This window comes from Motacilla alba, chromosome 3, assembly GCF_015832195.1.
Source record: "Motacilla alba alba isolate MOTALB_02 chromosome 3, Motacilla_alba_V1.0_pri, whole genome shotgun sequence".
NCBI lineage: Eukaryota > Metazoa > Chordata > Aves > Passeriformes > Motacillidae > Motacilla > Motacilla alba.
In genome coordinates this window covers 13,733,539-13,805,627 of record NC_052018.1, presented here as the reverse complement: position 1 = coordinate 13,805,627, position 72,089 = coordinate 13,733,539, and positions in this window count along the sequence as shown.

Below are 72,089 nucleotides of genomic sequence, written 5' to 3'. Positions count from 1 at the left end.
TGCTAAGTATCCTTCAAGTTGAATTTCACCTTCTGAAGGAAACAAAATACACAAAATTGACTATTTTGCTTGTTTGTGAATGCTTGTTTCTAGAAGACACCAGTCTATGGATTTTGACCCCCATGTTGCTCACTAAACAAGGGTCAAAATTGGGTTTTTCAGAGCTGCATCCTGCAACTAATGGAGTTGTACAAAGACTAATAGATGGGCTACCTGGTCCCCTCTCTTGTACAAAGCACGCTAATCCCATAGTGCAGTGGGAAAAGCAGAAGGTGTTAAAATTTTTCCTTGTGAAATGCTCTCTGAAACTCTTGCCTTTGGCTCTAGTTATGTGACGGGTATGCTTTGTGTCCTTAGTCATCCATACTACCACACATGAAGCTACCTTCATGTGCGGGTTCACATGGCTGATTAGAGACAATTGCCCTAGAGGATAAATCTGATAAAGGGCGAGTTAATAAAGCAGAACTATTGTGGTCTGCATAAAAGAACTGATGACTCTTCAGGGCAGGACACATAAAGATAAATTATATACTGCTCAAATTAAAAGCAAGCACAAACTGTATTAACCTGTGACTACAACATGGCTGTCAAAAAGTGTTTATGAAACTGCGCAATAGCAAATATGAATTTTTGCCAAAGCAGTTCTACACAACAGGCAATGTTAGCTATATTATGGAGAAAAACCAAAATGTTATCTTTCAATGTTCAAAAGTCATATAAAAACTTCCATACTGACCTGTCTCAACTATTTATCAAATTTTAAAGAGCCTGGAGAAATATTGTTAAAATAAAATTGTAAAGATTTCTTATCTACATTTGCTCACATTTCCTCAGTGAACTGCAAATTCATTAGAATTAGAAACCATGTACACTCAATTATGGGCATTGGAAATAATATTTCTAATACTATGAACACAACAGGCTCAATTCATCTTATACAACTCTTCCCTGGTTTTAGTAATCTTTAACAAATAAATATCATAGTCCTTGACTATATTTTTCCTAATAAATTTTCAAGTCTCTGTGACAAACTGAATGACAGCATGTAATATTGTATTCTATACAAAGACTTCCTTCTTTTCCTTCATGTGGCAGTTTTTATTATACAAAAAAGCTATCAAATGGCTGTTTCTCTATATTATATGTTATGTTGTATTAGGTATATTCATAATTCCATAACATCAGATACTTTTTCTATTCCAAAAGTTTCTCACAAAATGCATTTTGTATACATTTTCTGCAGAAGACTTTTTACAGAAATGATGCCTCTCTAGAAATAAGAGAGGTTTTTTAAGGAATTAAGTATTTCTGGGTTTGACAGAGAATAAATTTATATATATATATATATATATATATATATATATATATATATAACGTATATATATTTTATATATATATTATATATATACATATATATATATATATATACACACACATTATGTTCCTCAGATATCATAAAGTTATGGAGATGTTCAATGGATATTTAATTATATAATACTAAATTTCTTTAATTCAGTAATCTATAAGACAAACTTTGTAGTATGAACTTGGCAAGTAGTGAGTTTGCCACATTTTTCTTGCCAGTTGTCATTACTTTTAGTTTTATTTCATCCTGACTCTGATATATTGATTAGAATCTTCTTATAGTAGGACAGTGTATGGAACAGCAAACCTGACATCCTATGGATCTTCAATTTCAGTAATTTTAATACAAGCATTAAATATGTTTAGCTTATAAAAGAGCTTTCTGAACTTAGAAAAGCTATTCAGGAAAGGTATTTAAGATCTTGTAATTCATCTAGTAACTTAGTGCAATTTAAGCGGAGGTGCTGGATAGAAACCAGTACTAACATTGTGTGGAAGATAAATAAAAATAATACTTGTGTTTTGTTTTACCTAAGTCAACTTACATTCCCCCTGAGAAATTTTGTCCTTGGATTTTTGAGGCAGAATTGGAGCAAAAGCTGTTGGCCTAAATTCACAATAAGTCAATACTCTTAATTAAGATCTATTTCACTAATAGTCTGTCTGATCCTTGGCAGTGCTTTATCTCACTAAAGACTCCAGCAGACATGTGATGGAGGATTAAAATCAGACAGCTGAAGCAGCTACAGCTACCAGACAGTCTCCCACATTGTCCTTCTGAAAGATTCTGCACTGAGTAGAATGCCTGATATTTTGCAAGAAAGTTTCTAAACCAGCATGGCAAGAAGAAATAAGTTTAACTTAACATATTAAATTGAAATAACTCTATTTTATATTTAGGAAACTGAAAAGTGATGCAGGACCTGTTGCACGAGTACCTCAGAGATCTGTGTTTGAGCAACAACATCTGTGAGTGAATGATGAAGATAGGGTGATAACAAATTTAGCCATCTGATTTTCACCTGTCATATGGTTCCAGACCTCTGAATGAAACACAAAGCTGATGAAGCATTTTTCTTGTAGACGCCCCCTCAGAAAAGTATCTCTTTTCTTTTACACATTCTAGCATTAGATGTCTTCTGGTTTGGGGGAATTCCATGTTCCTAATTCTGACTACCTAATCCTGGCTACATATATTTAAGAAATTTATTTGCTAATTTCCTACATAAGATCCCCTGAAAATGTAGAGAGACACTACACAGATATTGTCATAACTTCAGCTGTAATAAACAATGATGTCTTAAAGTCTTCCTCCTGACATGATCTGATGTCTGTTTTTTCTCTTGCCAGATCAAAATCTCAGAGAATTTTCCTTTTATATCAGAAAGAAGTTGGATTGGATAAATACAGATATGTCCTCTGTGGGTGACTAGATTTTTTTTCTTGTTTGATGCTTATCAAATTTCCAGTATACCCCATCAAAATGAAATTACTTCTGCTGAAGAACTTTCAGAGGAACTCACCAGGAAAAAATTAGAACTTTAAAGTGAATGCCTGTATTTAACTTGCCATTTCTCTTTTTTTTTTTTTTTTTTTTTAATGGACAGTGAAGTTAAAGAAGCATTTCTGAGAATGCCTACTATTTATTGCATAAAAATCTGATTATTTAAAATCTAAGGTAAACTACTAAGATAGATTAGTTGAAAGAACACCGGTAGTGTTCCTCTATCTTCATGAGTCATAAAACTCTAGGATGACTAGCTGAGATGTGAGAATTTATATTGTAAAATTTAGTAGAACAATCCTATCCTACTGATAAAAATGCATCATTTATAATGTCACATAACAGTTGAGGCTTCCTCTACAGTCAGTAGAGGGAAGTCAGCACCTCTTTAAGGTGCTTCATCTCAAAGCTCACTGACAGATTTTTCACAGCAGGAGACATGGTCAAACTGTCATTTGAAAGCCACCATTTACTGCCACTATCTTGAGGGAATCTAGACAAAGAGCTGAACACACCAATTTTAGGTGGCTTTTAAGGAAGATGAATCTTATCCATTCAAACTTTAGCGATAACTTTTTTCCATTTTTCATAATCACATATTCAAAATCCATTTACATGATTCTTTACAATGCTTCCAGACTTCATACAAACTCTCAAAAACAGAATTAATATACAAAGTTTGTTTCTGGCTTTTTGGCACTGCTATCATTTTGTGTCCAAACATGCTGCTTTCAAGTGTTGTTTCTATAAAATACTTCAAGATTTCTTGTGTCAGTTTCCTACATTTGATGAATAATGAATGAAAACGTCTTCCAGTATTTCCAAAGTTAAAATTAATTTTACTGATCTTTTCAAGTATATGTTAAGTGGCAATTATTGAACAGAAACTATCCACTTCTGTATATTTGAATTTATATTTGTATTTTTCACATTTAAAAAGTATCAAAGAATAAGACAAAAAAAATGTCTACTTAGAATAAAATATTCAAAATTCAGTAGAACTTAATTGAAGAGCTGTGTTTAACCTCTAGAAAATGTTTCCTCATTATAAATGTAATTATGCTGGGCTTAGGGCATAATTGTTTTCTGTTTGTTGTGGGGGTTTTTGTTGTTATTTTTATTTCAATTTTTTTTTTGTTTAATATATACATATTTTTATATTAAAAGTCTAGAAATTGGTGGATTTTATAATAACATTTTACTTCAGAAGAGAAAAATATTAGAATACTACTTTAGGTGATGTTCTCTATCTTGCAATAGATCAATAAATTTCTGCGCTTTATGAAAATTGTGCTCTTTATGTTGAAATATTTTTCTCAAAGAAAAATATTATATTCTAGTCATTTGTATAATTTAAACTTATAAACTTCTCTCCAGGTCTGTAATAACAGTGTTTATACACATTTGCTATATGATACAGAACTATTCCAGCAACATTAAAATAATTATTCCAGAATAAATTATTCCTTCAGCTCCTTTATAAGTTTTAAAGGCAACCTTTCAGTCTTATCCAAGAACTGGTCAAACAAACATTGCTTTATTTTGACTGGTCAGACAAAAATTCTGGGTTACATTTGGACAGAAGTATAGAATCAGACACACAGCTCTGAATGCAGTGTTTGAAACTATGTGGTTTTGAGAAATATCCATGAAAAGAATCTAATCTAATTGTGTCTGCAGAATTAGAAGGATTTTGAAAAGCATTTTAGTCAATATAGAGCTACAATATAAAGACCCAGCAAATATCCATTACAGGTAATGTCATATAGCTTCATAACACAACATCTATATCCATACATTAAGATTTTGCATTGTAATAGTTAAAGCTTAGGGCAACAGATTTATGGAAAACAGTTGCAAAATACCTGTTGGAAAGGAGCATCATTCAGATGTCTTCTGAATCACTTAACATTTTGCTCTTTGTCCAAACTAAGCTTCATTCAGCACATTGGTGCTTGTTTGATTCTCTGTTAGACATTGGCCAAGCTACTGAACTCTGCAATCAGACAAACTAGGAATAAATGGAATATACGTGCAACAGTAAATTGAACAAAATGATAAATTTGCTTGCCCATACTGTTAATTTTTAGAGAGATCCCTGGCATAGGTTTGGGCAATGTGAATTAGAGCTATACAAACATTTCCCAGGTCTAATTTGGGAATTAGTAAGAATGATTTGGCAGGGACCATTTCAGAAAAGTGATTTGGATGCACCACTTTGTTTTGGCTAGTGAAAATAATGTGGGAGCTGACAAATCATGCCAACTTGGCTGCACAAACCCTAACCTTGCTTCATTTACTAATGTATATTTCCTCTATGTGATTTGAGGAATTTATGGGTTTAATAAACTGAGACAACCCTAAGAATACCCAGCAAAGTGCTCCTGGGAGCAGAGAGAGGAAAGAATAGAAAAGCAGGAAGACAGAAGTGAGATGGGAATGAGAAAAGAGAAGGCAACACACCTTCTCTGGCAAGCATGGATTCTTAAAATGGCTCAGCTAGTTATGAAACTTCAGCTCAGCACAGATTTTTAGTGAAAGTTTGGGTTACTAAATATGGTACTTTTCTATTTAACTTCTAAAATGTATACTTATTTAACAAGATGCATTCAGGAAAAGAAGATGGAAATTAAGATATAATTGTAGTCTATAAAAAGTATTTAAGGAATAGGGAGTTTTTCTATTCAGTGGCTCTTGGTCTATTTTTTTTTCCTAAAAATAAAGGTAAGCAATGGGGCTGAAAATTTTTTTGTAACAGAAAGTTTTCCCAACCACCTTACTAAAATGTCTTCTCCGTGCTTCTACTCTTCAGTCACCTGATGCATATATCAGTATCCTATTCCTAAGAATGCTTAATATCCCTCTGCCTTCCTGGGAAATTGAATTTACACATGGCATGGACATGTGTGAAAATCAGGCTGAGTATAAGGTAAGTCAGCACATATCAGATTAGTTTGGAAGAGAGGAGGACAAATCTTGCTTGGAAAACACATAAATTTGCCATGTTTTCTGACCCCAGGAGCAGTTTTTCTGTCCTGGGATGACCTAGGCTTGTTGTAATTGTCACTTGGAAAAATTGAAGGGCCAACAAATTTCTGTTGCAGGAGGGAGACAGCGCAGTGTATGGACAATCTTCTTGCTTCATGCCAGAGTGTTGCAATTCAGGACCAAGACAAGGAAAGGTAGAGGAAGTCTGAGGCCTAGAAAACATCAATGCTCTGAGGATTTAGGATCCACATTGCCAAAATCAGTTATGGGTATGCTGACAGTGGGCCTCGTGTACAAAGAATGCTCAGCTTGGGGAGCCACAGACTTTCTCAGGCTGTGTTGCCCCTGTACCACACAAATGGTAAATTCCTGCACCTGGCTGATCAGACACAGCTCTTGCAAACCTGAAATACTTGATATTGTAATTTTTTTCTATTCCCAAAAGAATAATGAGGGTGCCAGTGTTTAGTCAGTCCCTCTGACACCCAGTATCTTTTTTATTCTCATAGTTTACCTGTCAGACTAGTTTAATCAAATGGGAAGAAAAGACAGTCCTGTTTCGTTCTTGTGCCTTTGTAACCAGGCCTTTCAAGCTGACAATGTGAAAACAGGAAAAAACGGCCTATCACCCTGGATAACTTACACCCTTTAAAAGTTTGTGACTGAATTCAAAATAAATTTAGAAAAATAGATTTCAGTTTGAGCAAATGATGTAAAACAAGTCTAGAAATAGCTAAACTCACTGGGTAACCACTAAACCAGAGTCAATTTTATTGCACTGTGAGACTTGCCCTCATTAAAGAGAAAGGACTGTATAGTTTGAGCATTTCCAAACTGTGAAGAAAACACATTTTGAAAAAGGACAATCAGGCAAAGTTCAAACAATTTTCAGTATCATAAATAAATGTCTTTAATGCATTGTTTAAGTACTAGCTAAGCAATAATCCTTTTCTAAGCTCTTGATTGAAATATATTAAATGGTAGGAATGACAATGCTTTAGAAAGACTCTCTGCAAAGTGAGAGAAAGACTTCAGTGAGGAACTTGCCACAGTCAAGTAATATACTCCTCAATCTCATTTTCTAAAGAGTCTCATCTTTGAATTTTTTTAATTATCCTTCAGGACAAATGAGGGAATGTTTTCACAAAAAAGGGCAAAAGAAATATCTGCTACAGAGTGCAAGGACTAATGTTTTGGAATGCTTTTCAAACTTTTTCTCTCAAATTTCTGAAAAAAAAATTGTATTTTCTACCTGGAGGCTGAGATTCATTACAATAACTTTAAGAAACTGCAAGTCAGAAGATTGGTCTATGCTAGTGATCTCTATAAATCTAATTAAGACATAAAGCTGGGGAACTATTTATCCTACCTATCTTAAACAGCTGGTTATAATAGAATTAATTTTCTTTTCAAAGTGGCAGCTTATCTATCAGATGCTCCCTTGTCATAAACCTTTACAGCTCTTGTGATTCTAATGCAGTCTTTTTTAATTTTATGGTACTAAAGAGTTTAGAATAATGGAAAGTATAATTATCAACCATTTATGCTATTAATAAATCTGCAAATTAAAATTTTCCACTGCACTCTTTAAAAATGTATATGTCATATATATGTGTGTATAATTTAATTGTAAAATAAATTTTATGCTGTCCTTGGTGTTGACTTACCTGGCCTTGTATACACAAATTGGTTTGGGGATTGTTTATATAAATATTTATTCAGAAGAAGGTTTTACAGCATCCTTGTGTACTTCTCACAATTTAAATGATAGATAATCTTGTTTAGTAAGAAAAACAATAAACCATTAACATATTTTCCCTTTTATTAGTATAACCAGTTGCCACCAAGTCAAATTGAGAGGGAGGGAAAGTTATAGTATAAAAACATGGTAAATTTCTTCAGAAATATATTAAACCAAATTAATTAATTGGCATTACAAAATTAACCTTACAACTGTCTTGTTTAATGTAAAGAACCTCAATCACATAAAATAAAATGTTTATGTGATTTATAGAAAGAAAATGAAATGCAGACTCAATGCCTTTATCTCCTCAGCAAGCAATGACTAAGAACATATTTTTTATTGCTAGGTTATTTCAATGAAGCTTCTAAACCATACAGTGCAGAAAACAATCTTTCCATGGTTAAAAAAAAAAACCCAAAAAACTTAAAAGTTAAGAAACTGAATCATATCTCTGATGGAGAACAACCAAATACACATTGTAGGACATGATTTTTGATTTAAAGCGCAATTGAGTTGTCAATTCAAAAGTATAAAGTTCCATTTGAAATGTCCTCCAGTGAGACACCTATGTTCCATGGGTGTTGAGCTGTATCTGCCAGTCCAGTGTAGACTCACATGTGCTTTGCACAGATAGAGATGATTGCACATAAACATTTCTATTTGTTTGCTTTTATATTGAACCAAATCTTACCATAGACACTTCAAGTGTGTTGAGAAATCTACATTCACCTGTATTTGTCCTTCCTTCTTTGTTTCCCTCAGTCCTGAAACATGAAATTGTCTGGACAAATCTAGATGAAACATCTGAGCTATCAGAATGTAATTAACTCTAAAGTCTACAGGGATCAATGTCTTGCTTTCAAAGGAGAGTACATAAGGACACTGAATAAAAGAAATTTTTTCAACTTTGTTTAAATAGGCCTAATTTCAGCAATCTATCATTTGCCTGTCATCTAATTACTCTTCTGAATGTTTTTGTCCAGATAAAGCTGATTATTTATTTATTCTTAGAAAAGTTGTCAAGACTCACTATGTTTAATAGTATATAAAATTGACTTATGCTAACCTTTTTTTAATTGTATATGACCTGTAACATATTTTAAAGATATAGCTTAGATATTTGGGGGTACATTTTTAGACTTCATTTGATTTTAATGCAAATTTAGTGTCCATCTGAAGGCAGATTAATTCAAATTCAGCTCCTGAAATTTGAAAAATATGTCTAATTTGAATATTTTTTTAAATTTCATAATTTTAAAATCATATTTATGCATATTGTGTTCTTTTGGATGTAATTTCAAAGTGTAATTTCAAAGTGTAATTTCAATGTGTGATTTCTACTGAAGGCAGAAGAGTAATCTCCTAATGTCTTCCTGCTTCCAAGTTTATATTCTTTTGTGTGAGCCTTTTCATTGAAAAAAAAAATATGCAGATGACTAATTTTATTGGTTTGGTATGAATAATTTGAGGCTTAGGGTCTTAGTCTAAATTGCAGGTGCAGGTTCAAATAAGTGATTGGAATAGATATGAAGCCTCAACTGGAAGCTACTGAATAAATATGAATTCTAAATTGTACCAAGAATTCAGGGTGGGAGAAGATGCAGAGCATGGGTGAATTGCATCCTTGCTCTGCTCATGCTTCTGTATTCCTATGGAAAGGCATCTGAAGCTCACTGCTGCATTCATTTAAATGAAGAAAGGGAGTTTAGAGATCCCTGTGCTGTAAATTGTATATGAAAAATATGGTGTTTCAAATATGATGCATGTATTTGTTGTTGGACTTCATGTTCTACTCAAGAATAATTTCATGATTCATCCAAAGCATATGTGATGTCATAATTTTTTACTTAAAAAATAGTGGATATCTATTCCCCATCTACCCACCTATCTAATCATATATGTAATGTTTACACATATATCCATGTATCTCAGTATAAAAGTCTTCCTGTGTTCACCCTCGAAAGAATCTGTAAATGTAGTTCCAATTCTGAATGCCTTGTACACTGTTTATAAAACAAATTCTGTCCTTTTTCCTGTCAGTCTGACAATTTTTGTCCACTATATTTAATATTTTAGGTTGTTTTTGCGATCTATGCAGAATTAAATTTACTTCATTTCTCCAGTATAGTTGTCATAACAAATATTATAGATATTGTACATGTTTTCTAAAAGTTTAGTACAGCACATCTACAGTCTCTAAAATAATTTTGAAAATTTGAGCTTTGTCTCGCTACTTGTTAGATGTTTAAATTTTAGTCATCCCACTCTACACATAATCACCTTAGGCTCCCTTTAAAATCAATGAAGGAATAAAATCAGCTCAAAAGGTTTTTCATTTGACCTTGTTCAAATCCTTATTTCAGGAAGATATCAATCTTCCCATTCGCATTTCCCTTTAGCATTCAAAGGTTCACACTTTTTTGCCTTTTTTTTTTTGCAATTCAATAAAAAAGTCCTTTAAGAAGTATTCCACAGGCACACTGAATTATGTGTTTAAGAATTACAAACAAATCTGTCTTATCAGACATAATTTAACTAGTTTGCCCATTATGCTGCAGTTGGTGAAAAGAAATTACATATTTGCACACTAAATTAACAATCTTCATGTTTTAGTATGTTTGTGCTATAACAGCCAATGTGAATAGAATAATGTATGTTCATTTCTATACTAAGCAAGAGGAACTATGCAGCTCTTTCATGACTATTCTACTGGTCTTTAGGCTGCCAGTTGAATTACTGTATGCTCCTTCTTATAGATATCATATATTCCAGTTTATGCCCTTTTTTGGTTGTTGTTGATGAAGAAATTATGTTCCATGTACACATTCTATGTGTATATTGTATGTATTCCACAATCCCTTTACACACTTACACATTCTGTATATTTTTGAAATGCTGGCGGTACATTAACTTGTACATCAGCAGAAGCTACTGCAGAGCCAAGCAGCAAGGAAAAGGCAGCTTCTGCCTCCCATTGCTGTTTCTCTGAGCCATTCATCCCTCGAGTAATTTAATAAGTGTTCCATTAAGAAGTGGATGCCCATGAGTCCCTATTGTAAGGTTTAGCACACAAAGCTTCAAAGAAAGCTCATAATGATTTTTTGTGTCTCTGTACAATACTATAACTTCTCATACATTTTTTTTTTTTTAACTAGAAAACCCAAGGACAGAAAAAGTGCTTTTTATAGGAGTAGTGCAGCAGAAATTTATATAAAACTTGCATTTTATCTGGTGTGGATTGGATCTTTAAACAAAAGTGTCACAATCACCAATCACCCTGTAACTTTATTAGAAATTTCTTGGTTTGCTCTCAGTTATGTCTCTGAGGTTTCTTTGAGCTTTGAAACTTTATCTGTTCTCTGATACCTGTTTCAGAACTTTCTGATTGTCAAAAGAGTACACAGGCTTGATTTCATTTGGTTTATCATTTCTTTTTATAAGTGGCTTTTCTTTGCAGAATTTTATTAGTAAATCACTTCCAAGAGTGATGCATAGACATCCTGAAATTGAAACTCTCCAAGATTTTATCCATATAAAATCAAAACATTTATTTTTACACTAGATTGTCTTATTAGCTTATTAGTGATGAAACACTGCAAAATATTTATCTCTTGTTATCACATTGAAGAAAGGAACCCTGTACATTTAAACATGAGCTAATTAATTTCCTCCTTCTTTCATTAATTAATATATATTTTATTACTATATTAAAAATCAAAGGGAATCTAAATTTAAAAAGAGCATTGTTTCTCTATTACCCACCCTTAAAAACACAAGAACAATAGAAAAATAAAAAATTCTCTTTGGAAACTTTATATAGGATTTTTTAAAAGATAAATTTGTGACTACATGAATGATAGTTTTGGCAGACTATCTTCTGCAATACATGCAATACTATACATTTATTAATTAATTCTTCATTTATTCCTTGATCTGAGCAATCCCATAATTACAAAAGTACATTAGTATTCTCTTTAAATACATCTGAAGCTATAGATAAAAAAAAAAAAATTATTGTGGGGAAAAAAAGAAGAAAAAAAAGCTTAAAGTTGATTTTCAAATAACAAAACAGGCAAAATAAGGGTTTTTTCTGCATTAGAAAGACTTTGTGTAGTCCAATAAAGACCAACAACCTGAAAAGTGTCAAGTCTTGTCTTTTTAAAGCGGATGGCTGCTTCCAGACTAACATTAAACCATTGAATCGAGGAGAGCTACTTGAACTGTCCAAGTGCCTGCCAGGGAGCAGCCTCACAATTTAATTGTCCAGCTGATGCAGTTCCAGTGCTTGGACACCTGCACTGGCACTCTGTAGTTTCCTAATATATGAGCTGCTGAAACACCTCTCTGTGCTTCCACAAGAGGAACAATGCTTTGTGTCTGCCAGAGAAATTCCTTTTCAAAATCCAACCTCCTAATCTCTTGTGGTGACTGTTTTCAGGTTGGTGGAAGAAATTATGTGTGTATATGAAAAATATATCCCAGAATATGGGATTCAGATATGATATCATATAATATTTGATTCAGTGTAGAATTATCATAATTATTCCTCCCCCAGCCATAATTTTCTGCTCCCCCAAATGACTAGACAGGCTTACTCATAACTCAGGGTTGGATGTGTATGTGGGTGTTGTGCCAGTTTTCTGTTTGTGTTTTTTTTTCCTTTGTATCTCTGTGTTACTAATCTAAACCTCTAAGATTCCTGGACACGTGAACCAAACTTTTTTGTTTGGTTGGTTTTGGGCTTTTGTTTTGGTTTGGGCTTTTTTGTTTGATGGTTTGTTTGTTTGTTTTGTATGGAGTTTTTGTTTGTTCTGGGGTTTTTTGTTTGGGTTTTTTTTGGTTTTGTTTGTTTTTGCATTTCCTGCTGATCCTGGGTTTAGCATATACTCCCTCTTGGATATGTGCAGACTCTTTCAACCCAGATCCAGCTGTCTGTACCTCTACTGCAAGGACAATTCTGTTGTGCCACTAGTAGCTGTCAAACAGCCACACACTGCAAGCCTGGTACAATATATTAAAGGAAATTGGTGCCAGTTGTGTTCTTACGCTGGGTTTGGAATTGCAGCAATTTAGGTGCTGCCAGATGAGCAATGGGGTTCTTCCTGCAGTGGTGCAATCAAACAGGTGTGGGCAAGATTAGTCAATCCTTCCCATATATCCAAGCCTAGTTATATCATCTTGAGGTAACTCACTTTCAGGGGGTGAAATAAAGAATAAATCGTTTCTAAGTAGCAATGCTTAAATGTGTATCACAGAATGTGAAAATGTAAATTTGAAACCCTGGAGATGGATAATGACATGATGTGTGTAGTATGGGCCATTAAACTCATCTTAGAAATTCAGCTAGAGGTGACTCGGAGCAATTATTGTGCTGTATTTATTTAATTGCTGTGATGGACAGACAAAACACTTCATGACTCTGGTTTTATAGCTCTGTAGTAAAAGGATTTTTTCTTGTTGTATGTAAGCATGAACATTGAGTAATACAATTATTTTGATAAAAAATTAAAATCAAAATTTAAAATAAATTTTAAAATACAGCCTAAAATTATTTATAAAATAGATAATAGTAAAGAATCTTATTTTGATATATTTTTTATGTTCTGTTTCCTAGAGTTCTCCTATCATCTATTATAATGTTTCTGAAATTTTCTGTGGCATTAATTGGGAAAAAAATTCAAAGTCTGTTTGCTTTGCTTTGAGATGACACATTTATACTTTATTATGTAGTACAGTGTACTGTTTGAGTATCACACATAAGCTTTTAACACTGTACTGCACAGACATTCAGAAAGACATGGAGGTGCTGGAGCATGTTCAGAGATGGGCAGCAAGGCTGGTGGGTGTTCTGGTGAGTCCTTTGAGAAGCAGCTGAGGGAGCTGCAGGTTTTTAGCCTGGAGAAAAGGCAGCTCTGGGGTGACCTTATCATTCTCTGCCAATAGCCAATATGGCTGTAGCCAGGTGGGGATCAGCCTTGATCCTGATGATCTTGGAGATCCTTTTAAGCCTAAATGATTCTGTGACTCTGTGACAGAAAAATTATGGTAGAGAACAATGCCTGTCTTTCCCTTGAAGTGGCTTGCCCATTCTTTAGTTTCTTCAACTTGGGCTGTGTGCCTCAAATGCATGGGTTCCTGATTAAAGTTTGCAAAGTTTGAACTGACAGATGTATTTTCATTTCTCTTAGAGGACACTGAGAACTATGAATGTCTTAAAGCTTTTTCTGTGACAAATCTTTTTGACACAAGCTTCAAAGCGGCAGAAGATATGGACATAAACATACTATGTATGATGTCTATAAAAAAACAGTAGCTTAATGAGAATTCTAAGATGATGACTTTTACACAATCAATTAATTTTCTAGGATGCAATTTTTAAATTAAAGTTTCCCTGAAATGCTTAGCTAAGCCCAAAACACTTTATAATGGCAGATCTGCTGTCCAGGAAGGGAGGAGTTACATAAAATTTTACGTAATTTTAATAACTGAGAGAGCACTAGGCTATACTAACAACTCTTTAAACCTGACATATTTAAAGATCATTCTACTTGCATTCTCATAAACAACCTGTGTTGGCCAAACTTGAATAATCCCCTCATTTTAAACTGACATATAAAAGATAGAGTTGAAGAAAAAGTAAAGAAAAAAATCAGATACTTCATTTTTAGTCAAAAAGTTACTTTATAATTTCTAGGTTTATTTGGGGACTTTTTTAAAAAAACAATACACTGGAAATGAAAAACTTATGAGTTGTCATGTTGGCCTCACTCAAATAAAGCTTATTTTCATTTTATGCCTTTCTCAATTTCAAAGTGAATTCAGAGGTTACTAAGAAAAAGCTCATTCTTGCATTTCCATAGACATAACAAATACAAATAAAATATTGCTCACATGAAAACTCTTAGGTAGCCAGAAGAGTTTGGAAATGACAGAAGCTGGGGTATATTCTTTGACTACATGAATCAGTTGGAAGGAGTAGTATTATTAAATATTGGAAAACAAGGTTTACTAGTCTTACAAGAGTCTTAATGGAAACTGTTCTGGTGATGGAAGAAAAGTCAACAACTTAAAGGAATGGCATATTATTACCATTTGCTAAGTACTCAAAAAAAATTTATATGAGGAAGGATTTGGAGCACAAATATGATGAGGAGCAGCCGAGGTGTTGGAGATCTTTAGCCTTGAAAAAAGGAGGCTCTGGAGGGTCTTCTCACTCCCTACAACTGCCTGAAAAAGGTTGTAGCCAGGTGGGAATCAGTCTATTCTCCCAAATAACAAGTGGTGGGATGAGAGGAAATGGCCTCAAGCTGAGCCAGGGGAGGTTTAGATTGGATGTTAGGAATAACTTCTGCATGGAAAGGGTTGTCAGGCATTGGAACAGGCTGCCCATGTGGGTGATCCACCAGCCCTGGAGGTTTCTTAAACATGTACAGATGTGGCCCTTTGGGTCATGAGCTGTTTTGTGCACCTTGGCTGGGCCCTCAAGGTTTTAATAATTGACTTCATATTGCTTAAGCTCCTCAAACAGGTATGCAGTCTGACTTCCATGATGTAATGGCAATTCCCATGTGAAAATAAATGTTCTGTGGATCAAGTGATATATTATAACTGCAAGTTTATAGTTACATGCTGTAAAAGGTCATGCCTGGCATGTGGTATAGCTGTGCAGAGCAAAGTCCTCTGTGAACTGGAGAAATAGATACACTCTGTGACAAGCAGTACTTCTGAGCCAGGTTATCCTTCTGATCTCTTTAGTTCCATTAATTTTGAATTTAACCATTGTGAATGCCTCTGTACAGTTGTGTCCTGCCCTGCAGCCCATACCACTGACTTACAACATCAGTTTGCTGCTGACCTCACTGTTTGTATCCATGGAGAAATTTTAGTGAGAAGGAGTATAGGGGAGGGGACAGTATTGACAGCACACTAAGTTTTGTCCCTGCTTGTAGTAGGGATAAGAACAAAGACCAGCAATTTGTGATGTCTTTCTCACTCACAGTCTTATTAAGATACCTCAGCAAATCTTGCCACTACCAGGCAGGCACTGACCCAATCAATAGAAAGTGGATTTTCAAGACACACACTTAGGCAGGGTCACCAGTCCTCATGTCCATGAAACAGACAGTGTGATAACGACTCTCCTTTACTGATCTTGTTTAATTTCCTTCTTCTAAACTGAAAGCTTCTGAAGAGTTACCTTTATTTTCAGGATGCTGTTCAGTTCTGTTATACTCTTTATTATAGCATCCACAAGAAAAAAAAAAAAAAAAAAAAAAAACAAAAAACAAAGATTTGATAACTCCCCAGCTTTCTAGGAAATTGATAGTTGCCCCTAACCAGGTTGATTGTTCTCAAAAAAAGGTACCATAAACATACAGGGAGACTATTTTAATGATGAAAACAACTTCTGTGAAAGAAGGAGGGCATGTGGAAAAAGGAGATAAAAATTTAGTTGCCTGGAATAATTAAGTGGCCACTGCTTTTCTGCTGCTTCACCTAAAATACTACATTAGGCATCAGAAAAAGAAAAGCAGTTTACCAAAATATATGAAAACCTTTTTTTTATCCTATATATCATTAAATTGTAGAAATCAGTGCTACAGGGTGTTGTGGATTCCACAAGTTTTAAGAGCTTATATTTAAAAAATAAGGAAAGAGAAAACCCGTAAAAGTCTGTTCAAATTTCAGATCAAGCACTGATTGAGGAGGTCCTTTTAAGATGCAGATTTTACAAAAAGGAGAGATGCTATATATTTGAAATATGAAGCTAAATTATCACTTGCCATATGCTTTTTACTTAAATTTATCCTTTTATTCATGGGTGTGCTAGTCTCATCTCTTGCTGTATCTCAGCAGATACTTTCCTATACTCAGTAGCCAGGAAGTGTCCTCCACCCACAGGTAGGTGGAGCTCAGTGTTCTGTGGCTTCATCTCATTCAAAAATTATTCCCAGATTCTACTGAATGCTTGAAATATCTATATTTCAAGATATTAGATAAACACTAAACTGAGGAATGTTTTAGGAGAAGAAAACTCTTGAAGGTATTTTCCAGTGAGCAAACTGAAGTTCTTACTTTGACACATTTCTTATTGGAATGCAGTCAGCCCTCAAACATTTTTATTAAATAATCCCTGCCCAAACTCTCATTAAATGTGAAGTTTATGCCAAGCTATCTTCTGTGGTGACAGTCTAAGCCATTTGATAAAGGTGAAAAGTTCATTACTAAGGGAACATACTGAAATGGACAAAGGAGATGGAAAACCTGAAAAATCTGAAATCACAAGGTCGCTCCAGTTCTTTGTTCTGCCCTGCAGTCCTGCTTAATATCTGTGTACTGATATTACTCTGCTGCAAACAGACATCACTGTGGAGCAAGACTGATTCTATGTGTTCAAAAAGAAGCTGATATATCTTCCCATTTGGCTTGCTGGGATACATTTTAAATCTATACAATTAATCTTTTTGTGACTCAAAACTGGATTCCCAAATTTGGAAGAAAAGAGAATACTCTTCTGACCCACTCATAAAGTCTGTATGTACTTTTAGTAAGTTCTCTGTAGAAGGAACTTGTCATTAAATGAGTCTGGGGATCTACAATTTCAGTATAAGGACTGCTGGTATTCTGTTGGATATGGTTTCAAACTTAAATACAAGCCTGGGTAAAATAGTTATCAGACTGGAATAAGTAAGAGAAGTTCAAAGCATAGGAAAGATAGGACTTCATACAATACTCCCTAGGTCTAATTCAGTTTCCAGGCAAGATCATGTGTCTGTCAATAGCTGTAAATGCATGTAGATTATGCCTGCCTGCTGGGAAATACAGGGAGCAATTTTTCCTTTATCTATTCAATTGGAAAATATGTGCTATATGGTAGAGGCAGATTTTCAGCATGATGTTGGAGACATATACCTCAGTCCCTTCTTTTCCTATAATATTAAGAATAATAATAATAGAAATCTTAGTACCTTACGCTGAGCTATATAAACCTTAAATAAAAAACTGTATTTTGTTTCCTACTAAAGCACTTTTGGTTGGTTTGCTTTTTCCATCTTCAAGGTATATTGACAATTTTGCATTACCATAAAAATATCCGTTCTGTAAATGTGTAGTTGAAATGCTAAAACCTATATACATTTTTATAAATGATATCTGAATATACTTCAGATTCACCACATGAATAATGTTTGAAAAGAACTCATAGTATTAAAATTATTTTTTATGGATGTTGCCATACAATTTATATATTTTTTTTCAATTGAAATCAGTAAATTAGAGTTGTGATGAAACTCTCAGTCCTGTAAACTGGAATGTCAGAACTATACACCTTCCAGATTAGCAAGAAAAACCCTAAATGTCTATGTAATTTGCTGTGCAAATCCTCTGCTCTTCTTTTCTCAACCATCAGGATAATATTCCCTCTTGTACTCTGTTTATACTTATAAATGTTGGGGTTTTTTTCCATTAGGAAGTGTCCTAAGCACATATATAGTGCCTAATTAAACATGTTCTGCTCTCTTGTCCCTATTTGCATGCCAGACCAGCTTGAATTGATTCAATTAGAGTTTTAATTAATAAAGCAATTTGATTCATATCACTGTTGAATGGACAGGATGGAGGCCAGAAGAACATTAAAAGTGACTAGTTCGGACTTGTAATACACAAATCACTAGCTTCAGATATGTCCCCCTATATTGCCATTGAGTAATTCTGTTAATTCAACTAATATAAGAGAAACAAGATTTTAGAACTAAGGTGGTAGGATATCTCTAAAAGTGTTGCAGTGTTATACATAAAAATGTAAGTACACGTGAATGAGACTGGTCTTTCAGGTCATAACTTTCACAGCATAATAAGGAGAAACAAGTTTATAATCTAAAGGATTAATAGTGACTACAAACAACCCCAGAGCAGTAACCTTATCAAACAATTGAATACATTTCAGGAAATCAATACACCATTGTCTTGCCATGTAGCCATGACTTATCTTGAACTTTTATAGAAAGATATAAAATAAGAAAGAATGGACTTTAGAACTTGTAGTGGGTCTATTTATCTATTATTTTCAATAATTGGAATAGTGAAATCTCCTATTGAAATTTGTTATTGAGTAATTTTAAAAATTATACAATAGAGATAAAATTACAAGAAAAATTAATATAGGTCTTTTCACATTCTTCTCAAATTTAGGATATTAATTCTTTAGACAGTGTTCTGCTTTCCTTTCTGAGGGGTACTAATTGGCAATGTTTGAAGTACTCTTGGCAATATAAACATATACTAGTGTGAACAAAGTTGTTCCTTTAAATAAACCTAAACATAAGATAAAAGAATTACTGAGATAAAGCTGAACAAAAAGACATACTAATGTCAAGGCCTAGGAGAACATTGACTGTATCATTTTAATGAGCAGCTAGTTAGCCTTGAGTCAGTTCTTTGCTATCAGCAAAACCTGTTCACTTGCGCATTTATCCTCACTGAGGCAAGATGGAAAACAGGAACATCATTTTCTGACAACTTTGATAGCTGTCTTTTCCTCTCATCTCTGCTAATATTATAAGAGTGAGACAATTCAAAAAAAATGTCCTTTGTGGAACAAAGGTCTGAAAAGACAGAGCTCTCTCCTTGCCCTAAATGACTACTCGGGTGTTGAAAACAAACCAAGGGGCTTAAACATGAGTCTTACCTGTCCTATCATTTGTATTTATCCCCTTAGAGAGAAATATTATTTTGGATGTAAGGAAACCTTCCTGATGAAATTTCACTGAATATAATCCACTTTCATAAAGTTTGTTGGTAGAAGTTAACTGATGATTTTATGAGTAAAAGTTATATAGTCCTCTTTTTCCTCCTTATTTTTTAATCATCTCCACTCCTAATGATCCTTTGCCTCAAATGAAGCTTGAAATAAATATGAACATAAAATATCCAGTTCATGATCTTTGCAAATTGCCACATTGTTGCAAGAATACATCTTAACCGTAATCACTGAAGCATAACTTTTGCATGGACTATAAAGTTTATATATTTCACAAGAGACACTGCTCTTACTCATTCCAGTTTTATATCAGGGTTTTATACAAGTTCAAGCCCATTGACTTTACTGGAATTTTCCCAAGTTTGCACTAGTACAAAAGAGAGGAAACTAGACTGACAAACAATATTAATTATTCTTTTTGCAGTTAGACCAAATATTTTTTGCCAATAATGTGTTTCAAATAAGATTTTTTTTTCTGATAAGTTCTCCCTCTTAAGGGAATTTCACATTTGCAAGCAACTTTGTTATATTACTTTCATGCTTAAATTCTATTTAAATATTTTAGCAGTTTTTAAAATAGGAGTTATTTAAGCATTTATTGTTGTGAAAGCTTCTATATTATACTAAATTATTTAAAATAAAACTGTAGGTTTTTTTCACTAATCTAGAAAATATAATTTAGACATAATTAAAATGCAAGACATTTGTATCTAACATATTTTACACCTAATCTCTATGTAATGTTTTAAAGTTGTCCTTATAAGATTGTGCATAAGAGAGAAGAAGGAGGTAGAGAACTTCAAATAAGTAGTCCCAACTGGAATTTATAAGTACTGACTGTACTTATAAGTATAAGTACTTATAAGTATACTGACTGTACTTATAAGTACTGACTGGAATTTATAAGTCCCAAGCTGGAATTTATAAGTACTGACTGTTCCTTTTACAGTGTTAGAGATGTATGTGAGTGTGATTTCTTTTTCATGAGTGTTGAAATTTATTGTTGAGATTTATAAGTATCAAGGATAAAAATTTAATTATGAAAAATTGTGATAATTTTGATGTTCTGATTAGCTCAAAGTCTTGATTAAACATATTCAATAAATTATAAATATTTTTTATGTTAACTGTGATATATATCAATGCTTTCTGAATCATTCTAGTGACTCTTTCATCTGCTCCTGATTCTTTCTTGATCTTGCAAGATTCCCAAGTACAGATCAGTTTTATGTTTGTTTTGAGTAGAGTTACTATAGATCAACTTATAATTGGAAATAGACAATGATAGTATCATAGATTCATAAAATATTTTGACTTCAAAGGGACACACAAGGACTATCAAATCCAACTCCTGACCCTGCGCAGCACTGTCCCCAAGAGTCACAGAATGAACTTGAGTGTTTACCAAATGCTTCTTGAACTCTGTCAGATTTGGTGCCCTGACCATTTTACTCAGCAACCTGTTCCTGTGCCCAACCCCATTTTGGTAGAAGAACCTTTTCCTAAGATCCAGTCTTAATCTTCCCTGCCTGATCTTCATTATGTTCCCTCAGTTGCTGTTCCTAGTCACCAGAGAACAGGGATCAGTTTTAATTTATTATTGGATTGATCAAGAGGAATTCAGGCTTGACCAACCTGATAGCTTTCTGTAATGCCATGGAGGGGAGGGTTGATAAGGGAAGAGCATTGGACATTTTCTGCCTGGACTTCTGCAAAGATTTTGTGTCTCCCATAAGATCCTCATAGGTAGGCTCAGGAAATATGGGTTGGATGAATGAAAGTGAGATGGATCAAGAACTGTCTGAATGGCAGATCTCAGAAAGACATGATCAGCAGAGTAAAATCCAGTAGGAAGCCTGCAGTCAGATCCCCAGGGATCATTTCTAGGTTCAGTCTTTTTCAGCTCATCAAGGGCTTGGATGTAGGAACACATTGTACCCTCAACAAGTTTGCTTACGAAACAAAACTGGAGGAGAAGCTGATGCACATTCAGCAGGACCTGGACAGGCTGGAGAGCTGGGTGGAGAGAAATATGACAACATCCAAGGACAAGTATAGGGTACTGCACCCGAGGAGGAATAACTCAAAGTACCAGCACAGGCTGGGGGTTCCTCAGTACAAAAAAGACAAAAAGATATTGAAGAGGACCCAGCAGAGATCACAGAGGTGATTAAAAGTCTGGAGGATCTCTCTTATGAGAAGAGAATGTGGGACCTTGGCCTGTTTAGTGTAGGAAGGAGAAGACTGAGAGGGGATCTCATTAATGCATATAAATACCTCAAAGGCAGGGTGCCAAGAAGATAGTGCTAGATTCTTTCCATCAATACCCAGTGACAGGACATGGAGCCATAAACTAAATCACAGGAAATTCCACCTCACAATGAGGAAGAATTTCTTTACATTGGGGGAGGCATAGCACTGGAACAGGCTGCCCAAGGCCCATGTGGACTCTCTCTGTCTCGCTCTCTCTCCATAAAAAAATCCACCTGGACATATAGGAATAATATCTGAATAAGAATATTCCAATTCCAGAGTTCTCTCACTTAATTTGAAAGGGAAGCTGAATGCTTGAGTAGTTTTTTTCATGGCTTTCTTTGCTAAAATCTCTTAGGCTATGCTAGCTGTAACAAATTACTCAAAGTCAATGATTGAGGCTATGAATTATATTCCTTGTTCTTTCCATGATTAAAATGTTGCTGGGTTCAGTTTTGGCTTAAGAGGTACAAAATTCATTTGCAAAATTCTCACACACAGCACTGCCCAGGTGGCATGCCCTATAAGCATTGCAGTTTCCCTGCACTGGAGGATTAGGGAATGTTCTTTGCCATAGATTTGAAAAGAACATATAGTTGACCTCAGGACCACAGAACAAAACCTTTTGCTGTTTTACAAGCAGATACTTAGCTTCAAGGCTCACACCCTTCTGGAGAGGATCATAACCCAGCTTCCCACTTCAGTAGAACCCTAGGCTTCCCTGTGGAAATGGCATCCCTCCTGCATGCCATGTTGATTCCTCTTGTCAGGAAAGCCAATCAAAATGTCTGGGTTTTAGGAATGAAATGGAAAAGTCATGTAAATAAGAGCAAAATTGCAAAGCACAGAGACATGATTCAAAGTCAGTACAATTAATCTGTGACCATTATCAATCTCCAGACATCCTTCTGTTTGACTTTCAAATATAATTAATTTTTAATAGCATCATAGTCATCATTTTGATAAATGAATTATCTTGACATGTAAAGCCACTCTTATCTAAAGAGTTATATGTGTTTTTTTTCAGATTCCCTCATAACTAGCTTTGTTGGCACCTTTACTGCTTTTCTCAAAGAGGTTGTAGCCTACATGACTCTGGAGATTGAACTGTCTGCTTTATACCCTGCAGGAAAAATTTAGGTAGGCGGAATTCAATTATGCTAATCTGAATTTGGCTCAGACACCAGAGGCAACATTAGTTTTCCTGCTGGGATTTTTACCTCTGTTAACAGTGCAGTATTCTTTCATTAAATAGTCCGGCAATATCTATCTCTTCAGTGTGGACCGTGGACCTGTTTGAAGCATAGTACAAATGTTTAAAAAGGAAAAATAGGTAAATTAGAAACACCCTTAATTGTTTCAATAGTACAGATTCCCAGAAGAGCTTCATTAAAATTGCCCTATTAAAAATGTGTTTAAAAATGCAACCATTCAAAATTATCAGATATATTAAACACTATCACACAAATGAATAATTTACATTAATAACCAAATAATATAATTATAGAACTTTAATAGTTTAATTTGCTTTATCCATCTCTTCCTTTCTCAGTTCTTTAAAAAGGATTGACTAATGACAATTTTCTGTCAGCTGCTAAGGGATTACAAGCCTGACTATTTCTCTATCTGATTGTCTTGAAATTTCCCCTTACTTCCAAGCTAATTTGTGTGGGACCATGGACTGTCGTGTTCTTCATTTTCAGGTTGAAGGACATGGAACTGTTGTAGCAAGCACAGAGGTGGGCCATGAAGTTTATAAGGGGAGTAGAGCATCTTCCCTACAAAGACAGGCTGAGAAAGTTAGGGCTTGTTCAGCCTAGGGAAGAGAAGGATTTGTGGAGATCTGAGAGCAGCCTTCCAGTATCTGAAGAGGGCCCATGGGGAAGCTGGAGAGAGACTCTTCATCAGGAACTACAGTGACAGGACAAGGGGACATGGCTTCCAAGTAAAGAAGAGAAGGTTTAGATTAGATATTAGGAACACATTCTTAACTGTGAGGATTGTGAGGCACTGGAACAGCTTTCCCAGAGAAGCTGTGGATGTTCCACCTGTGGCAGTGTTCAGGGCTGGGTTGGATGGGGCTTTGAGCAAAGTGGTCTAGTGTAAGGTGCCCCTGCCCATGGCAGGGTAGCTGGACTAGATGATCTTTAAAGTACCTTTCAACCCAAACCATTCTATGATTCTATGATTCTGGGTTCTAATATGATTTAGCTTCAGAATTTTGGATGTATGACCATGATGTTTTTGGAGTAAACTGGTTTTAAATGTGTTTCAATTAGACCATGATGTCTACTCTTAAATCAAAACTACTTAGAAAAAACCAATCAATTTATTGGATTAGTTCTTTCATACATAGTTTTGGGTTTTTTTCTTGTGTTCTACAATTTGCCATAATGAACTGTCAATGTAAAAACTCCAATGTCAAATAAATCTACTCCTTCATTTCCTCCAGGGTCTTGCTTTCTTGATCTTCCTGGATGCAGCATATTAACACACAGGCATTATTTTTAAGTGAACTATCAATTTTTAATGGAACATGTGCTATATTGGTGATAGTTCACTCCTGGCACTGCCTCTAAAGATAATATGCAAGTTGTCACTCCAAGAGTGATGCCATTCATTCATATATTTATAACACAATTCCAGCAGGTCTTTCGCGGTTCTTCCACTCACATACCTTCATGATATTTCCTAGCACATCTAACTTGTATCACTTTTACTGTAGTATAAAAATGTCATTCTGGTAGATTGAAAGTTCCTACATGATTTCAAGCCTTGGGCCTGAAAAATCTTAGAAAAGCCCAGTCATTATTTCTTTTTGTCTTAAGACTGTCATGCATAGTATATAAAAATATGGAACAATATTAGGAAAAATACAATGCATCATCTGCATTACCATTAATGGTAACTGCCCAAGTGATGCAGAATGATCATGCCCATACTGCTAAGGTCAAGCACCCTTTAAATCAGACAGCTCGAGACCACGTCTATACATTTCACCTGACTTTAAGCTGTACTGACTGTGGTTGAATTTTGTAAATGTAGATATTCTTTCTCTTTTCTGTCCTTTAGTTTGGTTCTTTGTAGCTTTGTTTAATTATGGCAATTGTCTTTTTTATCAATAGTGATTCTTTTACCTACTAACTTTTATTACTAGAGCCTGGCAAAGATAATCTATGTGGTGTCTGTGGCTTCTTCCTTGTAGGCATATCCATATTGGAGAAAAAAGAAAGAAAAGGCCCTGAATACTCCTTGGATCTGCACTGCCTGAAAGTCAATAGTTAGTTAAAGTCACCCATAAAATCTTACTATGGTCCACCCTTGAGAGTCATTTGGATCTTTAAAAGCCCAGTTTTAAGTATGAATTGAATAAAAAGAAACTAATAGCAGGAAAATTTTTGACAGATCTTCAATAATATTAAATTCTAGATCTATAGAAAATAATGTTTATTTATAATGTTTATTATGGAAGTAAAGTACTAATAGTAGGAGAAACCAGATCAATACCTAAATACTGTGGCCTTTTCTTTAGCAGAAATTTTTATAGTACTAATAGTAAAATCACTGGATATGATAAAAAATAGGTTCTTGGCCTTATAGTACAAAGTCCAAAGTATTGCCTGCAGGATACTCTCTGTTTCTATACATATATATGTAAATTAAATGGCTGTTCAGTTCACATAAGTTTATTTTTGACCATGTTTTCCTGTCTTCAGCTTGTGGAGAAAATTTGTTATTTTGATTATAACCAGAAAATTAAACCTGTATTTGAATGTAAGTACATCAAATTATTTTTAAACTTTATGAAAAATTCTTTTTTAAACATTGTAAGGCAGCTGTCAGCAAATTAGATACATCTGACATAGTAATTACCCTTGTTAATCAATGACTGCTAATTAATCCATTTAAACTCACATGAATATTTTAAACATCTCTAGGAACTTAGATCAAGTTTAAGGGCCTGACTTGAAACCTCTTTTAGTTTAGGTGTTTTCCTGTGCTTGCAAAACATGTGACTTGTCCAGTAATGACTCTCTTCGAACTGGAGTGTACAAAGAAAAATGGCTGCATAACAATAACAACAATTGAAAAAATAAAACAATCTTAACTGCAGTTCCAGTAAGTAAGACAACTCCTAAGGGAAGGAGTGTCTGCATGGTTTTCTTTTTATAAAGCTCTGAAACCACTTTGAATCATGTTTGGTCTGCACACAGCTTCCTCACCACATTTCTCTTTTTTTTTATTTCATCAGTGGTTTCTGTATATTCCTTTATTCTTTATTTGGATAATGTACTGACACATCTCAGCCTGTTCAAAAGGTACCACATACTAAACTGGCAAAACTTTTCAAATTTTAAGTGTCTACACCAAGATTTTTTAAAATAGAAAGCTCGAAAGCCTTTTTTGTTATATAAGCAAGTTATTGTACATGTCTTTATGTGACAGTTGATGAAGGCATTTCACCACCTCCAGAATAGTTTAGAGTGGCCAGAATATTTTAGATACACATTTTAGAATAACAACCTAGGTGATACCACATGACTCCAAGCTCCACCCCCTCATGTCCGAGACTAGGACAATTATAAAGACAGATAGACAAAATAGAGCAAGGCTAATGAGAAGTATAAACCTGAAAAGCTCTAGTACTGAAGTGAATCTAGTTCTGTGTGCAGTGTCATCATCTTCAAATATGTGTATTGCATTCAAGGTGTATTTCAGTGGAATTGAAAACCACGCAAACCGATATTCTGTAATATGTAATTTTCTGGTTTAGTTGTGTATTTAGGTACAATTGCTATTAAATCTTAGAGGATTCCTGTCGGGTTCAAAAAGTGCTGTCAGATTTTGATCAGATTTTGATCTCCAGAGATCAAAGAACCTAGCACTATTAAGCCTAGTTGTAAGTGGTTGTTCCACCACCAGTAAATAAACCACTTACTGAAGGAAGCAGTGCTCATTTTGTAATAAATTAAATTATCTATAAAGTTATGGGTTTTCAAATGTTAAACTACAATTACCTATATATGTTGTGGAAATAGTCTTGTAATAATGTTGATGCATTGTAATAAACAAGGACATAATTTTGAATAAATATATATTTTCAATTATCATAAAGTACCACAACTGTATTATGATTATTTGAAGTAAAATTATATGAAAAAGTATTGGAATAATTGATTAACTTATCTGTTTTCATTCCACAACATTTTTTATAATTATGTGCACTGATATGCTCAAAAATATGAGAGGCTTGCTAAGATCTTATTTGTGTTCATTACTGTCTACATTTTAGGAGGGCTATCTTCCATTTAAAAAGAGAAAAAAATTGTTCATGTATAATCAAAATTGGGCAATGCATATTCCTCGAGGAGGAAAAATATGCATCTTTTAGTTTATCCTGTGGAGTTATCAAAAGTATAACTACATATAAAATTTAGTACAGTCAAAAATAAAGTATGTCTATTCTGCAGCACATAAGAAAATACACCAATACATGTAGCAGATGTGAACAACAGAAAGTAAGGAAACTGTTTTTCTTTCAAGGAATCTGCTGTTTATTTCCCTTCTGCCAAAACCCCCAGCTACTCAACATATCTTCTAAAATTTTCCTGTTCCTGCTGTTCTTCTGGTGTCTTTCTAAAAAAAAAAAAAAAATAAAAAAATTACAAGTATTTTCATCTCCCTTTATTTAGGTTTTCTTACCTTTCCTTTTGTCCCCTTTCATTTTCTTTCATCTCCTGCTTATCTAAAGGAAAAGGTAGGAAGTCTTGCAGCTGACTGGGAGATGTTAATATGATGACAGATTGGTTGGCAGACCAAAACCACAGATAACTGTTTCACCCATTTTATTTCCTTTGTGAAGATATTCGTTTGCATCCTCTGTCCCGGCCATTGACTACACTTCCTGAAACTTAATATTTCATAGAAATTTGGTATTTTTGAGATCTTTAACCACCTGTCAAATTTGATTGAAAAATCCCAGTGAGATCAAAATTTATTAAAGGAAACTGACAGATATGGAGAGGACCAAAAGACAGAGCTATTTTGTAAGTATTATTCATTTAGGAAATAAAATTATAAGTCTGGTTTGGGATTAATGGATTATTCTGAGCAGCTATGTAGTGCTAGTTACATTCCATAAAATGTCTATTGCACTTTTGAACATTCTAACTGCAGCTTATTATCTGTCATTAAATCTGCAATAGAATATGTTCCTAATTAGTACAATGTTCAAATATGATATTATAATCCAAAGCAATTATATTTTGGCTACAAGAAAATTAAATTTGTAATTCTCTTTTCTTAACTTATTTAGCTGAGGTATTTTGAACTTCCCAAGTTAGGAGATTCAACTTCATTGACTCAGCTTATCTACATGAAAAATAAAATTTCTTGACTCTATCAGTTTAGCTTTCATGGCTTACATTTAGAGAAAGTGGAACTAAGCTCTAGTGACACCCAAATTGAGCACTGAAATTACAGTACATGCACTACCAACTGTAAGTTATTAAGGAGAGGGTGCATTTTCTGGCTAATACGAAGATTTGCACCAAAAGAAAGAATAAATCTTAAAGGTGTTTTTGTTTCCTAGTGGCTTTAGCTTTCAGGCAAAGACTTCAGCATTTTTTTCCATCTCTTTAAAGCATTAAATAATCTATTAATAAAAAACAGCATTAGGAACTGTGGATGCTGGCAAAATCTTGGATCAATGAGTTTGGGAAGGGTTGAGAAGGAATCAGTTTATATTTCTGAAATCAATCTTTTCCCACATTTTACCATTTTTGTGTTCTATGTTTTCAATAGTAGAAACACTAAATAAAATGTAAAAGAGGCCTAAATTCTCCAAGTGACTCCTATGGAAGTTAATTTAAGGAAAACTCTTTCTGATTTCGCTTAACTTGCCTTATTGTCCAAGTTCAAACAACTGTGATCTTGCAATTATTTCCAATCGCTTTATCACTTTCTCACTCAGAATAATTTATTTAAACTAATCCTCAACTGCTTTGCAGTCACCTGTATTGAAGGAGTATACAATGAGATTGCAAACCAGAACACTAACTGGAAACACCATCTTATATGTATTACTATATGTTAGCTAACTTATTGGAAAAGAAATTTTGGTCATGCCTAAACAACTGACTCTCATTTTTACCTTTATAACATACAAAAAAATCCATTCATGTTAGACTAGACCACAACCAGAGCAGTTCAGAACAGAGAGGTCAGTGGAACCTAATTATAATGTAGAAACTCCTCCAAGATTATTGACTTTGTCTGGGCTCTAACCAATTGGATTGCATAGAATGGGATGTATCTACCAATTTCTTCTCATTGCTACTACTGATTTTACAAAAATCATTACTGTTGGTAATTCATGATGTGTTAAGGTAGCCTTTTAAGATTTTTTTATGTCTACCTTGTTGGGTGAAAGAAAAACAAGTCTAATTATTTTTTGTTAAATCCAATTGGAATTGCTGATTATATGTATTTAAATTTTAAAAAAATGTGAATTGAAGTACATAAATGAAGAAGATATATAAACCAAATTAGTTTTTAAAATACAGCATATGAAAGAAGTCTTGGAAAAATGATATCAGGTTGTATAAATGAAATTAAAAAGTGTAGAGACTGTAGAAGTCTCCTTTTCAGGCATTTACCACAATAACATTCATGGAATGTTTTTCTCTTTTCTAACAAAAAGAAATCTCACTAGTATTAGCAAAGGCCAATAAAGCTACTTTTATTGTGAGTGAAGAGACACTGCTGCCTCACATCATTAGAAACAATTTCTAGTCTCCCAGAAGACACAGTTTAATTGATAAAACATTAGTGAGATAGAGACCATTTGTCAAAAGTTAGACTTGTGAACTTACTAGAGCTTAATGAAAATGAGCTGAAGTTTTCTGTCTATTTTTTAACCTAGTGCTTATTTGAAGTTCCATTTCTCTCTCTTTTTTTTTTAATGTTCTGTAATATTTTTGTATTTTAGATGGAAAATACCAAAAATGGTTTTTGAGGGATACATTGTTTTTTTTATCCAGTAGTGCATGTAATTTAGCTTTTTATTATTAATAATCTCTTGGTAGTTCTCTCTGGTCTTCTAATGAAGTGTTACTATGGATATGATTTGATTTTAACTTCTGTAATTATTTTCTCAGCCATTATTGCTGCTCTGCATAACATTACAGCCTTCAGGTTTATTATGCGTTCTTCTCACATGTTTAGATTCACCTTTGGTGAAGTAAAGCCCCATGGCCATCCTTGATGACAATCCAAAGACCATATTATATCTTTCTAGATGCCTGCAAGGAGGAATTACAGAATTACAAAATCACAGAAATAGGAGGAAAAGATGAAAAAGTTATTTATGTGTTAGAAACCATGGCAAAATGCCTGAGAACAGTCACACAGGAATGAGTGCTTCTTCCCCTGTAAAAGTGGTGTGATCTATAACCCAACTGAAGTGCATCCAACAGCAATACATGTAATGTGGGCAGTAAATAGGAATTAAAAAACATTGGGTGGGGATTGAGTGCACCCTCAATCAGTTTGCAGACTACACCAAGCTGGGAAGGAATGTTGTTCTGCTGGAGGGCAGGAAGGCTCTCCAGAGTGATCTGGACAGGCTGGATCAATTTGCTGAGGCCAATCGTATGAGGTTCAACAAGGCAAAACGCCAGATCCTGCCCTTGGGTCACAACAACCCCTGCAGTGCTTCTGGCTGGGGAAGAGTGGCTGGAAAGTTTCCCAGCTGGAAGTGCTGAACGCGCCCAGGTGGCCAAGAAAGCCAGTAGCGTCCTGGTCTGTATCAGCAATAGCGTCACCAACAGGACAAGGGAAAAAATTGTCCCTGTGCACTTAGCATTCATGAGGCTGCACCTCGAGTCCTGTCCTCGGCTTTGGGGCCATGACTACACTAGAAGAGCTGGAGAAAGTCCAGAGGACAGAAGCAGAGCTGGTGAAGGGTCTGGAGCACAAGTCTGATGTGGAGCAGCTGAAGGAGATGGGAGAGCAGGAGGTCTCTTTTCCAAAGCAATGAGCAACAGGAAGAGACGAAACAGACACAAGTTGTGTGTTTAAATCTCCCCTCTACAGGGGAGACTTAAATTGGATATTAGGAAACATTTCTGCACTGAATAGTTTGTCAGGCTTTGGAAAAGACTGCCCAGGGACATGGTTAAGACACAGTTCCTGGAGGTATTTTAAAGATGTGTTGATGTTGCACTTAGGGAAATGGTTTAGTGGTGGGCTTTGCAATGATAGTTTTATGATTGTACTTGATAATCTTAAAGGTCTTTTCAACCCTAGGTTATTCTATGATTCTATAAATTCTAAAACCCTTACTTCCTTAGGAATTTGCATTGAGTAAACAAGGTGTCCTCAGCTGTCTAGAAGGAGAGCTTTTTTTTTTTTTTTTTCTACTGAATTCAAAGTTGATCTCAGTCTCCTGACTGGAGATCAGGTTTTAAAACCTTTCCTTTCAAACCACTTTGCAGCCAATCTCTTTTACTACTCAGAGTCATGGTACAGAAGGACCCTTATACAAAGTTCTTGTAATGCAACAAGGCTCTGCAAATGTTCAGCCTTATAGTATAGAACAGTTTATAATGGAAACTGCAGTATAAACTTGCATCAAGATCTTCCAATACATAACATTTCTATAATCATTCTCATCAGAATCACTAAAGCTTCAAGATAGATGGATCACATAAGATACTTCTAACTGTGAAAGGAATCCTACCAAATACAGAAAACCGCACCCTGAACTCTTCAAGTTTATCTCCAGAATAATGACTGAATTTGCAATACTCTAAATCACTTTATGGATGTAATCAACACTAAACAATTGAAAAGGAGAGATGCTCTTATGATCAATAAAATGATTTAGTCCCCTAATAAACAATAATTGATCACTGCACTTTACAAGAGGTTAAAGTCCTTTCACCATTATTTGAGTTATAGGAAAACATCCATGCTACTTACACCAAAAGCTACTTTACAGTCATTTTATTTTAATAATTTTTCCCCTCTTATTGTTTTCTTTTTATTACACAAACTGCCAAGCAATAAAATAACTTTCCATCTAATTTGCATGTCTTACATATAATTCCCTTACTGACCTCAGTGGAATTTTTGTCTAAGACATGAATAAAAGCAAGGTAATGACTATCATTTGCCCTGCTCTTTAGGCTTCTGATCTGAGGGTGAAAGTATCACACTTAAATAAATTTGTATTTATTTTTAGGCAGTCTCAAACCAAAGACCTTGGCTGGGCTTTTGGTTTGGGCTTTTTGCTTAATTTTTTCTCTGAGGTTCAGATGTATACTCATTTAAGATTTGCTTGAGCACTGTTATTTTGCTGCTAACTTATATCACTACACTCGAAGAGTAGTTAACATTTCTGAAATATGCCATAGTAAATAAAGCTTCTGGTGAAGTATTTAATTAATTATTTTTTGAAATATTTCTATTTTGTATTATCTGAATTCTAGAAAATATTTATTTTTATTGGCTTGAGTATATTTTGTCTTCCATTTTGACTTGTTTGCCCAAAATTCTTTGTCCATTAGGTTATGCTAGTTACTGGTAAGGTACAATGAAGAGACAGTTCCATGTAATGCTGCTGCTTAGAACAGAATGGTTTTTTTCCTGATCATAGTGTTAATAAAGTGAAAATTTATTTTTGATGCTCTGCTTTGTTTCTTACTCTGTCAATAATTCAGTCTAAGTGTTTAGTTTTCTGCTCTAGGCTTCTTATGGAGTCCTGTGACAATGCTCACTCACATTGGGAGAGTCTGGACTGTTTCTATTTTGCTCAGCTTTCTGCTCATCTCTCCATGTTCCAGTTATCTTCAGAAACAAATAAGCCATTTATCTGAATTGTATTTCAGAGCCTCTTTTTTGATAGGATGAATCTCTCTAGTGTGCTTTTTTTTCCCCCCACTGTTTTTGAGGAATCCTTGGGTGAGCAACTCAAATGACAACTCTAGAGAATTGACATGGTCCAACAAAACCCACTCCTTGTCTACTCGTTTGCTCTACTGAGCTTCTTCCCCCAGCATTTCACTGCCAATATGCAGACACTCAGTCACTGTCTCTAAAACCAGAACTGAAGCTCAGCTCCAGAACTGGAGTTATAATCAGGTCCATCTGGAAGGTCATGGCCATGAATGAAGGGCATGGACAGATGCAGGGGCAAGCACCAGAGCTGAAACACAGTCCCCAGATGGACGATGGCCCTGTGGACATCTCACCACCCTGGCTCATGCAGCTCATCTCATTTCATCCTGACCCCAGCTTTAGGGCACCACCCTGCATCTCCATCCTGGGGCACAGGACAGACAAATCCTCATGGAGCTGGGGTCTAATTCAAAGTACCATGTCTCTCACTGGGAAACACTCAGGACTGTGGGTTGTGTTTGATGAACTTGATCCCTCCAGACCTACTTCTTTTATGAATCTAATGACCTCTGACCACTGTTATCACCTTTTTCACAGACCTTTTTCTCATAGTTGTTGGTATTAACATCAGCCAGCAGCGTACACTATATGCCTAATAAACAGGGCATAAAACAGTCTCCAATTTTTCCCAAATGTAAAGTCACAATTTAATTTTTCATTTTCAAACTTTTAATTTTTTTATTACCAGTTTTAACTTGCCCATAAATGTTTCTTGAAGGCTTTCACTCCTTCATTATTGCTACTATTTGGGAGAAACACAAGTACCATATCGCATAATGCTGTCCTCGGAAGAGTGCAATTAAGGCCTGTCAGCAGTACAAATGGAAATGTTACTGAGGGGCTATATATACCAAAACATCACAAGAATAATGCTCCACAATATTGGTTCTTATGCCTCAGTGACAAAGCACTCCAATAATAGTTATCTACAGAGATTTATTCTATACTCCAGTGAGTTAACAAATTCTAACTTACAGACCTTAAAATAGAAGAATAAAAAGCAATTTTCTCCATCTGTTGAACTTTCTTCTCCTTCTTCCAGTGACTCTTCATTAGCTTTGAAACAACTATTCCCATTGCATCTGATAGAAAGGCATCCACAAATATTACTAATCTGTTTGCTTTATTAGAAGTGTCCAAGGTATCTTTATTGCCAAGTTAGTAGTAAATTATATTAAAACCTCGTTCAGAAATAAAATAAGCATCAATGTAAAAATCTTCTCATTTTACATCCTTGTTTTAAATTAAACCAATTCTAGTAATTAGTGATATGCAGTGTAACTAAACTAGCAAACTCATATTGAGTAACACATTCAGTTATGAAAATAATACAGTATTCTGTTTGTTAATTAGTTTATAAATCAAATTCTCTTCAGAGAAAAAAAATTACAAGAAATTAAATAATAATGTGAAAATAAACACAGAAAGAACACAGTGAATGATATTGTGCATCAAAAACTCCGAGATTCATTGTGCAACATTGTGTCATTTACAGGTGCACCAGACAGAGGAGGAATTGAGAATCTGACTCCATGTTTTCAGAAGGCTGATTTATGATGATATGATATGATATGATATGATATGATATGATGATATGATATGATATGATATGATATGATATGATATGATATGATTGATATGATATGATATGATAGAATGCTATACTAAAGCTATACAAAAGAATACAGAAAGGATACAGACAGAAGGCTAAAAAGAATGAATAATAAGAACTTGTGACTGCTGCCAGAGTCCCGACACAGCTGGACCCTGATTTGTCATTAAGTTAAAACAATTCACATGTTGGATAAACAATCTCCAAATCACATTCCAAAGCAGCAACACACTCTGAGGCTTCTCAGCTTCCCAGGAGAAGAATCCTGGGCAAAGAGGATTTTTCAGAAAATATGACAGTGACACTACATGATATAGCTATTTGGGCATTCTGCATTTCACCTTCTGAGAGAAATTTTAGGATGGTAAAAACTGTAAAGGTGGAAAAAAACATGTTTAAGGGATAAATCTACCAAAACAGACGTTGTGGTGATCTCTACCTACCTTTTATCAAAAGACTGAGAGGTAACGTCATGACTGAATGTAAATATCCTAACTCATAAAAAACCACTACATACCAAGGGCTATAACATCTATCAGGAAAGAAGAAATAAGTACCAGAAACTTAAACTCTGAATATTCTGAAATAGAGAGGTTAATGATGATTTTTTAAAAAAAGAACAATAATAAATAATTGCAATAAAATGCCAAGAAAATTGTTAGATCCTCACTATATTTTGATGCCTGGAGATCTGGATTTATTTCCAATAGATGTGCTTTAGACAAATAAAAGGGTAAATTCCATGGCATGTAAAATACAGCTGAGGACAGACAGAATTCCTGGTGTTCCTTATTGAGCTTTGCCTTTATGAATCTTGGTAAGTAGGGCCTTGCAAGTTGCATAAATCTATTTATTAATCTAGTTGTAGGAAAGAGACCTATAGAAAAATGCAGAAATGAGAGGCAAAACCCTAGTGAGTAGAAAGTGAGTAGAAAGTTAACAATGCTACTTTTATTTATGTTTGAGTGCTGCAATTTACCTTGCATAAATAATCAAGGTGGCAATATGAGGGAACATCATGCCTGAGCATACTTTAGTCCCTAATGTATATTTGCTATGATGTATTTAATAGCATTATCATACATTTATTTTCACAAGACTTATTCACTGTGCACAGAGAATTGTGAATGAAGCAACAGAGCAAAATTTAATTCTAACTATTTAATGGGTTGTTCTCTATCCTGTTCGTAGTTTATTAGCAAATCCACATGCATAACACTTAGAGCTGTTCTCAGTAATATTTTTGGGCTTCTTCTATCTATGATCTGATACATATTTTTAATATAGAAATGCAAAGATAATTTGGACAAAAATTAGTCATGGATCCAAAGGATTGTTTTGGTCTCATAGAAAAATTGAGTAGCTTTCTCACATATTTTTCTTATTATTCAAATGATCTAGCAACTGAATAGGATCTTGAGGTTTTAAGAATGATGGGGGGGCGGGGCGTGATTCATGATTCAACATATGCCTAAAGAGATTTTGGAAACAAGTACAAGAGATTTAACATTAACTAATGAATTGACTTTATTCCATAAGACTGTAAATAAATACAATGGTGACATTTTTGAGAACAGTTTAGAAATATCTGTTTATTGCCTGAACTTACATATGACAGCGGGTCTAAATAATGAGGAAGAGAGTACTGAATCAAAAAGGTGACTGGGAATATTTCTCACAGATTTATTGCAGGAAAATCATGTCTGACAAAACTAAAAGAATGACTGTCTTTGTGAATGTGGAGAAAAGATGAGATGTTGGTAACTTTGTCTCACAGGACCAGTATGGTTTGAATAAATTCGCTGTGTGATGGACGGACCACTGACTGTTGCAGTGCCACCATTTAGCACTAAAGAAGCTCAGGTTCTGAGGTCTCACATAGAAAGCTTGCTGATTGCAGAAATTGCTCTTGTGCATGCTGGTTTAGGTTTTTATGAGAAGCTGCAAGCTCTGATCCGGAAGAATTTTTTTTTTCCTTCTTCACTAGTTAATATGTATTCTGAGCAGATTTTGATAAGAAGGAATTGGATAGCAGAACTGTTTTAGTGAATGCAAGAAAACTTGAGGAAAATTATGATCTGCTTAGTAATTTTTAATGAGTTGAATAAAAGAGAAAATAAAACCAGGATAAACTAACACTCGAGTGTCATTCAAGTCTCAGCATTTTTAATAATGAAAAAATGAAATATAATATTGTTGTCCTTAGCCAAGGTTTTGCAGAATAGGCTCTTAAAATAGAAGTGCATTCTGGTTTTTGCCATGATCCATTCCAAGGCTTGTTTGTGTTTTTCTACCTTCAAGTTGCTGGGTTATTTAATCCATTGGTCTATAGAGATTCAGAATATATTCCTCTCCAGAGTATTAATTCAAAACTAAATTATCAGAGACTAAAGCACTATAGTTTCACAGATGCTGCAATAACAGTAAAAGAAGTATTAGTAAGATGTCTTTCCATGGGTAGAAGAGAATACATGACACATTGGACACTAACACCTAAATTAATTTCAGTGACTATGAAAGCAGCAACTGGTAGCCAAGAGTGTGGCTGCTCTCTGTACTCAATAATGAGACAAGTGCTGCAATAGCTGGATTCCTCACACGTCTCCAAAATGGCCCAAGGAAACATGAATAATGTTGTTTTGTTTAAAAATAAAGTAGTTTTCTATTTACTTGCAAACCATACATGTGAAGCCTTACTTCCTGAACAGCAGAGAAATAAAACATTCTAATCCATAATTTTTGCCAACTTCTAGCCAAACCTTTAATATAATTCTAAAATGCCTTCACTAAATGCTTTAGGTAATAAACTTGTTATTCTGTCTTTGGCTGAACTTCTTAAGAGTTCTTTTTAATCCTCTTTTATTACCTTTTAAAGAAAAATAGTAAAATATTTCTTGAAGTTCTGCACTTGAAGACTACATTCCGTGATGCTGTGTAGGATTCTTTACCCATTTTGGAAAGAAAAATCTGAAAAATTATTGACAAGAAATGGAGAAAGGTCAGAACTATGGTTATTAACTGACAGGCACTCCATAGTGGGATAAATATTACAGGAATTACAAATACTCTCCTCAGGCTTCAAACTGCCAATGTGTCACCATTATCTGAATGTACAGCAAGGAACAGCACTGTAGGGCACTACAGTTTCTGCTTGTTTTTAGCATAGTTAGCAGCTTTGGTTTTAAATTTTGAAAACAGATTTAAGGGTTTTCTCCCAGCATGACTAAAACAGACATGCCATCTGAAGTGAGCTAGTGACAAAATGGAGTAGAGAAGCACAACTAATTTTTTTTTTTTTTTTAACTTGTCGAACAGTGCTCTGTAGGTATGCTTCCTACGTTATCCTTTTAAAGAGCTTTTGCACATGCTGATAACAAATTTGAGAACAATATTCCCACCAGGACTTTCTTCACTTTTTGGACAAAAGGGAAGAAAACACCTGTCCAAGCTGACTCCAGATAAATTTTTGTTAAAAATATTACAACTAAAAATGAGATACATTGAAGCGAAAAGACTTCAGATAATAAGCTCAGAGACTGATTTATTCTTTACATGTTTCAGACAACAAAATAAGACAAGAGTTTGTAGAAATAGGAAAAAGTAAATATTTTAAATGTCCTATCTATCGTATTCTAAAATATACCTGTTTGTGAATCTGTGTTGTGTTCATGCCCTGATAGGCATGGTTTATTTTATCAAATTTTAGCCTCTTAGAAGACTGATAGTCAAGCTTCCTACATGGTTGGGAATTGTCTTCTTGTATGGTATGGAATTTCTAGACAGTGCAGCGCATTCCATTGGTCCAGATAACTCTCCTGAGACACTGACTGTCTGCAACCATTTCCTTCTACCAAGTACTAAGGAAACCTAGGAAAATCTTTTTGTAACACCTTGAAACCTGTTGTTCCTTTTATTTCCTAAATTTCCACTTCTATGTTCTGTGTTTGTATCAAGATATCTTCATACAAAATATTTCAAGACATCTGTATACCATGTGCCATCCATATTGTGCCATCCATACGCAATATCTTTTTTAGCTGATGACACAGAGCTGTGGCACAGGTACAACACTGGTCTGCAGCCATCTGAGCAGTCTTGACTCGTGCTGACTTTCTCCAGATAGCACCCAAGCATTCCTCAGGGGTGGCATGATGAATACTTATAGAAGAAAAATAAACATATTTGCAGACTTAATCCATTTTAATGAATGTTTGCAGAATTTCTTCAACTCAGCATTTCTACTTTTAATGATAAATTTCAATTAGTGAAACTCAAGCAGATATTGAAAGTTTTTTGTGGGAAAAGAAAAAAATTAAAATCTATCAAACCCACATATCTGCTGTTAAAGAACACCACAACATGAAAATGAGTATACTTTTATAGCTTGTTAAATAGCATCACAATGCCAAATTGAAAATTGTTTTTAGTAGTGAGCAATCTGTTTCAAAAATTAATCTTCAGCAAATTTTTTAAGAAGTTTGGTTTTGATTTTCATGTTTGTTTGCTTATTTGTCTGTGATTTCAGAAAATACGAACAAGTACAGACACAAAACACTGAAAAACTTAAAAAAAACTGAGTTGCAGGCTCAGAATGAAAAATTTGAACCAGTTGGTTTAGTTTGGAAAGTGTAATGAAAGCTCAGTACAACGAATTTTGATTAGAAGAAATCCATAATGTAATAGGATGTGGTGCTGTCAGGTGATACACTTGTAAATTCATGACAAATGACTTTAAATTTGGGGAAACATAACAATCTCTTAAACTGCAACTATCTGAGGGGAAAGAATATTGTCAATTTACAATCTACATTTTAAATTGACTTGTTACATCAAGTTTAATCATTTATGTTCAGCTTGCATTAATTTCTGTGGTTCAAACTATTTGTAATGCAAATAAAAGAAGTGTGATGTTAGTAATAGTAAAATGATGCAGGGAATTCTCTGAACTGCTGTTGAACTCTGTCATGGCTCAGAAAAAGTGGACATTATACTTACTGCACATGTAGAATCAGTGAAGTAATAAATATTAAATCTGTCCCTGCAGGGAAGGAGAAGACGTTTTATTAGTATGAGCTAAGTACCTGGGGTTGTTAAAGAATTTTCTTCTTATCAGCTTTGAGAAGCAGAGTAAAAATTAAAGCTGACATATCAGTACTGAATTAAATTAAGTAAAACCTTTCTGCTGAAGAAGTTTATGAATGTTGGCAGATTAGATTATTGTAGCAATGCAACAAACTCATCAGAACACCTAAAGGACACCTCTTTAAAGTTAAACTTACATGGTTAAAAATAAAGAATATAGTGGAGGGGAAAAAAAAGATTGTAAAAAGAGAATTTTGATTAGAAGTAATGGATAATGTAATAGGATGTGGTGCTGTCAAGTGTTGTTTTTGTAAATTCTTTACAAATGACTTAATTTGGGGGAGTTTTATAATAATCTCTTAAACTGCAACTATGTGAGGGAAAAAATATTTTCAATTCATAATCTACATTTAAAATAGAGTTGTTACATAATGCTTAATCATTTATATTTAACCTGCACTCATTTCTTCAATTTGAACTATTTGTAATGCAAATAAAATGTGTGATGACTAGTAAAATTTTAAACCAGCACCTTTGACTCTCCAACTTTAGTTACCACAAAAGTGTACAAGTGAACACTCAAAATGAAATCTTTTGATGTTGTCTTCTGTTTCTTTCTATTTATTACCCTATTTTAATCTGAGGTGTTTATGTAGATAGACACTTTGTCAGCTCTGTGCCTCCATTTTTTAAAAATTTGGTTTTGTCTCTGTCAGCATCTGATTTGTCCTATTCTTTTGAATGCAATCAAAGCTTATTTTCAATTTATGCATGCTAGAGAAACAAATGACACCTAAGCTGTTTGTAAAAATATATTTTTGGACTGTCTGCAATATTGTCCATCAGAACTCCTCACCTATGTCCCTGGAAATGTTAATTATTATTATATATTATTATATATTATATAATATTATATATTGTTTAAAAATAATAATAATAATTATGATATAATTCTACCCGAATAGGTAGAAACTCGAGTAAATTCTACCTACAGTCTGAGTCAAATGGTTTCCTTTTTTTTTTCTGTCAGATTACTTACTGGTGTCACTTGATAAACCATTTCTGTTCTCTAAAGTGTGTGGAAAACAATCATCTGCAAATCTTCTGAAGTTCATATTTAGAAATCAGAAGGAATATGCTCTTAGAGAAAAAAAAAAAGTTTCAGGATAATGACACAGGTATTAATACAAATATATCAGCTTCACTTACCATGTGGAGGACTACAACCCAAACTAAATGGTTTGGTGGTATTTTTGTTTACTCATATCTATCTGTTGTTACATGTATGAATCCATGGCTTTAACAGTTCTGGAAGTGGAGAATAGTTCAGTGGTGTATCAGTAGGATTGCTAGGTGTTTTCTACCTCAGCATCTGTTGTCTGCGTGTAGCCAGGACATTCCGGTGTCTCTGAGTTCTCCACAGCCACCAAAAGGGAGACCATCTTACCTTCATGGTGAGTTATTTATGATTTTTTTTTATTTACACCATTTTTTTACATCTTGAAAATGTTTTAGTGTTCGGAGATTTTTTTTGTCTTATTTTCAGGGGGCTTGTATTTAGGTTTTGTTGCCGTCGGTTTTCCATTTGGATTTCTGGGGTGGATTTTTTAGGGTTTTTTGGGTTTTTCATTCCAAATATTTTTTCTTCTATTGTGTGCTGTATGTCTTCAATACATTTTATGGATTTCAAGCACTTTTTTTTTTTTTCACAGTGATGGCAATTTCTTCAAAGCACAACCACTCACCTGCCTGTGATTCAGAAAATAAACATTTTACCACTCAAATTTGTGTTTAACACACATGCCTAAGGAGAATTGTATGAAGCAGAGTCCCCAGGCGGGTACAAAGGACAGCTGCTTTATTTCAAAACCAGGCCCTTTTGAGCAGTTAGCCCATTATCAGTTGCATTCCATTTAAGTATGACAAATATAATTTAACAAACCACCATAAACCACAATGTGAGCATGTAATGAACTTGTTAAGGAACTTGTTTTTCTACCTCTAATTCAGCTGAGTCACTTTCCCATGGTCTGTTTCTGCTTAGCCCAAGTATCAGGCCTGACCCATGGTTTAACAAGGGTAACAAGGCTCTTATTTTATAAGGCTTTACCTTTATATGCAGCAGAGAATGACTGACAGATGAAGATGTGACACTGAAACCTGAAGAGAGATGAAACCCTCTTGAGCATTCTGCATATTTTTCGCTTTTATACTGAGATGTCTAGGCAATTTCAGAGGACAACACAACTCTTGATCCAGAACTGAGATTTCTAAGATTTTGGTTACTTCAGCAAAGAAATACACTGGTAGGCATGCTGACTCTACTGAATTTGCCTCAATGACAAAATGGGGAAGGAGCAATCCTCCATCAAAACAAAGGCGTAAACAGGATCCAAGCAACAGAGCTTCTTTGCTATGTTTCTAGTTACACCATTTGCAGAAGAAATTCTTGTAGATATTTAGCAAAATAAGTATTGTATGACCCTCCTTTGGGTGACTCTTGTAGAATACTAGTGCCTTTAATGACAATCCAAATAAAGAAGCACTCAATGAGAAAAAAAAAATCCCACCCAAAGCAAAACCCACAACAGTTTCTTCTTTGTTCAGAGATATTCTCTATAACTGTTTACAAAATCCTGGCTTCTTTTCTGTCCAATTTCCTAAGGATCTGAAGAATTTGAGCTTGAGAGGTGCTATGAAGGCCACTTCACTCTTTTCCATGAACAGAAATATGGGAGTATACTGTACTGCATTTGACTGGGATAAAGTTAAATTTATTCCTAGTAGCTGGTATAGTGCTGTGCTTTGGATTTAAGATGTGAATATACTGATAGAATACGGATGTTTAATTTACATTTTGTCAAGGTGTTTTCAGCTTCTCATGCTGCCAGTTGTCTTGTCAGATGTCCACAAGCAGCTGGGAGAGGATGCAGTTGTGACAGCTGACCGAGACTGGCCAAAGGGATGTTCCATTTTATGTGCTGTCATGCTGAGCAAAAACACCTCTGAGTGGTTGGCCAGGGTATGGCAACCACTGCTCAAGGCTGGACTGAGCATCTGGCAGCCTGCGGTGGGCAATTGCATTGTGCATCTCTTGTTTTCCAGATTATTTTAACATTATTATTTTTTTCTTCATTTTCTGTCTGGTTCAATTTTATTTATCCCAACTACCTATTTAGCTTTTTATCTAGTTCCCTCCCCTATCCCACCATGAGGGTGTGAATGAATGGCCTTGTGGTTTTCAGCTGCCTGCCAGGTTAAACCACAACATATACATGTGGAATTACACCACGGATGCAGCTAGATCAGCTCTCCTCTCAAAAATGCACCCAACTGCCTCTTTCCTCTTTATTATATTTCCATGCCCTGTGTGTACATACATTTTACAGGGAATTTCATAGATCAGTACCAATAAGTTTTCCACCTTTAAATTACCTGCCATCTCCTTATCCCTATATGAAAAACAAACCTTAGAACTTCAACCAAACAAAAATAAACTAAAAACACAACCCCAAACCCCAAAGAAAACAAATGTCATAGTTGTGAAAAAAGGCATTGGTAAAACTCTATGACTGGATGAATTCATTTATGCATTTGTTTATTTATTTATTAAAGGAAAGTGTTTCCTTCCAGGTTCACCCCATCTGTGCTTCTGTCCTGATCTATTTTCTCTAAGTTGTGAGACCTTCATGATATGTCATGGCTCAAAGTGGCACAGCATCACTTGCAAAAAGAAATGTTCATCTCTTGGATTGATTTTTGGTCTTGGCAGCTAGTCTGATAAAGATAGATTTCAAGACTCTTTTTGAACTTTGGGGGTTACAGGCATGTTAATCTGTAAGGCTGAAGATGCATTTCCTGGTCTTTGTCTAATATGTTTTCAATGTAGACCACAATCTTTTATTTCCATGTTTGACAAAAGCTTTGCAATTCTTATTTTATTGCCAAAGTAAATGTCATTAATAGAAATGAAGTAGAATAATATTGTTCTGTTGAGTAGATGCTCATTATAAATGTCTACAATACACTTGCCAGTTGAAGGATGATATATTGATTTATTTTCTAATTTCAGCAGTAAAACTGCAAGGCAGCTGCCTGGGTTAGCATTTTCAGATTCAAGATGTATTCCCTTTATTAAAAAAATAGATTTTTCTTATTCTCTCTGATGGAGCAATTGTTCTGACTACATTAAAATCATGCTATAGCAGTTTATGGTTTATCAACACTACTGTACATGTCTGTCTAAATTTAAATATGCTACATCAAGACAAAACCACATCATTTATATTCAGGTTTGGATATTAGTCACAAAAATGTGTATCCATTTTCTTTACTTTCCTAAGATTAAAAAGTCAATATAAATTAGTGCATCACAGCAGTGTACCTGAAATAATTGTTAACTTTACAGAAGGGTTGTTCAAATAATTATTGTTCTTAACTTCAGCAAAGGGTTGTAGAGCAAGACCTTTAAGACTCACTTTTGGTTTCTAAAACAATTTTGCCATATGGATTTTGTCAAAAGTATTGAATGGTGATTAATCATACCTAAATTTAACTCTAAAAAATTATATATTTAATACATGCTCCCTTTCTCTTCCAAGGAGAGGGACATGTACTATGAACAGTAACTCATGTAGTCTTGGGCATGGGGAAATAAGCTAAATAGATTACTTGAATCTGCTGCAGTAAATATGGTTGCTGTTAGTGTTGCAGCCTACCTTTCATGGATCCTGACTAGAAGGAATTACATAATGCCCTTCATTTTGTAGATAAGCCATAACTTGATAACTGTTTGTGACAAATTGTCTTTGCAAGCTGTATTGGCCAAGAGAAAAGAATAAATGTATCCATGCCTCCTCTGTCCTTTAGATTCTGAACTCTTTCTGTTTTGGAAAAAGGAATTCTGCTTACTATAAAATCAATTGCTGCCATTCAGGGCCAATGACCGATGTCAAAAACTAGAAGTCTTAGATTAAGTGGAGTCCAAATTGTAACAGCTGAAAAAATACACTGAAAATTAGTCATTATTGTGTTAGTCTATGCTGGGCTTAAAGGCACTCGCAGCAGAGCGGGAAATAATAGGTTGATTTTACTATTCCAGCTTCTGAGAAGCATTGATATTTCCTGTAATCAAAGTTTTCCTTTTGCAAAAACGTAAGTCTCTAAGTTAATGCAGTGAAAATGCACTGTCATGGAAAAATGGGAAATGACTACAGGTGTGCAGAAATTCTAAAATATTATATTGATTGTTAGTTTGCTTTTTAATGGAGAGATTAAAGGCTATAAAGTAAAATCTTGCATAAAGGTGTTATATATATTTATAAATTTAGCATCCCTTTCATCTATTTACATTTTTACCAGGTATTGAGCCAACATTTATTTGCTACTTCTGCTCACACACATGCACACATTTTGTTGAAAAAAGAATGACATAAGTCAGAATTTCTTAGATATTTATACTTATATACAATTCTTATGACCTCACTGCTATTTCAGCCAATCTATCTCACTCTAAGAACAACCCATAATATATTATGTTCATTTCAAAGAAGGAAAAAGTCCTCCTAGACACATATAAAGATGTACCTTCAGTTGCCAGAATATGTGTTTCTTAGACAGATGTTTTTCCATATGATATCATATCAGGAAACTCTGTTGTGTATAAGTTATTGCGATGACTGCAAAGGTTTTGCTATTAGCTATAGTTCACAGATAAGTTTGTAGCAACTCCCACATTTGTCTCAGTGTTTTTTACCAGATTTTGAAACAAACATTATTACAGTGAAAGATAGATGGAAATTTATTCTACTAACTACTGTTAATTGAACAAACAAACAAAAAAACAAAAACACACACAAACAATTTAATAAAATTTTATCAGATTTTATCAGATGAAGAGTTTTGTCCTGAAGGATCTGCTGTCTGTATTAGAATGTGTTTCCCTCAAGGCAATCCAGGTTCAACATAATTCTTGGATGATGGTTTTTAATCTGTGGCAAGCCTGCCATTTTGTAATTCTCAGGCTGAAGGTGTTTTCAATGCAAATGTTCTCTCATTCATCTGAACAGTGCATACCATTGTCCCATTTTTGCTCTCCAATGACCTGGTAAGAGAGAACCAGTTGGTTCATTCATCTCATTAGTCTGCAAGACTCCATAACATATATATATATTTAATTCTGATCTATGTTTTTTTCCAAATTAAGGGTTTTTTTTTCTCTTTAGTTCCCTGCCAAACACTGGACTTGGTTTTAACATCCTGCTCAGTATCTATAAGGTCCATATGCTTTTCTAGGTGCAAACCATTCCTACTGACAATTGCAAGCTGAAAATGAAGCACAATTGTCAAATTATTTTTAGACCACTTCCCTGATGTTACTGTTTTGCTTTCCTCCTCCTCTCTTTTCATATGAACATTTGGAGAAGATTTTTGAAAGGAAATTTTAAATACTTTGTAAAGTAAAACTTGAATTAGAAAGGAAATTAATGGGTTTTTGATCACCAAAACCAAGGCACTGATTTTCAAACAGAGAATTTAGACCCTTTCATTTAGAAACTACAGTTTTATCCTGGGAAAAAAGGCTGCTGTGAGTCTCTCTCAACACTGGAATTGGTGGTCTTAAAGTAGATCTCTTATGCTCTTGACAACTTGCAATAAAAACTATAAAACAGTTCTGTAGCAACACAGTAACAGATCATTTTTAAAACATTGCAAAACAACTAAAAATAAAAATGGATTTTAAAAAACTCTTTTGAAAGTTACTTTTTTTTATCCATAAGTTTATATATAAGAGCTTCTGAGTGTGATTTACACACATATTCTTGCTTTCTCCATATTTCTGATTCTGTCAAGAGAGCTTAATTTAAACACTTCTTCCAAATTCATATCATTGTGGCAAAGAGAACCTTACACTATGATTAGCTGCAAAATTCCCCAGACACCTGGACCTGGCAATTGCTTCTGCCTGTGTGCTGGAGCCCATCTGGTCATGGCTGTTTTCATGGCTCATGTTTTTGTTTGCACTTTTAACCAGTAGCAAGGCTGAATGTGTATTCCAAGCAAACAGGGAAGGAAGGAAGGAAGGAAGGAAGGAAGGAAGGAAGGAAGGAAGGAAGGAAGGAAGGAAGGAAGGAAGGAAGGAAGGAAGGAAGGAAGGAAGGAAGGAAGGAAGGAAGGAAGGAAGGAAGGAAGGAAGGAAGGAAGGAAGGAAGGAAGGAAGTGGCGGAAGGAAGGAAGTGGCGGAAGGAAGGAAGTGGCGGAAGGAAGGAAGTGGCGGAAGGAAGGAAGTGGCGGAAGGAAGGAAGGAAGGAAGGAAGGAAGGAAGGAAGGAAGGAAGGAAGGAAGGAAGGAAGGAAGGAAGGAAGGAAGGATTAAAATCCTGAAATAAATGGCAGTCTTATACTGAATCCACAATGTATAGGATTAGAATTCACAAAGGCCAGTGGATGAAAATTGATGCAGAGCTGTTCGTCCTCTAGCATCTGACTTTATATTAAAAGGCCAGTAAACAATCAAACAAAAAATGACTAAGTTCAGTTTTAGCACAAGAATCTGGATATTTTTAAGATGTTGCTTCCCACGGAACAGATTTTCCTAGAAGCTACTCTAAGGCATAGAGGAGGCAGCAAGATGATTTGGGACAGCCAGCACAGCTTCACTAAGGGCAAGTATTGCCTGGCCAAGCCAGAGGCCTTCTATGAGGGGGTGACTACATCAGTGGACAAAGGGTGCGATTTATCAGAAATGATTTATCTGGACTTCTGTAAAGCTTTTGACATGTTCCCCCTACCACATCCTTCTCTCCAAATTAGTTAGAAATAAATTTAGTAGGTGGACTGTTTGGAGGATTAGGAATTGGTTGGATAGACACATCAAGCGGTTGTGGTCCATTACCTAATGTCCTCATGGAGATCAGTGACAAGTGGTGTTCTTCGGGGGGACCAGTGCCATTCAATGTCCTCATCTGTGACAGATGGTGGGATGAAACGCACTTTCAGTGAGCTTGCAAGTGACACCAAGCTGACTTGTGGGGCTGACATTCCTGAGGGATAGGATGACATTCCTGAGAGACAGGATGCCATTCAGAAGGGCCTGGACAAGCTCGAGAGGTGAGACCATGGGAATTTCATGTGGTTCAACAAAGCACTATGCGGGATCAAGGCAAGGCCTGGTATCAGCCCAGACTGGGGAATTAAGGGAGTGAGAGCTGCCTTCCCAAGAAGGATCTGTGTGTGCTGGGGGATGAGCAGCTGGACGTGAGCCAGCCAAAGGTCATGACCCTATCTGAGTCATGTCCAGGTGCTCATACCCCAGTCATGTGCCCATGCAGCTTGGAAAGCCAAAGGTGCCCTGGGCTGCATCCAAAGCTCTGTGGGCAGCAGGTGAGGGAGGGGATTCTGCCCCTCTGCTCTGCCAGCTCTGGAGTCCCCAGCACAGGAAGGACATGGACCTGTTGGAGCTGGTTCAAAGGAGGGCCAGCTGGAGCATGTCTCCTTTGAAAAGAGGCTGAGAGAATTGTGGTTGTCTGACCTGGAGAAGGCAATGGGGAGACCTTATTCTGGTCTTTCAGTACTTAAAGGGACCTATAAGAAAGAGGGAGACAGACTTTATAACCAGGCCTGTTGCAATAGGACAAGGGGCAATGTTTTAAACTAAAAAAAATATAGATTTAGACTGGATAGAAAGAATAAATTTCACTATGAGGATGTTACCCCAAAAGGTGGCAGATTCTCCATCTCTGGAAACATTTAAGGCCAGGTTTGATGGGACTCTGAGCAACCTGATAATATAGTTGAAGAACTCCCTGCTAACTGAAGGATTGCTGGACTAGGTGACCTTCAATTACATTTTTTTTCCCATTGGATATTAGCAGGCTTTTTTCCTGGTTGAAAGGAAAGCTCCTGATGCTACAAGGATAATAAGCTAAGCACAAAGTGAAATTTGTAAGGATATATAATACATATTTTGGTAATCTAAAACCAGCACAAATTTTTCCATGAGAAAATGTTGCGTACTCTGTGATAAGTGCATTTTTAAGAATCCTGTCAGAGTCCATCCACAAACTTATTATTTGACGTAGTTGGACTTGCAAAGGTAAGCTGGAGGTAAACAAGCCCCAGACAGCTGGAGCTTGTTTTTGGAGGCAAAGCTTAGGAAATAATTCAGCTGATAGACACCATGAGACAAAAATCCAATCCATCACACATAAAGTCTGTTAGCACAGCATGGCTAAAGAAGTTTTAAAAATTCATTCTTGTCACCAAGCAGATAAGAGTTGAAGAGTATATTTATTGATCAAGAAAGTGACAGTCACTTTCCAGATTATAATGTCACTCTAACCAGTATTGCAGTACTGATTTTCAAATGAGATTCTAAGGAAACAGAAATCTCCAGGAAAAACTATTTCAGATATGAAAATGATTTATAAAGAATGCATTCTAATCAATATTTAGTCATCTGGTAATATCAGATATGCAAAGTTAAAAAAATACCCTTCTAGCTATATTGAAAATTGTTATCAAGGATAATATTCCTTCAGATGCTTTGTTTGTGCTTTATCACTTTACATAAATATATATTTCTTTTTATCAGTATACAGTAAAAGGGTTGTAAAGTGTAAATTTTCTATTTCTGTCTGTTTTCACATTATATAGATAATGGTTTTGATTAGAATGGTCAAAGTATTTAGGCGGTTGTCATTAAGACGTTTTCATTCTATAACTTATCCCAAATTCAAAGGCCTTTTTGGACAAAGCACTGTGCTTCCTGACATAAATACAAAGCCTGAGAAGCCCAAAAAAAGCAGCTCAGTTTGAGATACAATGTACCAATTCACAATAACAAAAGTAGGCCTTAGTCCTTACCTTCCACCAGTTCTGTGTGGTTTGAATGGTTCACTACAAGTATAAAATACTTATATTTGTGGAATTAAAGAAATACTTCAAACAAATTTCAAATGGTCTGAACTTGAAATATTTCTAACTTTTACAGAAATAGTAACAGGTAACAGGTTTGTCCTTATGACCTATTTTATTAACCATTTTCTTAAATAATTTTAAAGAAATATTCAAATTGTTAGAAACCTTTTGGTTTTGTTAGATTGTTTAGATTTTGTTAGATTGTTAGATTGTTTAGATTTTGTTAATTGTTAGAAAGTTTTTAGTTCTGCAAATTTCTTTATCCACGGATAAGCATACTCCCTTTCACTTTTTCTTTTATCTGGACCTGATCAGGCCTAGGAATTAAAAACATTTATACTCAAAATTTTCATTTACATTTAAATTAAATCGTTAAAACATGGACATGCTCATTTTTGTCCTCAAAAGCAAGAACTTTTTCTAGGGTCTGAAAAATCAAACATTAAGATATTAGAACACAACTTAAAAGAGGGAACAGTTATGCCACAGCAGCACATTTAATTCAGTAGCTGAAGTAAAGATCAGAGAGTTGTCTGAGATAAAATAAACAAAAGTTGCATGATTAGGTGAGCCTGAGAGAAGAAATACTTCTCTATTTTACTTCTGAGGACAGAAAAATCATAATAATTTTATTCAAAGTGGAGAAAGATAACACTAAAAGTTCTGAGATAGCCCTTCCTCCGAATGGGTTTAATTTCTGCAGTCCCTAATGACATTTTGAAAATACAAATTTTCTTTAAATTACTTCACCTGTAAACCTTGGATGTGTAGGAAAAATATGATATTTTCACCTTTAGCCAGCTGATGAAACAGATGAAATATATGAGCCAAGTAAAATCTACAAGGGTTTTCATATTAAAATTTAATTAGTTTTAGAGGGAAAAAAATTAAAAAGAAAAAAAGCAGCCTCCATTGGCATGATTTTGAGAATCATTTCAGATGCATTATTTGTATTTCAGACTGGGAATTATCTTTTTATACTTTAGACTATACATTGTATTTTGAATGTGACACATTGACAAAATCCTTGTATACCTAATACTTACCCAGATCTGAGAGCCCTTGTTTAATTTAACAAAACCCCCCATGAATATTACTCTCAACAGCCCCTGCAGTGCTACAGGTTTGGGGAAGATCCTGCAAAGTGCTTCAGTGGAAAAGGACCTGGGGGTGATGGTCAACAGCAGTTGAACACAAGTGAGTGTGTGCCCAGGTTACCAAGAAGGCCAAAGGCATCCTGGCCTGTATCAGCAATAGGGTGGCCAGCAGGACCAGGGCAGGATCATCCTCCTGTAGTAGGCACTGTGAGGCTGCGCCTCAAGTCCTGTGCCCAGTTTTGGGCCCCATGACAAGAAAGACACTGAGGTGCTGGAGAAAAGTCCACCAACAGAATTGGTGAAGGGTCTGGAACACAGGTCATATGAGGAGCAGCTGAGGGAGGTGGGGATGTTTAGCCTGGAGAAAAGGAGACTCAGGAGAGACCTTATCGTGCTGCAACTCCCTGAAAGGAGGTTGTGACTGGGTGGAGGTAGGGCTCTTTTCTCAGGCAACAAGTGGTGGCACAAGAGTAAAGGGCCTCAAGCTGTGCCAAGGGAGGTTCAGCTTGGTCACTAGGAAGAATTCCTTTCCTGAAAGGCTTGCCAAAATTGGAACCAACTGCCCAGGGAGGTGATGGGTCACCATCCCTGGAGATGCTCAAGAAATGACTGGATGTGGCACTAAGTGGAGGTGATTGGTCAAAGGTTGGAATCAATGATCTTAGGAGTCCTTTCCAACCTAAAGGTGTCTGTGGTTCTGTAGCTAAAATATATAACCTTTAATAGATAATAACAATACTTGTGCTTTTCTCATAAAGCAGATAGGTGGGTTTTTTTTTTTTGGTTTTGGTTGTTTTTTTGGGGGAAGTTTTGCAGGGTTTTTTTGTAAATTAGGGGTGTCTAACTGACAGTTGATGAAGAAAAGAGAACAAAAAAAGAAATTATAGAAATTATATCAGGAACAGAAAGCCTGGTAGACAAACAGCCTCCATGCTGGGAGAGATAGAAATACCAGACTTCCAGTTTGGAACCATTAACATAGCAAGAAATGGATATGGAGTCAAGCAGGTTTGTTTGAACCAGGGAAAATAAGCTGAAACATGCACAGAGGTTTTCAACTGTTATGTGCTCTTGAATGTTTATGAATCCAGCTGTCCATGGAACTGATGCTTTAAGAAAGTGTCCACTTAATCTGTTGATGAGCTGTAATAAATCATGAGATTTTAGATGAACCAGGATATGAGGACATTTTTTTGGTGAATATTATTGCTCTAAAGCAAGTATGGCTCAGAGTTGGATGCACTGCCACCTACTCATGTCACATGAACTTTGCAATCACATGTCCATGTCCCAGAATCCATGAAAAACTGCCAAACTAGTGCTAAGAGGTTTCAGGTCTTCAAATACCTGGATGTGAAATGCTTTATAATTTTTAGTGAAAGCAATAATAGCCTAATTAAATTTTCCACTGGGAATTTTATCTTGAGTTTTTTGGAAGTCAATTAAAAATCTCATTAATTTCCGAGAAAGCTTATTTATCACTGAAATAATTTTGTGCAACTTGTATTTTTTATGTCATGTCTCCATTACTTTCTTTAAAGTAATCCCAAAATTTTGTTAAATGTTGCAATTCTCTCAATGTTAAATGTATAAATTCTCTCAATGTTAAATGTATAAATTCTCTCAAATTTTTGAAATCTTCCATCACATATGTACAGATAATTATTTTCAAAATATAAATTTTATTTTGTCTTTTAGCAGACTATTACTGTGTTTTTCTTAGAGTATTATGTTAAAAAAATCCTCATTTTTACTTCAATTTTTTGATACTTATTATTGGAAGGTAGTTAGGAAAGTGGTATCAAATTCTTTTAGCTTGTTTCACTCTTTATCAGTTTTATTACTTACTCTTTATCAAACTCATTCTTGTCAGTCTGTTTCTCAGGTTTGCTTTGTATATCCTGAAGGATTCATATTTATCACACACTGCCTATGAGACCTTCTTGGTATTTAGCAATAAAAGGTTCCATTGTCAGTTGCTTATAGCTTTTTCAATAATTTAACTCTCTAGGCTGATATTCTTTATGCTCCCTTCAAAATTATTATCTTTCAGAAAAAAAAAATCCAAACGAGGTCTATTTGGCATGCCAATTATGTGGCAAATAACAACATTTGGTGATGAACGATATATCATAAATCACAGGGAGAATAGGAAGATTAATTCATATATTTTTACACTCTATAGGAATGCCATTTAGTATCAAAAACATTTTAAAGTGGTAAAAATATAATTAAATTTATCAGTTTTGAAATATGTCAACAAAGTTATATCCTCAGTCTTAGAAATCCTACAGAACCGGAATGAGCAAAAGTAAGTCTTCATCCTGAAAAGTTTGAGATGGTATACGCAACCTTTCATTTTAATGTAGTATGCTTCTGTAAGTGTACATGTCTGTGTGGGGTATGAAATGTCAGTATCAGGAAATCCACTCCTTTGGAGCCGGCTAAACTGGAGCACATTTCTAGAGAAAGACAATCTGAATGCACTTACCCTGCAAGTTTTATCTTCCTTCTTTGCCTGCTTTAAGTTGAGACAGTTACAGGCTCTGTCCTGTGACAGACAGCACTGCTTGATGTCTAAGAGTAGGCCTAAGGAAAGCTTGGAAAAATCTGATTTTGTGTTAGCGTTACCATCCTGGGTACTGACCATAGGTTAGCCAGCAGTGAAGACTGATGTGTTATTCCTGAGGCATTTCTGCAAATATCATTTGTACAAACATTAAGATTTGAATTTTTATTACTCTGTTAATATTCCTGTAAGTTACATTTGGCCTCTTGTTCTTACTCTGTTTTCTCTTGACATCTTGATCTTTTCTTCTAGGAAACATCATCTGTTTATTTCATCCATATGCATGACATCAGTCCAAATCTTTTATTACAGATGATGCTAAGTGATACGGTTCATGCACACCAAAATAGGTTTCCTCCATCACTAATTCAAAAAAGTATTAATGCTTTCTAGAGTACAGTTCCATCTTTTTTAAATCAATTTATGCTCTGTGTAGAGAATGATCAGTGGTATTGCTCTTTGTCTAACAGAATTTGTTTGGCCACTTAGGATGCTCTATTTGAGAAAAGCTTGAAACAGGAAAAGCTGTAAAAAAAGGACAGGGAAACAAGGTTTATAAATTAGTTCCACTACAAAACTAGATACTTCCTAAGAATAAGAAATATAGGAAACCATAAATGCTAGGAGGAGGTTTAAGAAAGTGAAATATTTGTTGATTGCCAGTATTTAGAATTATGTTCTCCAGAAACAGTATGAGTCATCCAGCCTTAATACTTTTATTGGGACCATATCTCTTACTGTTTTTCATGGCAAGCTTCTCCAGGTGGGAAACTACAGAGATGACTTCAGTGAGAAGATGCCATAACTTGTCTCCAAGTTGGACAGAGACAGTTCCAGTCAGGTACAAGATGAACCTGATGCTGGCCAGAGCTGAGCCAGTCAGAAACATTGGTAGTGTCTGTGTGATTGCATATTTAAGAAAGTATTAAATAGATATGCAGCAGCTGAGAGAGAAAGAGTGATTATGTGTGATAAAAAACACTGAAGACACCAAGGTCAGGTAGAAGGAGGGGGAGGGACTGCTCCAGGTACCAGAGCAGAGATTTCCCTGCAGCCCATGGTAACACAGGTTGCCCTGCTGCTGACCATGAAGGATTCCATGCTGAAGCAGGCTGTATCCTGAAGGAAGGTTACCTCATGGAAATCCTGCATAGGAACTGGTTTCTGACAGTGGACATGTGGACATGAGGCCCCATGGAGAGGAGGCCATGCTAGGGGAAGGTCTGCTGACAGGACCCACTGCTGCAGCCAAGATAGCTGCTAGTAAAGTCCAGGGTAAGGAAGCAAAAAGGGCCTTTGCATGGTATCCACAGATGTTTAATTCAGCTGTGTGGTAAGATGTTCAGGGTGCAAAAAGCAGGACTCATGGGGAGAGTCCAGGTTTCTGTGTTATCAGGAGGTAAGGGCTGAACAGTGGTGTAGGGACAATACAAAGAGAGGGCCAGTGGGGAAATAGGGAGGGAGTGGCTGAAGGACAAAGGAACAGGGAAGGCGCCAGTGGGTCTGACAACTTTTAGGGAAGATTCTTGTGTCTCCCTAACTCAGGGAATGCCTCTCAGGGTCTCCATAACCTACACTGGTGCAGTCAGTTTCTGAAGGACTGCGCACCATGGAAAGAACACACACTGGAGCAGTTCCCAAAGAACTGAAACCCATGGGAAGGACTCATGTTGGAGAAAGCCATGAAAGACTGTCTCGCATGGGAGAGACTCCATATTGGAACAGGGGAAGAACATGAGAAGAAAGAAGCAGAAAAATCATGCAATGAACTTATAGCAATGGCTACAACCTGTCCCTATTGCTGCCTGGAGGAAGGATGTTGAAAAGTCAAGAGGGAAGTTGAGCCTATGACGAAGGCAGGGGTAAGGTGCAATTTTTAAAAATTTGTTCTTATTTCTCCATAACTTATTCTGTTTGATTGGTAAGAAATTGATTTCCCCAAGTCGATTTTGTTTTGCCTATGATGGTAATTGCTAAGTGCTCTCCCTGTTCTTATCTTGACCCACAAATATTTCATCATTTTTCTCCTCCATCCTGTTGAGGAGGGAATGTGATAGAGTGGGTTGGTGAACACCTGGAGACCAGTGAATGTCAATCCACAACCCTCCCTCTCTGCATCTTCTTTCTTATACTGAAGATTAAAGAAGTTCCTTTCCTCTCATCTGATACTCCTCAGCCCCATATAAAGGGACACATAAAACAGAATAAAGGTGTGAAGTTCTTAGAAGTTTTAGCTGTTTCTTTAAAAAGAAGAATCAGAGATTTTACAAAATCAAATACTTCCTTCTTGGACACATTTCTCATCTTGTATTTTCAGATGATGTGAAGATCACAGCTGGTTCCTAGAGGCTATAATTTCCTTTCGCTTGTTTCTTTCAGTTTCAAAACTTAATTGCCTACAGAGCACAGGGCTGGGGGAGGGAGCGGGGAAGAGAAGGCTACAGAAAAATGAGGGGACAAAAAAAAGGAGGAAAAGAAGAAAAACAAACTTGACTTAATTTAAATATCATCTTAAGAAATTGATTCCAGGAAAAAAATATTTACAGGTTTGGTATTCTGAAGTTAGCAAATATCATAATTAGCATCACTATTCATCTTCATCTTAATTCCAGTGTTTTCATAAATTTTGAAAAACTCTTCAGTAATATGGATATATTATAATAAGACCAATTTCTCACCTGGCCAGATCTGACAGTTATTTTCAAGTCAGAAGTCAGCCAATATGATACGCACTCACAAGACAACCATTTGTCAGGGACCTGAGTGACCTTCCAAAGCTTACTGGCCCTGACCATCTCCCTGGGACTATTATTTGTCTTTAATGAAAGGATAGGCTTGAACATAGCAAACATATCCTGTAACCTGGACTGGGCCCAGTCCTGCTTTCTGCTGTCCCAGCTGATCTTCCAAAATGGGTCTTAGATCAGTGCTATAGGTCACACTGTTTTCAGTCTCTGGACCTGCCTGATGGATGGCCCCAAGACATGGCTCATTTCCTTGCCCTCTGTGACTGTAGATAGAACTTGTCACTATCACCAACCTGGTACAGCTCAGATCATGCAGAACTGTGCCCAGGAGCCTGCCCTGCCTGTCACCCTTAGCTCCTTGTACATCTCCCTCGTGGACCAGTCATGCTCCTGCAGCTCCCTTTAAATGAAGTCTGTTTCAATGCTTCTTTTTGTATCTTTTTCATGTGTCTTATTTAAATCATGCCTGTAACATAGAATTATAAACCCCAAGTTATACAGAAATATCAACGTAACACTCATGCATGTGAACATATATGCTTCTATGGCGCTGCTATGAAGGAAGAAGGGTGTAGGAATACTTCTTCTCAAGGGTTTAGGAAGAAAAAGCCTCTAGAAGGCCTCAGGAAAATTTTCCTTTATAAAATGTTGAATAATTAACATTTTAACTTTGAACAAAAAATGTTATCTCCTGATATCCAGTATGAAATGATATCAATTTGATTTTTCAAAAAACTCAGGACTATATAGAATCATGTAATCATTTAGGTTGGAAGAGATCTTTTGAGATCCTTAGGTCTAAACAGTAATCTAACACTGTTAAGGCCAGCACTAAACCATATCCCTAACATCACATCTAAACACAATCTTCACATCTGCACTATTTCATAGTTTCAAATTAAGGTTCCTTTTAATATGAAGCTATGGATTCTTATCATGTCTACCTATCAGACTTTTAATTCATAGACTGTGTACCCAAAAGGACACAAAAATGTAATAAAAGATAATTCAGCTACAAAGAACTACTGGAGGATTTGCTTCTGAGGAAGCTTCTGTTTCCCAATGCCTTCTTGCTAAGGTTATTTAATTCTACCCATGCTTTCTGGGCTGAATAGACCATATTTTTGCCTGTCAAACTTTTAATCTCAGCAAAAAAAATGGAGTCAATAATTGGTAATGTAACTTTAACGCCTATTGCGTGTTTATCTGTCAGTGAAAAAAGATGTAAAAAGAGAATCTTTAGCTGTTCTCTGACTACTATGTTAAATATTGCTAAAGAGTTAAAAAGGATCAGCTTTCAGCAGCACAAGGCCCAAGGAAGGTTTTTAGCAGTGTCTCAAGGCATTATTTAAAAGCTGTTTAACATCTTAGTCAGGAACATGGACAGTGGGACTGAGGGCACCCTCAGGAAGTGCACTGATACCACCAAGCTGTGTGGTGCAGTAACACACTGGAGGGAAGGGATGCCATCTAGAGAGACCTGGACAAGCTGAAGAGTTGGGCCCATGACAACCTCATGAAATTAAACAAGGCCAGGTGCAAGGTCCTGCACCTGGATTAGGGTAATTCCAAACTGGATGGAGAGTAGATTAAGAGCAGCCTCTGAGGAGAAGGAAATTGAGCTGTTGGTGGAAAAGAAATTCTACCTGAGCTGGCAATGGGTACTCACAGCCCAAAAAGCCAGCCCAGCCTTTGGCTGTAGCAAAAGAAGCACGGCCAGCAGGCTGAAGGAGGTGATTCTACCCCTCTTCTCTGGTGAGAGAGAAGAGTTCTGCACCCAGGTCTGGGGCACCTAAACATAAGAAGGATGCAGATCCATTGGAGCAAGTCCCAGGAAGAGCTTTGAAGATGATCAAAGAGCTGGAGCATTGCTGCTGTGGAGACAGGCTGAGAGTCCAGGGGCTGTTCAGCCTGGAGAAGAGAAGGCCCGGAGAAGGCCTTACAGCACCTTCCAATAGCTTAAGGGAGTCTGGAGGAGAGGTGGAGAGGGACTTTTTACAAAACATTAGTAGTAATGCAGCAAGAGGACAAGGCGTTACGGCAACAGTCGGAAAGAGGGCAGGTTTTCATTACATATAAGGAAGAAATCTTTACAGCCAGGATAGTGAGGCACTGGATCAGCTTGCCCATAGGAGCTGTGAATGCCCAATCCCTGGAAATGTTCAAGACAAGATTCAATGGGGCTTTGAGCAATTTGATCTAGCGAGAAGTGTCCTTGCCAATGGCAGGGGTTTGGAACTAGAGGAAATTTAAGGGTTTTTATCCTAACCAAAACCATTCTATTATTCAGTGATCCACTACAGTATGATCTTGTCCTGACATGATTTTCAGTCCTCTGCCTTGAAAATTTCAAGACCCAGCCAAATAAAGCCTGAGCAGCCTGGTCTAATCTCATAAATGACCCTGCTTTAAGCAGGATTTAGCTGAAGACCTCCTGAGGTATCTTCCAACCTAAATTATTATCTGATTTTATAATACTAGAAAGAAGTCCAAACCACTATGAAAGAGCAATTAAAAAATCAAGGTAAATTTTCCAGCACTGGAAAAAATAGAGGGCAGTGAGTTTTGCCTACCTCCTCCTCTATAATGCAGTTACCTGAATTTTTTTTTTCTTTTTTTTTTTTTTTTACAATGCTCCACAAGTACTGTCACATTTAGTATTTTCTGGACTGTGAGTGGGAGAGTCATGGAAACCAGACTTAAGTGCATTTTGAAGCAAATAACCTGTTAGAACATTTTGTACTGCTGATTTTTATGTCCATTATTAAGCAACTATAACTTTAAAATCCACAAAACATGCAAGATGAGTGATCCACTTGAACATTCTAGTGATATCTTCATTTTTAATTGCTATTTTCTTCCTGTCTTATGACCCAATACCATTTAAAAAGCATTGTCTTTTTTGAAATTACTCAGATATGTGTTGATATTGCCTATTTAATAACTGCAACAAAATACAATGAAGGAAAACAGATTTACATTTTTTGTTATTAGATGTGTAATAATGAGGCATTGATTAATCAATTGCTTAATTTTAGCTGTTTAAAAACAAGTACCCTCCTCTAGCTGAAGAATACAAAATAATATCACAGAGAAGAATAAGGTGTTTTTAATATCAGGTTATTAAAACTTTTGTAATTTTACTTGTATTCAATTTATAAAAAATTTCTCTGAATGTTGCCTGAACCTTGGCTTTACATTTACTTTTACATTGGCAGAGATCATTGTAGCCAACAATAAATAACCAGCATTATTTATTTTCATCTGCTGAGAGGTCCTTCAGCTTCATTCCCTTTGCTCATCTACTGCAATTACTGCGCAGCACAGAATATTAAGATTAACCTTTTTTCTCTGAACAGGACTGAAAGCAAGCACAAATCTATAGTATTTGTTAGCAGGTACAGCTGTTTTGTCCTTTTTTTTCTCCTCAGACATGAAGTCATCTCAACACTTAGGCTAGTCAACACAAAAAATTTTAGAGGTCAGAGAAAAATGTAAAATTAAACATAAGAAAGAATTTTTAAATTTATGCATGTATTTACTATTCTTCAATGAGTCAGTTTTCCCTTTTTGTCAGGAAAAAATGGAAGCAGCTTTCCTTTCCCAAAAGCAGTGTTTTCCTACTACTGGTGTTTATTTCCCGAATTCCCTAGGCACACTTACTTTCGTAATCTGACTTTTCATGTGTAGCTGCACCCCTGTATGCCTAAGATACGCATTCATGTTCCACATACCTTTTTTTTACCAGTTATCTACACTTGCAATAGTTTTTTAAACTCATCTCTTTTCCTTAAGAATAGCTTACTGAAGAGACAAGATCCTTAATGACGATTTATGGTTCCTTTCCAAAAGCTTAACAACCAATCTTTTGTGATCTCATTTCACAGATCTCTGTACAATCCTCATGACCTTGCTAATATTTGTTTTCTCCTCTCACAGAGACATTTTCTTTAACAGTAGCTATCACCACTGTAAGTTCTATTAAATTTGTCATGGAACATAAATTAGGCAAAGAAATCCTGAAGGTCTGTCACAGTCTTGATGACTACTTTTCCTTCCCCTTCTCCTTCCCATTCCCATCCCAGTTCATAACTATATTTTCTGTATATTCTCACAAGCCTACAGGAATAGGAAGCAGTTGCTTTTGCTGATCCATGGTCTGTTGACCATAATGTCACAACCAGAGTACAGGCGCCCTTTCAGTTAAAGCAGTTTTACTCTCTTGTGAGGAGTATGTGCCGTGGGACTTTCACAGGCAATGTACCGTGCTCCATTTCTGATGCAGATGGCCACAGCTTCACAGAACATGCATAAACCATGATATGTATGCTTGACAAATTCTGAAGTACTTATTCTATCTCTCTTCCTAGGACTGTGGTCACAATAAGACCGTTTTACTCTGTCAAAAACCAAAGCAAACCAAATCAAGAAAACACAAAGACTATAGGCAAAAATGCAGCCATTGACAAAGAAACCATGCAGTCAGTCTGTGATATATAGGCTACAATACAGTTAATCCAGTAACACCAAGCTACAAACCTGAAAGTGAAGAAACAAAGCAAAGATGTGGAAAGTTGCCAGTGTGGCTGGACAGCTTGATACGACCTCAGTGAGGTCAAGCATCAATTTAGCAACAGCAGCACTTCCTTGATGAGAAAATTTATTAACTATTTGCATGTGCTTTCAGGTAGTAGAGATTACTGATGTTTTTTACCTTTTAGCTATTGAGCCACATGTAAACAGTACATAAGAAATGGCAGGTCATAACTGCATTTGTCTTTGTAGTGATGTAATATTTGTTTTAGCAGGTTTTTTCTCCTGTATTCTGAAGTCTTTGCACTATTGGACTGTAGCAGTTTGAATGTCTTCCTTAAACTTCTCAGGAAGAAAGGAGTGTGGAAGGTTCAGGCACTGAAAAAATTACAAATTACAAGCTGTAGAAAAATATATTAAATACAAAATTCCATAGGTTGTTTCTGGGATTGAGTATACAAGTTCACAAACATTGTGCTGTTTTAAAAAGTATTTTATTATGATATTTTTTTGCTTGATGTCTGACCTTTAAAGCGATTACAATTTTTTCCATTATTTTTATAGAAAATACAAATTATTTCTAATGGTGAATATTAATTTTTGTTACCTACAGAAGAATTTAATTCTCTTTTTAGAACTTTACCACTAGTGAAACTTAAATTAACAATATGCATATTTTAATGGTGGAACAAAACATATTTAGGGATTTTTTAAAATCTTTTTTCAGACGTGTTTTAAAGAGAATTTTGAACATGTCAAGAACATCATTGTGGTTTGATACATATAAAGAGCATAAAAATGAAATATCTGGGTACATATACTAATGAAATTGACCCTGCTTGAAGCTGATGTACATTGCCAGATTCCAGTATTAAGTATTACATATAACTTAATAGGGGCACTAAAAAATGTTTTCAAACCATGGCAAATATTGTTGGCAGCAAACTCTCACTATGAACAGCCAAGTCAAATTTAACCCTACTGCAACCTCATGAGGTTGTATGAGGTAGTTGTTGTACAAGTAGTAAAAGAAAACCAGGTTAGAAATTATACTAACTTCTGAGTAACTAAAAATAATAAGCCTGTGAATTTCACAAATAATTTGCATTGATATGAAACAGGGTATAGAGGAGTAAAATTCAGTAACTCTGTGTTGTTAGGAATTGAAAATAACAAGGAGTTAATTTCAGTGTTTTTGTAGATATTATGTTCTTCTACAGATACCAGTTCTTTTCATGCACGGACAAGCATTTCATAAAATTTACATAAAATTTACATAAGAATGATTTAAAGAGAAAAAATAACATTAATTAATGAATTCTAGTGTATTTCCTCTACCACCCTCTGGGAGCTACTCCTACTTCTTTTTCCCCTCATCTCTGCATATCCAGGACAACATTAAAAAAAAAAAAATACACACAAAGAAACCCCAAACCAAAACAAAACCCCCACACTGTTCTTATGCTAGCTTTTAAGAATTCTTTAAAATGTGATATTCCCAGGAAACTCATCAGGCTTTTATGGCCTGTTCCATTAGAAAAAGAATATGAATTCCTGTCATCTCTGATAATACAGAAGAAAAGTATATAATTTCCATATGCATTCTCTTCTGTATGTGTTTATAAATGCACAAACATTCACATAAATGAATATACTTGTATATGTCAATAGAGATTGAAATGACTTAATTAGATTATATAAAATATCCAAATGCCAGTAACATTGCTGACAAATTTTAGAATATGAGATACCAACCCTTTTGGCATTGCTTTTAGTGAACATTGAACATCAGAAAGAATTGTAAGTACCTTACTACAAAAGAATTAAAAATCTTTCAATATTTTTATAATACTTCCAAAATTGTGCATGCTGAGAGAACAGCTACAATATGGACTGTCCTATATAGCAACACCTTGATGAATTCATAATATTATTTAATTTTGAAAACTTGATTTACAAAGTTCTGTTATGAAATATTACACTGACATTTAAGTAGTAATAAAGGATGGCTTTCAAAGAGTTTTCTAAATTCTACTAACCTAATACTACAACTGCTAAAGCATCTACACTCAAAAACTTATAAGTAATATCAGAAACTTTGTATCAAGACAAAACTTCCTGTAAAGTCCCTTGAAAGAACTGTGATATTAAAATAGGAAATCCATCTAGGTGATTTTAATACAGCTCACAAATCCATGTACAGTTAAGCCTGAATTCTATCATTTGCACTTTGTAATTTTGTAATGAGCAGTAGTTGCAAACTTGGCTTGTTATGTTCTTGTAAACATAAGTGCACAAAAGAAATATTTACAATTTACAGAATACAAAATGTCAGATCACAGTCTGAAGAAGGTCTGGGGTTCATCTTCTGGACAGGTGGATTTGGCTTATTATCTTGTCCCTCTTTCCAGGATATTTATGCACAGTTTCCCTAAGATCAAAAAAGATAAGATGCAAAAACTACAATGTACTTTCAACGTGCAATGCAAATATCAAACTCTACTTTGATTACCTTCCAATATGTTATGTCAGCTGCCCTGGATAAAAAAGACTTCTTGCAACTGAATTAATTATAATTCCAGAAAATATTCCTTACTAGACAAACCACATAATTTGTTAATTGTATTCCAATTAGTTTAATGGGCAGAAATGGAAAAGTTCAGCAGCATATTGCGCATCATATTTTTCATATTGTGCAAAAATATGTCCCATTAGAAGCATAAAGTTATTTTACTGCAAAAAGTTTTAAATCAGCACAAAATATATATAAATATATCATAGGCAAAGTTATTTAAGATAATTTTTCGCACTAGTATTCTTGTGATAAATGTCTTCAGGGAGGTTCCTTCACTGGCATTTTTAGCTGTTAGAGAGAATACTTATGAAATGTCTGAAGAAATTTCAGTATCAATAGAAAATGTTCTTAAAAAATAAAAATTAAAGAATAATATCAAGATTAGATTGCAATCTTCCACAAATACTACTCAGAATCTGCACTGAAGACAAAAATTTTTATATCTAACATATGTGCTAATAAGTTTAATATTTAAATATTTTTGAGTTGTCATTTGTCAATTCATTTATTTTTTAAAATTCTTTCTGTGGATTTTGGATGGGATAGAATTAATTTGCTTCATAGCTACGTTTTGGTTTTGTGCTGCAAAGTGTGTTGACAGCACAATGCTTACACAGAGCCAAAACCTTTTCTGCTCATCCCACTGCCCTACCAAGTGAGTGTGCTGGATGTGCATAAAAGGCTGGGAGATGGCACAGCCAGGACACCTGACCCCCCTAACCAAATGGACTTTCCATACTGTATGGCGTCATGCTCAGCACCAAAGAGAGATGGGGGCTTGGCAGGGAGGCCACTGCTTGAGGACTGGCTGACAGTCTTGATGGTGAGCAATTATTGTCATATGAATTCCTTGTCTTTCTTATGATTTATTTCTCTCCTTCTGCTATTTCCCTTTTCTTTACAATTAATTATTATTTTATTTAATTTCCCCCCATCCCCATCCATAGCTATTAAATTCTTTTTATCTCAGCCCATGAGCTTCCTCACTTTTGCAATTCTGATTCTCTCCTGAGTCCCACAGAGGAGGGGAGCAAGTGAGTGAACAGCTGTGTGGTGCTTAGTTGCTGACTGTGATTGAACTGTGACATGTAGTTATGCATTATTTTTATTTTTCATCTGACACATGAAAGAACAGTATAACATTGCTATTCTCCAGTTTAATTAAGAAATAAATGAGAGAAGAGATAGAAAATGTATGTAATAAAATATAATAAAAAGAGTAAAAATAGGAAATGCAATTAATGTGATATATCAAAATTTTCAACATTTATTTAAAATTATGAAATATGTGCCCAAATTTCTGAAAATGTTACTGAAACTGCTCTAGTGTATTTCTGCCACAAATATGGCTTTTATCAATAGAGTGGCAGGTGTATCCTCACCTCTTCCATAACAATTAAGAAAGATAAGATGACACAATCATGTCATAAGAGTATTATTGATGGTGACCAAAGCACAAAAATGACAGAACTTGAGAAATGGAACTCAAAATATAGGTGACAGAAAACAAGAAGTCTAGTGAGATCTTAATTTAAAGTCCTGGTAACTATCTCCGGAATATATATTTCAGAGCAGAACAGTTGCTAACCATACCTCAGGAATGTCCAGATATTACAAAATTATCTGTAGAAAGTACTTGTGAAAAAAATAGCCCTTTGAATCCTTTTTAACTTGCATCCAAATACGGTTGGAGTCACTAGAGCTGTGTAACTTTCCACTGATTCATGCTGCCTAACTACTCAGGTGTGCACTTCTGTAATCAAATTTATTTATGTGCATCTGTGTTATATAGGTCCTATGTTATATCTGGAACTAGTAATGCAGTTGTAAATGATTTCTCAAAATCAATGTAAAATAGAGGCTCAATTGTCCTCTGAGGTATGAGTTAACTATTTAATCTAGAAGACTGAATAAAATTCAAGATTTAAAAACTAAGTAAATGAAAAATAGGCAATATTTTGAAAGTGAAGACCATTGTATATTAATAGAAAACGTCTTGAACTTCTCATTATCATTTTACAATTGTACAAAAGCAAATAAATTCTTATTTCCTTAGATTATTAAACTCTATATTATTACAACATTTATCTTGGGGTTTGGTTTTATTTTTATTTTTTAAAATAAGAAATATTTCTGCCAATGTAACTTATGCATATAAGTGACTGTGAACATAGATTGCCATCAGTTTCAGAAAAAACAGCCTGCAGCATAGAGGTCTTTGTTAGAGACAAGTAAATCCCCTGATTAAATCCATAGCCTAAGGTTAAGACAAGTGGTTTGGCTTCATAGCAGGATTCTTCTGTGATCTATTCCTATTTGTTTAGCTCCAGTTTATAACTCTTCCCAATCAGCAAAATATGGACAGCAGTTTTTCACAGGGGTGATTGCATCTACTCAATTTATACAGAACCAGAAACTGCCTTCGGTATTCTGAGTAACTGCACTGGGTTTCTGTACTAGACAAGCCAGAGATTTCTAGGTAGATATTGCTATTTTAAAATTTACAATAATTATTTTTAAAACATGGACCATAAGTTGTTACAAAATGTTTAAGGTGAAAGAGTGCCTTTCAGTAAGATGTTAAGGAGGTAATTGGCATCAAATTTGTGAGATGCTTAGACACCATGATCCAGGGAATTATGTAAACACAGATAGGTCAGAGTCAAGGTTTTTTTTGGAATTCAGGGATTGTTGAGGAAAACAGACAACATTATCTTACTGGAATCCAAATGAAAACATTGAGAAAAAAATTCATTAAATTAGTTCAAAGAACTAGGGATGTGGGGAGACTAATGAGCATGTTCAGAAAGATATATGGACTTCAATTTAAACAAAGTAGCATAAATTAGATTTTAAAAATGAGAATGTTGATTCTAAAGCTACTTTTATTTTTTAAGAGAATCTAATAGTAAACAGGAGGGCATATATCCAGAAACAAATTTTCAGGACTCAGTAATTTTATTAAATAAAAAATTTATTTTTGTTAGAAAAAATAGACCATATGACTTTTTTATTATTATTTTTCTGTTAAAGCTATCAGTTCAAAGTTATACTTGTCACTTACTTTTCCTTCCCAAAAGAATCCATCTTCATTCCCCAAGGATAAGTAAAAACAGATATCAGAACTCAAACATTGCTTTTTTTCTTGCAAATCCATACACGTCCATGTGTAGGCCTAACACTCCTTTGGAAAACTCTACTTTGGAAATGTAGAATTCTTCAGACCAAAAAAAAGTGGCTGATTATTTTTGACAGAATTAAGAGCTATGTGGAATTTCTTGAACTTTTACAGAAGCAGTAGAGTTTATATATAGTCATTCTCAGTGCTCCTCTCTACACTTGCTGGTCTCTATCTTACCCTAGGAGGCTCTGAATCTTTAACTGCCCTTGCACATTCTCATAATATATGTCATAGCTTTGATTTTCTCAGCTTCATTCCATAAAAAGTGACTTAAATGAGCATCTATTTCTCTTCACTTTATATTGGACTGGAGGGCCTTCCCTTGAACAGAGAGCATTTTTCCTGCTCTGGCTGTTGGCCGGAGGGTCAGGCATGTCCTCCTGATGCACATACTGGGTCTTGCAAGAAGGCAGCTCAATTCAACATCACAGTTTCCCGTACCAAAATTCACTTATGGGCAGTTCTCACTGCACAGTAATGCACTGCTAAAATACAGCAGTGGGATGACAGAAATATTAGATGAAGCCATAATGATGCAAAACATTTTAACATTTCATTTTCTAGGTGAAGGACTAATGATTAGAATGGTACGGCACTCTGGCATATCTTGCAAAAAGCTCAAATTTCCTTAGATCAGTCAAGCTATTACTAATTCAGATACTATGGATACTTCTTGAAAAAACTGAGCTATGGTTATGCAGAGATAGTAGTTTTGTTAGGCTTTTTCTAATTACTAACAAGAGGAATCCAGGCTTTTCTCTTGTTCTCATTGATGACGCTTTTTAAACCAATTTTATTGTTTTTGGAGAATCCCCTGGAGCTATAAAATGTTTTCATGAGCTAGTCATGCTCACACTATGTCTTCCATTCTGCTAAAGGGTGTTATTTTAGTTTTCTCATATCTGTGTATCTTTAAGGGATAGCCATAAGTTTATGGTTTGGCTGTCTGCTACTGATTTAAAAACAAATAATCAAAAAACCCCATAAGTAGAAGACAGAAAAAAACAAAAAAAATCCCAAACAAACTGTGAAGTCTAAATAATTCAATTCCTACACAGCTGCCTTGAATGTATTTCAAGCAAAAATAATTACTGTTACTCAGACCAAAGGAAAATCACCTTGTTTCTAGAATGATTAACAACTTTTTTTCTTTTTGTATTGCCAATACCAGGTCTAGTTCCATTATTATTTTTTGTATGTAAAGCATAAAACATTCAATACAGCATGTTATAGAGGAATATGAAAAGCAAAGGCTTAGATCTCTTTATTTCCTCTATATATGCAATCAGTAATAATGGACAGCAATACTAAGGAAAAAGTAATTTAAGTCTTACTATAAACAAGAATTTAAAAAACAAATGAAAAATCCAGAAATCAGCACAAGAACTATTTCTGTAAGTGAAAAAATAGTCTCAATGCAATACTGAATGTTACTAAGGTGAGAGCCACCAACACTGACAATTAATAGTGTTCAGAATCATCTTCCCTTTTTTTTTTTTTTTGTCATATAAAAGTAGAGAGAACTTTAGATAATATTTCTTTCTCAAAAGATTTCTTCAGAAAATATTAATAGATCTTCCAGTACACTTCACAATTTTTACACAAGCTGTCATTTTTTTTTAATAGAAACAATGAATTGCACAGAGGCATAGAAGCACAGGCTTGAAAGTGCCTTCAGGAGATGATTTGGTCTGTATCCCTGGTCAGGGATATAAGCAAATGTGTCTAGACACAGAATGCTTTTGTCTGGTATTGTCTGAAGATGCCTGTTCAAAATAAGGTCTAATACAAATTGAGCAATCTCCATAGGTAATGTGTATAATGATGGTTTTCTAATCTATATCAAATATTTTAATAACTTTAGGCTTTTTTATTACTATTATTATGCACGTCTACCATTGGTGGATATAAATACATATTTGTATGCTTTTGTAAGAATATATTTCATATATTTGAATATTAGTTATATTCTTAAATCTCTTTCCCACTCCTTCATTTGTGATCTTTTCTAAATTCACTTTAGCAACAGATCAATGTCCATTATCAGTTTCAACACTCAGGCAGTTTGCTTTTTCATAACTCATTTTAGCAAAAAAATCATCCCTCCCCAAAGTGTTGATAACCTAGATAAGAGATCAAATTGCGTCCTGCTTATTATGGTCATATCTTGAGGCAGGCAAAACTGACACTTTGCAAGAGTCACTTAAAGAAGCCAAATGTCCAAACTGTGTTGTTGCTACAACCTTAAGAGGGATTGCAAGTTTGCACCTGCATCAGGCTGATAAAACAGCTCAAAAGATAGTGATGTAAAAGAGGAAATGTATCTTTGGTACCAAAATGATCCATTATCATTCCTTTATATTAAACACCAGACCTTAAATAGAAAAATCAAATTTCAATCTTGCTACTCCATCTGTAGCTGTAATTTATCTTTCTATTGAAATGTCTTACCCATTTTTTGGCTAGTTGGACAAATTGTCAAATATGAACTACTGCTATAATTTCTATGAACTACTGATGTAACATCAGCTTTTTATTTGCATTACAGGTGATTATAAAATAGTTATTTCTTTGAGTAAATGCATTATCAGGGTACAGTTTCTGGACTTTTTTATCTGCACATTGTAATATGCTTCTATAGAATTTCATCATGAATTCTTCACAAAGAACATGCAGAAATATCTGTAAATATACTATGGCTGCAGCTACCTTAATGGAACAGCGTCTGTCCTCACAAGTTAGCTACATTTCTTTGTCCCCAAGAAAGTCTGCATTCTTTAAGCTACAATAGTAAAAGCCTTTTTTTATTATTTATTTTTAGAATTCATTCCAATCTCAAGTATTTTGGAATCCAAAACCAAACTATTAAATAGACTTTTCCTAGATTAGTTAGCCCTAGTAGCTGTTGTTTCAATTGTTTTATGATTTTAAGGTACATAATGGTTGTTATGACTTTTTCATTCTCAACAACAACAAAAAAAAATCTGTTTAAAATATCACCTGTCTTTCAAGCTGCCTGTAGATTTTCTTTTCAAAATAAATACACATTAATTGATTTGTATCTACATTGAAAATACTGCCGTTTTAAAAATTTAAATAACTGTGATACAATAACCTGTCTGGAAAGAAACAGCAAGTATTCCAGGAGATTGGATACAGGAGTAGTATTCAACTTTACAGCTATGTTAGTTTCTCACATTATAAACCATGACAGGGTACCTCTAGAAGAAAAGATTTTTCATTTGGTAAAGTGCCAAATTCTGTAATTAGACAAAATTATATAATTGGAAATATGAAAGTCAGCATGTTAACTTCTTTCTGATAGTATTGATCTTACTACATATTTTAAACATATATATATAACTGTGTGCGTGCGTGCGTCTGTGTGTATATACTTTCTAGTGTGTGCATATATATCTCTGTGTAGGCACACTAAAAGACACTTACTGTTTTATCGCAATTCAGTAATTTTAAAACATCTCATTAAAGGCTTTTGTGAAGAGCTGGATCAAACCTTTGCAGTGCAAGTTACATTCAAGTTCATGTGAATTCATTTCTTTTCTACTTCTCCACAGGTTTATTTAACCACCTGCTGAATTCAGTGGGATGCACCATCTGTTAAACTGGAGTTCAAGACTTCCCTCAACAGCAAAACTCTCCTAAGATCCACATTTTAAACATCCAAATGTCCACATCACACACAAAGTCTGAGTCTAGACTGCAATCAACACTGCAGACAGAAAATATAAGAAGGGTCCTGGGCCCCACCCTACAGCATTTTCAGGTCCTCTTCTCCTTGGTGATGGAGGAACTTCCAAGGGTTCTTCTGTCGACTTTATTTGAACACAAAATTCTCAAATCTTACAGGACCATTGTTAAGACGGGGTGGAAATATTTCCAAAACAAGACAGAGAGCACTGAAACAATCTCCTGGAGGCCACTGCATTTATTTTGCTTTCAGTGCTAAAACCTAACTGTTTGTCTTGGAGTTAAAGACTGAAAACCCATGAATTTAATTTATCTCAAGCTGTTCAGCTGTTTTACTTGAAAAATAGGCACCTATCCATGATGGAGGCAACATTAGTGGCATTAAAAGCAAAGAGAAGTTACAATTATTCAAATTTGTTAAGAAAAAAAGTAGTGCATTTGTAACCAAGTGTTATTTGTTCACTTTTGTTCATGTAAGACTCCTTTTTAAAATTGCTGTAAGGTCTAGTCCATTTTAACCTTAGCACTTTCTAGTGCCTATCAGCTCTGTTGGCACCCTGTAGTCAGAAGCAGTTAGCAAGCCCAAAAAATTGCCCCCTGAAAATTGCACTGCAGACTGGGCATGTGGTGCATCTTTGTGTCTACCTACATAGCTGATATGATCATCACTAGTAGAACAATAAGTACCTCCAATTTTTTTTAACATATTTTTGGATAGCAACCTTTTCTTCAATATTATAGATTTTTTGCAACATTTCTTTTCTTTATATTTGCTATAAGAATGTAATCAAACTGTATCTTAATTTCAACTCTGTCAGACAATCAATTACAAGTTCTTCCATCTGTGGCCTCTAATTTAGAAGAGTATTTTGACATTATATGGATTTTTGACTATGATTTAGAATCATAATAGATTTTTCGTGCCTTAAGATCCCTTGGTGCCTTTTGTATCCCACCCCTCACAAGGAAGTAGTCATTTATAAGAGCATCAGCGGGAGAATTAGGCTAACTTTTGTGCTGACCACAGTTCTATCTCAGAGACACAATTTGACATTGTGATAGATGAGTTACAGCTTTTTCATTTGATGCACTGACAGTGTGAGAGACTGAAATGTTAAGGGTTAATGACTCAAATAATTGCCCATTTGCAAAACCAGAGGGTGTTTTGCTGATGATGTGCATGGTAAAAGCCCAGGTGCAGAAGGATCCTGCAACCACCACTGGAGGTTAGTTGCTGGGATTTGAGCCAGATAAGTGAAGAGGCAGATCCTGTCCAGGTGGAATAATGTCTTTTATCATGCTAATGTTGTCTCTTACATAACTGACTCAGGTATAAAAGTCTCCTTCATGGAAAGCTTCTAGACATTCACATATAGGCCTGAAGATATTCATTCCTTCTGATGGGTCATAATCAGCTAAACTGCTCTGGGTAAGAGAGAGCTGTCATTCCCAGAAGGTGTCATAAACCATCAAAGATCCCTATCACACCTGGGCATTCAACCCGACCCTGGGCATATGCACTTTGTGCTTCATTGGGCTTTCCTCACCCTTGAGGGATCAAGAATCCACCATCACTTCAACCAGCAGACAATGAAATTACAACAATCAAGTCTTGTCACTAGGCCCATGGGTGGTGATTTCTACTTTTATGTTGTTATATTGCTATAGATAATGGTATCCAAAAAGACTACATGCCTCTTGCCATTGCAGGAAAATTGTTTTTAATGAACCTTATCTATCTATCTATCTATCTATCTATCTATCTATCTGTCTGTCTGTCTATCTATCTACCTGTCAGTGCTGTTTCACTCTTACCTGCCCTAAGGGATCTATTAACAAGAACATCAGTTACCCTTGCCTTCAGGGAATGGGTCAAAACTACTTTGGTCTGGATAACTAAGGGCATACTATTTTGCTAAAAATCCACACATTTTTCTACAGATTTATTTGGCATATATTTAAATTTTGCAAGGATCTGTGCCTAGAATCCAGAATTTTCTTGAAAGCAATTCAGTAATTGATGTAAGGAATGGTTTTGAAATTATTATTCAGACCTGGGTGTTAAGGCAGTTTTATCTGATCCTGAATAAAGAGAAGTGACCTTCCTATTGCATTTTGAAAAGTTTATCTTCTTCATTCCAATGAAGGAGAAAATAGTTCATGCAATAAAATCAGTTCATCACACTCTATAATGATTAAAATCCAGGCAGAATCTCTCTACAGAATCTAGGGAAAAATCCAACTCTGATAAGGAACAAAGATCTCTCTAGCTTGGTTAATATCTACTAAATATCTATTTAACATACCTATACTGTGGATATTTTTTTTTTTGCTGAGTGTCTTTATTGCCAACCCGATAACATCATCAAATGCCCTTCATTTCTACCTGAAAGGTTTTATATGATGTTTCATGTGACTCTCTGTTATTGCATGATTTTATGGAATAGTGTTTCACTAATCATTCCATTCAAATGTTACTTGTCTTTCCTTA